This window comes from Sylvia atricapilla, chromosome 16 (genome assembly GCF_009819655.1).
Source record: "Sylvia atricapilla isolate bSylAtr1 chromosome 16, bSylAtr1.pri, whole genome shotgun sequence".
In the NCBI taxonomy this organism is placed as follows: Eukaryota; Metazoa; Chordata; class Aves; order Passeriformes; family Sylviidae; genus Sylvia; species Sylvia atricapilla.
Window position 1 is genome coordinate 7,341,758 of NC_089155.1, and position 59,153 is coordinate 7,400,910.

Consider the following 59,153-nt stretch of genomic DNA (forward strand, 5'->3'; position numbering starts at 1 on the left):
GTGCAGTGAAAGCTGCGGTGCCAGGCCGTGGGACAGCACAGCACAGTGGCAGAATGCCGGAGCTGAGGAGCCGGGCATGTCAGAAAGATGCTGCTCCAACAGCTAATAGAGGCTACATTTTTCCTGATACAAGTACCCTTCAATGCCCATATTCAGTGTCCCAAAAAGCTGCACATCTATAACCTCTAAGAACATCAGTCAACAGAAGGTTTTCACGGCGTGAATAACCACTCAGACTTTCTGGGGACTTCAAGCGATAAAAAAAATAAATCAAGACCATTCAGAAGAGCCTTAGACAAGGCAGATGGGCCTGAGGGTATTATCTGAGAAATTGTCTATTACTCCCATTGCACCAGCCTTACTTAGAGCATGCAGAGCTTTCACCTGTGGAGAGATCCCACCCTGAGCACATGGGGCAGCACCAGCTTTTCCAAGGCGTGGAACCGATGGCAGGTTTACATTTAAATGTGCCCTGAGGTCACTGGAACAATTCTGGCCTGGGTGCATGGTCCCATTCAACCCCACCTAAAGAAAATGTCCCACATTAGCATCCTCTCCAGATTCAGCTCCAAGTTTGCACAACATCAGACACAGATTTTATATCTGAAGCTGCTTGTGGTAGGAGTGAGAGAGAGAGCAGTGACACCCAATCCCCTGGGCCCAAGAACTGGCTTAGGCTCACCAGGCAGTAGCTAAAGGCTTTACAAGGTGAATTTAAAGAGCTCTGATCTGCAGTTACTCAGACTGGCAGAATGAAGTTCCTCACTGCTGGGAGTAGGAGATCTGGCAGCAAAGCCCCACTCCCTGCTCACTCCCACCCTTTCAGGACAGCCTGCTGAAGCCACTTCTAAGGATAAGGAGGGAGCCAGCATCTCATTCAGCCCTTTATTTCTGCCAAGCCTACAAGCCTGATTAAAGGCAGTCCCACTGTGGTTGTTAATACCATGTCCCAGCCCCAGAGATCCCACCATCCCAGCCACCCTCATCCTTGGGTGTTGGCTTCAGTCACCAGCTCCATCAGCAAAGGTTCCAGTTCCCAATACATGTCTGACCAAACAGTTTCTGAAAAAACAACTCTCTGCCATCTACACTGCACATCCTACATGATTTGAGAAACAGGCATGGCATTGCTGATCTGAGAGAAGTGTTTTTCAGATAACATTTATCTGGAAGTTATCTCTTTCACCTTCAATTGTTTCCATATTTGTAATTCTCAAAGGGTGTCACTCCGAAGAAGGTCCAAAAGCAAGCAATCAAAGCACAGCTCTGCCAGGCCTTGGTCAATGAGGCTGAAATGGAAAGTACCTCAGGTCTCACAAGGGGCTGTTGTTCCCACACACCTTTGCACAGGAAGAGGGTCCAAGAGCCCGGTTAATGAGGAGCAGAGAGGACTGGCTGTAAGGACAGTACATGGCTGTTCTCAGCTCTCCTCGTGGGTCATTGCTCAGAGGGGCTTGCTCTGGCCACGGACAGAAGGGGGAATTCAGTCAGTGACTAAGTCTGCAGCAGAGCCCAGAGAGGCAGCCACAGTCCTTTCAGTGGGAACTTTCTCAGCACCATTCTCAGCAATAATCTCCTGATACAACTTGTTCAGTTTTAGTTTTATCATTATGTTAGGTTTGATATGAGCAGTCTGTGAATTTACACTGTGGACAAGCAAATGGCAGGGAAAGCCCAGGGGTGTGGAGGAGCATTGGTGGGGTGTTCATCCACCTGGCCTGCCCAGCATGGATGCTCTGGCATTGCCATGACAGAGGGATGCATATTAATATCTCTTTCTTTAGTGCAAATTATTAATTAGCTTCCCCTGATCTCATATCAGCTGTGCCCACCTCTAAAGAATCACACTGAGAATGGGCCAGAGCCACCCCTGAGCTTCAGTGTCTGGTTTAATTAGCTGATTGTAGCAAGGGCAGGTACCTGTTGGCCAAAAATCATTGTCTTTGTTGGAAAGCTACTGACTTCCACATTTATGTCTGGTGCCAAAAAATAGCAATTTATTTGAGGAGAAATAACTGCAGACAATCTGTGCTGTGTGTGAGAGCAGAGAGCAGAGCAGAGGTTTGGGTAACAGTGTCCATGTCTGAGGTTAAGGCAGCAGCCTCTGGAAGTGGAGGCTGGATGTGTCCTCCTGGCACGGTGCAGGGCCCTTCACGGAGTGACAGCCAGGAAGACAATGCTGTGTGAGTGGTTTCTCTCTGTCCTTGCTGTGCTTTGGCTTGGCAGCCCCAGAGGATGTATTTCCCTTCCAACAGATGGGCAAAGGCTCTGATGGATTTGCTCCTCACCAAGAGGGAGGAGTGCTCTGGAAAAGATGGGGTCACTCAGTCTCTGGCTCAAGTTCAGGCTTTCCAGTTGATAGTGGGTTGCTTTTATTGGAGTTGCTTTTATGCTCATCAGGAACCCCCCAACAAAAAAAGGAGACTAAAGTTTGAGACTCCTCTCCTGGCTTGCATTTGAAGGAGGGATCTCAAAGCAAATACAAAGTCATCCACACTGTGGTGACATCCAAAACCTTCTGGGTGTCTGCAGGTACTGCCCACATTGGTTCCCAGGTGCTGCAGGATGTTCCAGTTTGCAGTCTCATAGCACTGGGACAAGTAGGCAGTCGAGGGAAGCCGGTCCCTTGGGGATGCTTTAGGGTTTGTCATTTCCATCCTCAGTTTGAACGCTTTTGTGGCTCTGGGAGGAGGCCTGCCTGCTCCCGCTCACCTGCGCCGGGCGTTTGGATCCGGCAGAAAGCCCTTGAGCTGGTGACAAAGGTCTGGATGTGGGCTGGAAAGTACAGTCCTGTCTCTTAGCAACTGGTTCCTACCTCTGAGCTCTCGGAGCCGTGTGTGGGACAGAGAGCATCAGTCACGCTCCCGCTGCCGCAGCAGCGACGCGCCGAGGAGGGGATGGGGGATCAGGCCGGCTCCAGCCACCGCCGAGGCGCTTAAAGAAGCTCAGGCATTTCTAGCACAAGCAGTCATCTGTGAGCCCAATCAAAGCTCCGGTTTAATTGCTTTCCTCGTGCCCTTCTCTGCCCGGCCAGCGGGCGCCAATTGGCTGCGGCAGCGGTGCCTGCCGGCACCCCGAGCCTGTCCCCACCGCACAGGGTGGGGACGGCCCCGGGAGGAGGGAGAGGGAGGACACAGCCCGTGTATTTCTAGAAAAATTAGGTGTCCTCGGGTCCCCCCCTGAACTCCTCCGCAGGGCACCTGGGAATCCCCGTCCTCTTGCAGACATTTGCATGGCTGTTTTCCCTCTCAGTGCTCGTTCTGCTGTTTCACCCTCGTGTTTCCTCTCCCAGCCCAAAGCAGCTCCTCTGTGGTGTGCGTTTCTCAGGGACTCTCTTGCCAAGCACTGTTTCATAAACATTTTCACGAGTCCTCTGCTTTGTCCTCCTAATTATCCATCCAATTGGCCCCCAATGGAGCCTTCACCTCTCCTGTGAAGATCCTGCTTGCACAGATTATAACCTGTCAGCTGCCAATTTATTCCTCACACAGAGGGCAGGTTGTATTAGCTCTCTGCCTTCCCTGCCCCGCTTGCTTTGCCCCCTCTTTTCTCTGCTCCCAAAAGCATCCCTGTTTGGAGACACACAAAAGACAAGGGAGAGCCAGATGTGAGGCCACTCCATATGCCCCATGTGTCCAGACTGCAGTGATGTTGGACCAAGACCAACTGTGATGGGATGAAGTGTCACACCTGGGAGAGGGATCTCTGTGGATGGATTACCATGACAGAGTGTTTAAGACCATGCTTGACTTCTGCTCCCCCAACATGTAGTGTCAGTTAAGAGCTCAAAAAAATTCCACTTGGTCATCCCAGATTAGTGGGGAATCATTCCTGGGCTTATCTACAAGTCTGAGTTTGGCTTTTGAAGGGTTTGGGTTCAGCTGGAGTGGTTATGATGGACACGAAACAGAATACAGAGAGGGTTTACTTGAATGCAAGGAGAGAACAAATAGAGTTCCATCTTTGTCTGTCCCCCGTGGCCCCTGCCCTGACTCCCTCTATACAGGACCCTCCAGCCTTGCAGAGGTAGAGCCCAGGATAAATATGAGTGAGCCCAGGATAAACACAAGTGCCTGCCCTCATTGACAGCAGTGGACAAACGTTTTCCTGGGTTCCCATGTTGGGAGAGGGCGTGAAGGAGTCCAGCATGACCCTTATAGTTCCATAATGTCCCTATTTCTTGCACCCAGCATGGGCTCACGAGAAGCAGATGTGGTGGTGCTTGGCTGTGGCAGTTGGTGTTTCCAGGCTCTGGGGTCAGGGCTGGGCTGTGCTGAAGCCACTGTGGTGTGGTGCAGCTCAATCCCTGCCGTGCCCTGACCTGGAGAGGAGGCTGGTTTGGAAGGGGAGGGCGTGCAGGCCTTTATCCCCCTCCAACATCCGCTGAGCTGTCAGCATTTCCCTAGAGGCACATCACGCTGTTCCTGTGGGAGTCTCCGACAGTGGCCCACATACTGGGAACTGCCAGGGCACAGGGAGCTGGCACCGGGATGCCACACATCCAGGGCTCAGCCTCTCAGCCCTGCCTGACCTTGATTCACTGTAGCATCATTTGTAACTGATTTTACATAATTTTTCTTACCACTGACGAGCTGAACTGCTGCTGTTCTGTATCTCCTCCTCCTCAGTTTCATTTTGACATCACCACAATCTCACTGTAGGTGTGATGATGTCACCTGGCTGCCCTGACACCGCTGGGTCTCTTCCTAGGCATGGAGGGGTGACCTTGTTGTGACAGGTCATCTTGTCACTTGTTACAGTGCCTTGGCCCTCTTCTGACTCAAAGGATTCTGCTTTGGTTGTGATTTTTATTAGATTAGTGCTTGGTGCTGGGGAGATCACTCACAGTGATAAGTTACTTCAAGGAAGAGCCACCTCTAGACATGTTCTGAGTTTGTGTTACAGCTACATAGTGTCAGTATTCTTTAGATTCCTAGTTGTATTTTTTTTCAGGGTGCTATGGAATATAAAAACTCTCCTGATTGTGAATGCAGTTTACCACCATTTCCCCCCTTTTTTTCCCCCATCCTGATAGCATTCTCCCCCAAATCACCTAAACCATGATCCAAATAATGTTAAGAAATCACTGCCCACCTTTGCACATGTATTTTTAAAAAACCACTAAACTCACATTTAAGAATCATAGGATCCTAGAAGGGTTTGGGTGGGAATGGACCTTAAAGATCATCTCATTCCAACCTCCTGCCACGGGCAGGGACACCATCCACTGGACCAGCTTGCTCCAAGCCCTGTCCAACCTGACCTTGAGCACTTGCAGCGATGGAGCAGCCACAGTTCCTCTGTGCAAACCCTGCCTATTTCAAAATAGTAAGAAATACTGCAACCTTATAATAATCCCCAGATAATAATGCTCGTGATCTCTTCCCCGTTGGCACCCACAGCGTGGCACTTCTCACACACAGGTCCCACACGTACCTCAGAGAGGAAGGTGATGCTCACCAGCTGACAGGCAGTGGGAAGTCCGCAGCCCCAGGGAGTGATTTCCCAGGAAGGTCAGTCAGGTGCTCCACTCACGAGAGGTCAGGAACCTTTCTCACCAAACCCAAGGGAAACAGTGCTCCAACAGCAGCTCGGGCTGCCCCATGGTACCCAGTATTTTGTTATCCCTGAAAGAGCCAGCTCCCCCTCGCTCCCATCCAGCAGGTGCAGGGTCACTTTTATTGGGGGGCACTGTGCTTGCCTCTGCCTGCCAGATCCAGCTGCTCCTGCAGCTTCCCAGGCACACAGCCTGGTGCTGGCAGGGAGGCAGCTCTGCTCTCTTGCGCCGTGCAAAATGTCCTCTGCCTCCCGGGCAGAGCAAGCATCCAAAGAGCCTCTAAGCAGGAATCTGAGCAAGAATCTCTTCCTGCCGGGCTTCTCCTCTGTCCTTCAGGCAGCCCTGGGATGGATGGCAGCCCTGGGATGGATGGCAGCCCCATCCCCAGCCGCTCACCATACCCTGAGGACACCAACCTCCCCTTGGCACTCTGCACCTGGGCCCTCTCCACAGCTGGAGGCAGGGCTGCCATTTCCAGGCTCGCCCCTCCCAGGCCACTCTGTTTTCATTCCCAGGCCTGGGAGCCAGGAGAGAAATAAGCCGAGGTCAGAGCAAAGGCCTGGACCCATCCCCGTGGCTCGGCTGCGGCTGCTGAAAGAGCAGCTCACTCTGAAGAGGCGCCTGTGCCCCGTGAAAGACACACACCTCAGCTGTGTTTGCCAGCTAAAAATAAAGCACCCAGCTCCTCTCATGAGGAAGTATTTACTTTAGGGGAAAAAAAAAAAAAAAAGTATTGTGTACAGTTCTGGGTAGAGAAACAATGTGAATGCCCCCAGTCTCGGCCTGAGTCAGCACAGAGTGTTGGGAAAATTGTATCTTCTTGTGCCTCAGTTTCCCCATGAGAAATGAGCCCTCTTGGGCCAGAGGGATGCTCAGCTGCTCAGGAGGGCTGGGGCTGTTTCCACTGCAGTGAGTGGAGCTGGAGCTCTAAGTGCAGGATGGGGCTTTATGTTTGCTTGGTGCCACAAGACACAACACAAAATGCTCAGCACAGGGAAGCACCATCAGCATTTTAGCAACTGCTTTTCTCCCATTTTTCAACCAGAAATGATCAGAAAAAAAATCCTAGCAAAATATTTCCAGGAGAAAAAAAGAGCAAAATCTGTCAGTCAGAGCATTTCCCATCATCTTCTTGTGGGTTCTTTTATTATGAGCAATACAGCTGATACTGTTTACAGCCCAGTGTCTCCCTGGTGCCTATTTCTAAGGCATGCACTGTGCCCGTGGCATGAGGGGCAAGAGGAAGAGGGAAGTTCGAGGAATCTAGCTCCTCTTTCTCCTCACAGCATTAGCAGAGGGAGCCTGCTGTGGTTTAACATATCCCCCGCAAAAGCTGCTTTCATCCTACACCTAAATACCATGAGGAGTGAACTTCCTAAAGCCCTGGAGAAGTCTAAATATAGAAGCCAATCAAGGGCTGACTTCCCAGAGATGAGAAGTACCAAGAACAGTTTCTTGATCAAAAGTTGTAAGAGTCCATATTGAAATAAAAACGTCTGTTTTGGTGCTGAAGCCTGTGCAGGAGAAGTAGTTGCAGAGGTGGGCTGTGGGCTGTGGGCTGGTGGTGGCCACGGTGCTGGTGCAGGTGGACACTGGGGGGCCATGGGCTGCCCAAGGGGATGGACTTGAGCAATCATGATGATTAGAGGAAATTCTTCCCTGTGAGAGTGGCGAGATACTGGCACAGGCTGCCCAGAGAAGCTGTGGCTGCCCCATCCCTGGAAATGTTCAAGGCCAGGTTGGATGGGGCTTGGAGAAATCTGGTCTAGAGGAAGGTGTCCCTGCCCATGGCAGAGGGATTGGAACTAGATGGTTTTCCAATGTCCCTTCTAATCCAAACCATTCCATGTTTCTGTGATCTCTGGAGCACTTGATGGGAAGTCTCTGGTGTCATGACAGGATTACATCCCATCCTGTATGTCAGTTTCTGATTCCAGTAGGTCCAAACTGCTTTATCCTGTGCACATCCACTCCCTGCTCCACTTGAGCATTTTTGTCAGAAGAACAAAAATTCCCTTAGAACAAAATACAACTTGTAGAAAATTAGAAAGGCAGTTCAAAGAGGAAAGAGCAGCAAAGTGCTCAGATAAAACCCCACTTTTGCTCTTCTCAAAAAAAGGGATCCTCCTTTTTGCAGCAGAAGGAACCACCCAGGGCTGGAAGAAAGGCCAAGGAATGGGTGAGTGCCACAGGAATGGCACCAGTGCTCATGTAGGCTGGGGAACCCACGGTCATGCCGTGGGGGAACTCCAGCGTGGGACAGGAGGAGTCTGATCCTGAGCTGGCTGGGGACAGTGGCTGTGTCCCACAGCCAGCAGCAGCTGGAGCACAGGCAGAGCGAGCGATGTGGCCTGTCTCTGTGTACAAGGGAGGTGACCTTGAGGGACAGCTCGATACGGCTGGCCCCAAACATCCAGCTCAGCTGTCCCAGGGACGAGGGTGACTGTGGCCCTTCCAGCCAGCAGCAGGAAATTAGTTTAACGTGCGACTCTGTGCTGGGGCGGGGAGATGCTGTGGTTGGGAGATACAGAAGGGAACGCTTTCATGTGGGAAGTGCAAGGAGAGGCGAGGGCAGGGGGTCTGCTCCCGGGCAGGGAGCAGAACACAGCCATTATCAGGCAGGGCTCTGCTGGCAGGAAGCGTCTTTTGACTCACAGGAAGCCGAATTCGGCTGGTATCAGCCCCTCGAGCGAGGGCCAGGGCAGTGTTTTATCTGCCGTTGAGCACAGCAGATGGAGAAGCAGTCGGCACTCCCTCCCATCCCACTCCTGCTTCAGCAGTCCCAGGCTGATGGCCCTCCAGCATAACCCCATTGGAAAAGGGATGCTTCCCTGCAGAGCCGTGAAGCGAGGTGGCTTCCTGGGCCCCAGGAGAACTGCCAGTCCCACTGGAGAAGGCAGATACTGCCCTGCCAGACAGTGCGAGGGCACAGCCAAGACACTCCACGCTGCTGAGCCCAGAATGGGCAGTTTCCAGTTCCTCTGGCAGTGTCTACCCCAGTCAGCCTGAAGAGCTGAGGAGCTGGGAGCATGCAGGCTTTGGAGAGCTCAGGTTAAATGCTCCCAGATTATCACAAACCCAAGTCCAAGCTGGGGAAGGGCTTGCAGGGTTGACAAGCCGTGTGTGTGAAGCCTGCTGTCATCCCTTGGCCTCCCTGGAGCTGCCTGGGCTGGGAGTCTGGTTTCTCTGGGGTGGTGGCAGCTCGCTGGGGCTTGGGGTGGAGGTCACTGCGGGCAGCATGGACTGGATCAGGTGGCAGCTGCTGGCCACAGATCTGCTGCCCCACAGAAAATAGGGCTAGCTCATCGGTGCTGCAGTTTGGCTCTGAAAATCTCCCATTATGGCAGTTTTCACACCCAGGCAGGACTGCTGAAGAATGGCCACAGGGGCTGGTGGAGACACAGCAGGTTGCTGGGAGCAGAGAGAGCTGGGTGGGTGGAGGAGGCTGGTCACGGAGGTGTGTGGGTGCTGTTGCCAGGCTCCAAGGCAGGACGGGGCTGTGTAGGAGCGATGGCGGGGCTGTGTGGGAGCGTGGCAGAGCTATGGGAGCCACGGCAGGTCTGTGTGGGAGCCACAGCGGGTCCATGTGGGAACAAGGCAGGTCCATTTGGGAGCACGGCATAGCCCTAGGAGCACGGGAGCGCTCCGGCAGGTCCGTGTGGGAACAAGCCAGGTCCGTGTGGGAGCCTGACAGGGCTGTAGGAGCCAGGGCAGGTCCGTGCGGGGGTGTGGCGGGGCTGTGGGAGCGCGGCAGGGCTGCAGCGGGGCTCCAGCGGTGCGCACAGCTCCGGCGGGATGGCGGTGCCTGGGGGCGGCAGGAACCCGGCCCGGACTCTCCCTGCCCGCCCGTCCCAGGCTCGGCGCGGTGCGGGACCGGCCACAGCGGGCCCCGCCGGTGCCTGCCCCGGGCCGGTCCGCGGCGGGCGGGGCGCGGCGGCGGCGGGCCCGGGGGAGCGGATTACCGCCGGTTGCCGTGGTTACCCGCTACCTGCCGGCGGGCCCCAGCCCGGCCCCGGGCGGGGGGAGCTCGCCCGGCCCTGCCTCCCTCCCCGCCGCGGCAGATGTCACCCCGCGCCGCCGCTCGGGGCTGCCCGGGCGCTGCCCGTCCCCTCACGCCGCACCGCCCCCGGCCCGGGCCGGGCGGGGGCCGAGCGTGCCCGGGGCGGCTGCCGAGAAGAACAAAGGTGCCGGGGCTCGGGCTGCCAGCGCCATGGCCGGTGCCCGGCCCCGGGAAGCGCTGCGCGGCCCGTGCCGCACCCGGGACGGCGCGGCCTGAAATGGCTGTCGCCGCTCGGGGCCGGGCACGGGAGGGGAACCGGAGCCGCCTCCCCGCGCTGGTTCGCGGGTGCTGGAGGTGGCCGGGGTCGGAGGGATGGAGCAGGGAAGGAGGAGGTGCGGGGGCAGCGGGGCCCGGGAGAGTGGTCCTAGGGCAGGGGGTCCAGGGGGGTTCTCAGAGATGTGGAACTAGAAGAGGTGGGGAAGACAAAGGACACTGGGGAGGAAAAAGACCTGATGGAGGAGAGGAGCTGAGAGGAGAGAATGCTCACAGCTCGGGGAAGGTAGGGAGGATGAGAGGAAAGGAGGGGTGAGAACTGTGGGGCACAGTGTAAAGAGACAAGAGGAGAGACTGGGAAGGGGGAGAGACAGGCTGGTGCTAGGCAAAGAGGGAAAAGGAGGATGGCTGGAAGGTGGCAGAGGGACTCCTCAGCATCTGAAATGCCACCCACTTCCAAGCACCTCTGTTAGGGCTGAGCTTTGCTTCTGGAATTTTTACTCCTTGTGGAGGCAGGTGACTTCTAATAATGCTCCAACACCAGGACATGGTAAAAGCATCCCTTCTTCCCATTCTTCTTCCCAACTGAATTTTTATTGCTATTTAAACCTGAGGGGTTTTAAGCCTTTCTGAGATATTATGGGCTCTGACTCATGCCTTGAATACTGGTGAGCAATGCTGGGTGTGGAAGGAGGAACCCGAGGGGCGTGGGCCCCTCGGAGAGGTACTCTACAGCACACGTGTCCTCTTAAATCCTAGGTCAACATTTGGGTATATTGCCAGATATAAACCTCCCTAATCCTGGAGGCACTGACTTGATACAGCTTCTTATACCCAGTGGCTTTGGTACCGCTTGCATCTCACCTGCTTCTCAAAGCTAAATAATCATCACGGGGAGAGCAGTCACAAGGCTGAGGAGGGGATGGAGAGACGCAAGGAGTCAGGGGAGGATCGCTGCAGGGAGTGGGATGCTGAGGAGGCAGCTCCGGCATCCGGCATCCAGCCGGGGTGGAGAGGAGAGCGCTGCTGGCTGTGCAGGGAGGCTGTAGCAATGCCCAGACCCTGAGGTTACCTTCACTGCATTCCTTCTGAAACCGGGGAGGAAACGGGGACCTGCTGGCCGTGCAGGGAGGAGGATATTAGCTGGCTGGAAACAGTGATTTGCATACGGGGTTGGTTACAGCCTTAATTTTGAGGGCTCTGCTTGTTACATCTGACTGTGCTTTTCCCCTGCTGCATTTTCCTTTGTCCTGTTTCTGTAATTATCCTCATTTCAACCCTGCTCTGAGGATTATTGGTCAGTAGGAAGCCTCCTAATGCCCGCTCCTCCTTGGCAGGGGAATACCCATGCCCTCGATTAAACTGAAACTCTCTGAACGGTGACAGAAGAAATTAGATCTATATTCCTCAAAGACACTCCCTGGGGCGAAGTTTCCCGACCCCCACCACGCAGCCCTGCCACCCTGCCCCTTGTGTTCGCTCTCAATATTCTCTTTGTTACAGCCACCTTCAGACCCGGCTTGGGGCTCTCCGGGGAGGGCAGAGGTGGTTTGTGTTGGAAAATCCTCATGCCCTTGTCCCGGGTGAGCTCAGCGACCGTCCCGCTGCAGCCTGTGCCCAGGACAGGCAGTCTCTGTTCCGAAATTGGGCTGAGGAGCCAACTCCAATAGGCAGCGCTGTACATTAAATGACTGCTCCTCTGAGATGTTGGGTAGCTTTAGCAGAAGGTGGGCCCACTAAATGATTGATTTTTGAGAGGCCCTTCACTGGTGGCTTAAAGAACAGCATTTATTCAATCTATAGACTGTGTAAGATACACAGAGCCCGACCAAGGACGACACAAACGGAGGTTAGGAGACTGGATGTTCCCTTTGCATGCAGACCCCAGCCAGACCCTGCCCACAGACCCTGCCCACAGCTCCCTGCCAGCCTCTGCCTGCCCTCGGGGATGTGTGAATGCACGTGAAAGAGATAGTTTGCAGGTGCTGTGCAGGTTGTGCTTAGATGTGCAGGTTGCTGCTTAGCAGCCTGGTGGGTACCCACTGGACAATATCCATGCATTCCTTTTGGAAAGCAGCCCTTAAAGGGATGTAATATACACACATACATATATACATACATATATACATACATATATATATATATAAAAATATAATAATTCTTAATTTTTTTTTGTCTATGCAAAACTGGCATTTTTTTTCAAGGAGCAAGCTAAGTGACCTCCCAAAGCCTGGCCCTTTCTCAGTCCCCCTGCCATTACAGTAGCCACTGACCACCTCCCACTAGCCCTTCCTGCTCTGGTGCTTTGTGCCGAGTGCTGATAGCAGCTGCCGGGTCCCAGAGGCTGCCTCCCCTTCCCACGGCGTACCCTGCCAGTGTGAGCTGACACCGTTGGTGCCAGTCAGCTCGGAGGAGCACTGCTCCCCACACTTCCCACTCCCATCAGTCTGTCACCACTGTCGTGTGGCAGAATTACTGCCTCCTGCTCTCCAGCACATCCGAACACACAAAGAGCTGTGCTGCTGCTGCCAGCGCTCAGCTGCTCTGCGTCTGTGAGAGGGAGGGAGCCTTGGAAAGGTCAGTGCAGGGAAGGAGGGGATGCTGGCTCCTTCCTTTAGGGGCTGTATCCTGGCATCACAGTGAAACCTTGTCCTGCTGGCTGATCCATGTCCACGGGGACTGCAGCCAGCGAGAGTACCTCACATTTCAGGGCTTCCCAGGATGGTTTAGCACCATGTGCAGGTCCAAAGAGCTTCCCCTGCCTGTTCCCCGCCTAGCAAAACCATCCCACATTACGGAAATTGAATTTCTTGATCAGTTGTCACTCCACTCTGGACTCTTCCCTTGTTTTTATTCCTGGCCCAATTTCATTGCCAGCTTTAGCAGCACAACAGCAGCAGCCGCCACTGCCCTGGCTACAGCAGGATCCTCCCTGAAGCGATGTTTAATTTATCCCCCACATCCCCCGTGCCCAAGGCAGCCCGAGGCGGGAGCACTGCCACTCTGCCCCCTCCAACCGCATTAGCCCCGGGCCGATCTCGTCACCCCTGTCACCCATCGCTGACACTAACTCAACTTGCCTGCACTGTTGTAGGGGGCAGATGGACTGTCGGAGCCCGAGGGCATCTCTCTGAAACGCGTGGCTGTGGTGGAAGATTTCTTTGACATCATCTACTCGATGCATGTGGAAAGCTCGTCGGAGCCGGGCAAAGCACCCAAACATGCCGGGCAGAAGAAAACCTACCGAGCGGTGAGAGTCCCCGGGCAGGGAGGGCACCGGAGCGGAGGGGCTGCGCGGGGGACAGTCCCTCGGGAACGGGGATGACAGGGCAGGTAGAAGCAGAGGCACTGGCGGGAGGCAGAGCCCAGTGTGCCTGTGCGGGGAGGCGTGAGGAAGGAGGGGTTTAAAGGCAGAGCAGCAGCTGTGCTCGGGGACAGGAATCCGGGCTGCAGCGGCAGCACAGCGCGGCTGCTGGGAGAGGAGAGAGCAAGGGGAATCGTACAAAGACACTGTGCGTGTCTGAAGGGAAGAGGAAGAGAAATCCTTGGTATTAGTGATGGACGAGAGAATGTTTATCCAGCCCCTTGCATGCTCTAGGTCATCTGCCTCCCTGTCTCCCTCAGCCAGAGGGAAATGTCTCATGTGGGCCTTGAAGGTCAGGAGCAGCCAGAAAGGGGGACTGGGTCACGGCCGTGGCCTTCCCGCCTCTCCAGCCCATCCTGGGTTTCCTCAGTTACAAAATGGAGGCAGGCACCAAGCTAAGTCTTGCTTTGGTTCTATGGGTGCCAAGAACCAGCTCTATCCATCCTGAAACACCACTCTAGTTAGGTCAGGAATAATTTAGCTTGAAGTGTGCTTCTCCAGGGAGCTTGCTGTTTCTCCTGACTCTGCACAGCCCTTCAATGCAAACATTTAGGCTCTCCTTTTACAGGAAGAGCTGAATTTACTGTCCAAAACCAAGCTACTCCCTTGAATCCCACAGCCCTGAGGACCAGGTCGCTTAGAGACAGGAGTGACTTGCTGGCAGCTCATCTCTCTGGTGTATACAATGTCTCAGAGAGGTCCTTGCAGGCTGCCCTCCTCTCTGTGATGATGCCAGAGGTTCTGCACAGCTCAGAGCGCTGCCAGAGTCAGCAGAGGGCTGGAGTGTGTCCTGCCTATTTCCATGCTCCATCCACGCTGTGGTGCTGGCAGTGCTGCTGAGGCAGCCCAGTGCCCTGCAGCCTCCCACATGTGGTGGGAGTCCCCAGGGAGCAGGGCTCTGTAGACAGAGCTCATGGCATTGCTCCCTGCCCTGAGCACTGAGTCCTGCCCCTGCGGCAGAGCATGGGGCTGGGGCACACACTGACCCTCCCTGGCTGGGGGCAAGTGACCTTTCTGTGGTCCGGGGTGGGGGCAGCCCCACCAGCATAACCGCAATTCAAAAACTTTCTGCTCATTTCCCCAGCAGACCACTCCGACCCTTCCCTAATTCCTTCAATTCATCTCTCTGGAGGACTAATCTGTGCCCTGCACAGCCCCAGGGGAGCAGGCTGGATCCGTCTGTTTTCCCAGGCCTGCTCACAGCAGTCAGAGAGCTTCACGCTCCACCCCTCCTCTCCCTCTTGAGCTGAGATCATCACATTAGCAGCGTGTATCCCCTCCTGACCTGGCAGGACGCTGCTGGCTGGGCTGCCCAGCCTGGCTCCTGCCCTTGCTCCCCGGAGCGCCTTTGTAGCCCGAGCTGGAAGGTGAAATGGTGCAGAGCACACGCCACGCCTGGCACGGGTGCACAAAGGGACTGCTGGGTGGCCAGTTGGGAGGCTCCAGGATCCCCTGCTTCCTTCTCCCTGCTCCCTTTCCCCGCCGCTTCTGATTAGAGACACTGGAGAGTTTGCCCTTGTCCATGACCTCCGAAGGGAGGCAATCAGAAAGGGAGTTTGGATGGGAGATAACTCATCAAGGAAGCTGTCTGCTCTGCAGAGCATCAAATCAGCTGAGAAATAACAACTGTATCACTAAAATTAGCTGAACATTTGCAGCAGAGACCGTGGGCTTGCTGGAGCAAAAGAGGCAGGGAGATGGCTGAGCCCGGCGGGCAGCACGCGGGGACAGTTCCCTCCCTGCAACATCACATCACGGCTGCCACCAGCAATTTCCAGGCTCCTCGTTTCGGCGTTTCTGCGGGAATCCCTTGTGCTTGTGCATCGATAAATATCACACAGAGGCGAAGACTGAGCTGGCATCCGCTCGGCCACAACAGAGCTCGCTGGGGCTGCAGCTAAATAGGAGGAGAATCCCATGAGGACCAGGCACTGCAGCCTCCATTTGAGCGCTGGGACAAGGTCCCCGCCTGAACTTTCCACCCATCTGGCATTCTGCGCGTGTGAAAGCCCGGGCTCTGCTGCCGCGCAGTGGAGATGGATGTGGCTCCCTCCCACCGCAGAGCCGGGCACGGCGCTGCCTTAGCCAGCAGCCAGCAAAGCCTCTGCCCCGCTGCTCTGCTGCTAGAACAGCACTCCCTCGGGGTAGAAAAATGCGTGGAATTTGGGTATTGTTGTATTTAATGTGGACTTTTAGAATGTAGGTATTATTTGTTAACTGCCTAAGGTAGGAGGGTGATGCTCAGCGGCCAGAGGGGGGGGATCAGAACATCCTGGGCCAGCCCTCACCCACGAGGTGTCTGATTGCAGCCCCACTTCCCGTGCTGAGCCCCACTTCTGCCGGCCTCACAGCCCTGAGGACTGGCACAAACAATTGAATTTCTGTCTGTTTTATGACCCCACTTGTAAGAGCTGTGACCCCTGTGGGGGTCACGGCCCCTGGTTTGGGGACCGCCGTGCTTGGACAAGTCGCTTAGACCAAACAGGATGGGTGATTAACCATAGGAACCAGCCCAAAGTAAGAGGTGGGCTCTCCACCTTTTAATGCCTTCCAATTAAGACCAGATGTCTTCCTGGATGATGTTTTAGGCAAACCACAGACCAGTCCAGGGCTCCAGGAGAACCTGGGTGAAGTTCTGTGACTTGTGCTACCCAGGTCAGACTCCAAGACTTGATGGTTTTTTACGGGCTTAAAGAAGTCTACATTAAAATTGATTCATTCCTTCTCCAAATAATCTAGCCTTGATCTTTAGAAATACCATAAAATTACTGCTGGCAGGAATTAATTGCTGTTACAGGACTCTGGTGTTGCCAGACACCTTCTGTGGGTGCTTAGGTCTGGATCTAGTGTTTAACTTCAAGCATCCAAGTTTTAAATATTTATCCTTAGCTTTTCCTCGTCTGTAAAATACATATCCCACAAAGGTTCAGGAGACTTAATTCATTACTGTTTGGAAAAATGTTTTCAATTCCCTAGATAAAATATGTCACAGAAGTGCAAAGTATTATTAACAGTAATTGATTGTCATTGTGGGAAAAAGTGACCTGCCCTTACAAAAGATTAATGGATTCTTCAGGTTACTGGTGTGATGGTAATTAACAATGCAAACAGAGCTGACGAGGCCTTACTTTCACATTTGATTCTTACACGTTCATAGCTTTGCTCTTCCCAGACTCCAAGGGGGAATGGGAAGGAGTTTCTGGGAAGGTAATGGGTACTCAGGGATACCAAAGCTCTATTCATTTGTGTCTTGGTGCCTCACTGGCAGCCAGTTACCCTCCCAAAGTGTTCCCCCACCCACAGCTGCTCTGGAGGGAGGGGTTTAGGGCTGGAGGGGACAATGTGTGGCTAGGAGTTGTGCCTGTGGTCCCTGCGCTCTCCACCCCATTCTCCCTCTCCCAGGACATACAGCTCTCTGTTGTTTCCCCAGATTGCAGAGACCTATGCTTTCCTCCCGAGAGAGGCTGTGACCAGGTTCCTGATGAGTTGCACTGAGTGCCAGAAGAGGATGCATTTCAACTCCAACGGCCTGGAGCCCAAAGGTAAAGTGCCAGCAGAGCTGACGTTGCATTTTGCACCAGCTCGGTGCCACCAACAGCTGACAGATACCGTCCAGCCCAGGAAATACATCGTCACCTGAGGGTTTTCCTAACCTGGGCTATTTTGCATCTATAGCCAAGCTGAAGGAATTGCTTAAACCTGCTTTTTACAGCTTAGGGAGCAGAAGCAGGCTGTCTTTCTTTCTGAGCTTCCCCAGTGCCACCCAAAACATGGGTCAGAAATCCCACAGATATGGCTGCAATCCACCCATGATCATGCGTGGGTGGAAACTTCAGTGACTAAAAAGAAATAACCTAAAGTTTTTCCATGGAACTGGTAATTTTGTATTGAAAGACGCAGAATATGTCTGAATAGCTGAAGTTTCTGATAAAGAAGCAATTTACATTAATTAATAGATAAGCACACGATCCTGAGTTAGATAATGGCAAGTGTTTTGGCAATCACAGTTACACTGTGCCTGTGTACACAATTAGTGTGGCCACTGAGGTGGTTGACTCATTTGTGGACAGGTTCAATCTGCAGCTCCTTAGGTCTGACAGAGAGCAGGAGTGGGAAGAAGATGGGACCAGGTTCTCTTCCAGAGTAGCTGGTTAAATGTTTGTGTGGCTTTTCGTCTGAATTACAAACTTGTTTTTGTGATCAAGTGCAAAGCATCGAAGTGATGTTGGTTTCAGCCATTAAAATTGACTCTTAAAAAAAAAAAAAAAAACAACTAAGCAAACTGCAGAGAGTTGGTCTGTTTCAAAAGTGGCAATGCAAAGTGGCTCATTTGGCAGCTCTCGTCAAGAAGGGAAACAGAATTTAAGAAACAAAAGGCCCAACAATAGAGAATTTCTAGTGTTATATACTGATTGCCAGCTGTTTATTGCTGGGAGCAGAGCTATGGACATCCCAGAGGTTTTGTGTAAATGGATTATGTGCCATCTATCCAAAGGTAGTGACTGAAATGCTTTGTACTCATTATATTTTTTTAAAAAACCCTCTCCCAAAAAACTCCACGTGAATTCTATTAGTTGAAGCTCCATTACCACAACACTTCCCACTCTGCCAGCTAAGGGCCTGATCCCTCTTTCCAATTACACCCAGAAAAGTTTTGGCCTTTGGCCTTGCTGGGAGCCAACCTGACCTCCACAGTGGTTGCACTGCGTCCATCCCGGGTGGTGTTCCAGCACCGCGGCTGCGGCGGCCAGCTCAGGCATGGGAGGGTGATGGGGTGAGTCAGGAGGGTCACTTGTTGGCTTCACCCACACCAGGACACCTTCTGAAATGCCTGGCAGTAGCTGAGCTGACACTTCCAGAGCTTGGGGATCCCGTTTCAGGAGGCAGTTAATGAAAAGGGTTGTTCTTTCACAGATTCACTGAGTGGTTTGGTTTGGAAGGAACCTCAAAGTCCATCTCATTCCAACCCCTTGCCAAGGCCAGGTACACCTTCCATTAGATCAGGTTCCTCTAAGCCCTGTCCAACCTGGTCTACCTTCAGGGCCTTCTACCCACCCACCATCCTGCATCTCCTGTGCCTCTCCCAGCAGCACACACCCGTCCCAGTCCAGAGGCAGCTCAGGGAACACCCGGTTCTGGGTATCCCCCCAGTGTGGTCCTAGCTGTGGGAACCATGATCAGGGCTGACATCCAACTATCCTGAACAAATCTATAAATTAACATCAATTATAAGGCTTCTTCCCTTAGGAGTTCTCTTAAAAATAAATCAATCAGGAATACAAAGGATCCCACAGGTAAAAAGTCTTGCCCACCAGGAATGAAAGGACAGAAGTGCTTCTCTGCCTGAATAGCACCTAAATAGTGACTAAGTACATGTGAAAATGCATTGAGTAGATTAGATAAGGTTACTTTTACTGGGGAAGGGTGTCTGATTTCACTAACACGCATTCAGGAATTTATCAGGAGCAAATCACTTTAAAAAAAAACACTGGGGTCATAGAAGAATTACTGAGGTGTATGCATGTGCATACACACGTAGAAGCACATACAGGTAAAGTTTAATTCAGTAGGATGACAAAATCTGAGTCATTCCCATCTCTTTTTACTTCTCTTGCCCGTGAAGCAAATCTGAACACACTTAATTTGTGTTCACAAAAATCCTTAATTAGACATATCTCACATCAAACCCTGCAGGGCACACACATCATTCATAAAAGCAAATTGTCTTGCTTGTGGGAAAGTTTGGACGTCACTGGACTTCACTGGCATCTCTTTACAGTGTTTTTAAATTAGGAGTGATTCTGGTGGAGTGATAAAAATGTAGAGCTAGGATCAAAACCGTTTTTGCCTGTTCCATCTGTGTGTCCAACATGTGGAGCATGTGACAAAGATAACTGAAAAATGAGCTAAAGGATTCCAGGAGCTTCCTCTTGTGACATAGGATGTGAGGATTGTTCCCGTGGAGCCCCCCAGGCCTTTTAAAACAAAGGTTTCCTTTCTTTTCCAGATAACTTGGAAAATGGGGGGAAAAAAGGGGTGGGGGTGGTGGTTTGGTTGCTTAGGCTCAAACCCTTATGTGGTGCAGTTGCACAAATTCACAGCAAATTTGCGGCCTCTAATGGGATTGTTCCAAATTTACATCAGGATGGTTTCAGGCTGAATCTAAGCACTAAAACATCACTTACCTGCCTCTTCCTCTCCATCTGAAGTTGTGGAGCCGCTCCTGTTCAGCTTCATTCATCTCTGCAGCGCTGAGCAGTGGAGTGAGGAATGGCAGGAGAGCAACTTATCATCCTCAGAGATCTGAAACACTCACCTCATCCATGCCTGTGCTTCAGGAGAGAACAGCTCTATCTGTGTTACTCTTAGCAAATGCTTTCCTAAACCCTTGGAGACTCAGCCAGCTGGGGAAGGTGGCAGGTTTTGTTCCTGTGAAAAGCTCCCCTTGCACTGGGATTTTAGCATCTTTTCATCACAGCTTCTATGCACAGCAGAATAAAGGTTTATTTTGGGTGTTTAATACAGAGAGACATAGAAGTGCTCCTAATCTGTAGGTCAAAGCATGACAGAGACTGCTGACATACAGCCATGAGAAAAGATGGAGAAATCAGTTTACAAGGTTCCTCAAAGCAGTGGACCTTCGTATTTGGGCAAGTTCATGGCTTGAGTGGCACTAGCCACCCTTCCCTGTACCCACAGGCAGGAATGCTCCATCTGCCCAGGAATGGACTAGATGAACCTGAGAAAAAACCATCGTATTTCTATGGACCCCATCAATGTCTTGATAGAGAGAATTTGCAAAGACCTTTGTGATGTTTAAGTCAATGACAGGCAATTGTGGGGTCAGGTAATTTCTTAATCAGACATGACAGATGTGTTGTTTCCAGAGGTGTGGAGCATCTTCAGGTCTGCTGAGTTTCTACTGGACTTTTTGACACTCAGCATTTCTGAGAAGCAAGCCCATTAGGATTGGGTTGATGGCTTTTCTGAGGTGCTGTAAAACATTTTGTGCAGGTTCTTTTTCAAGGGGGTCTGTCACACATGCCTGTGAAACCGATGACCCCAGAAAATGCAAGCCAGCCAGGGAGATTCAGAGCCAGGAATGGAAACCTCCCACCAAAGGTTCACCTTCAGCTCCTGGGAATCCTTCTTCCCCCATTGCTGCTTAAGCTCCTTGTCCACTAGATACCACACATCCTTTCAGCATGCGCTGGAAGGCTGCATTAATTCTCAAAACTTGTGTCTGCCTGTGCTAAGGGCAAAGAAATCTTGCTTATGGCCATCAGCCATCACTGTGGACAATGGTAGCTTTCCTCATGGACAAACCCACTGCATGATCCTGAAAATTCAGTGTTAGAACAGATCATTTCAGCAGCCTTCATGTTCTGTGTCCTACAGGATCTGCAGTGGTTGTGGCAGAGCTGAAAAATCTTGGAGAATTCAGAGAAATCACTGAGAATTTGCTTTGTGGGGACTCAGCCTGGCCAGACAGAGTGATTTGCAGGAGCATCCAAACCTGGAGCCATCTCTAGAGCTCAGTGTGATGCAGCCAGAGGAATCAACAGGAACAATTTAAATTAAAGATCTCTAAAATTAAGTTTGTGTTTTAATGAGGATGTTAAAAATAATCTTCATCACCAGATAGAGATACTTAATACGTTGCCTTAATGTTAACTCCTACCTGAGGGAATCCCAGCAAAATTGGCAAGACTTTGCAATGCTGAAACAAGCTGCAAATAGATCCTTGTTCATCACCCCCTGCACAAATCCCATTTGCATAGAAGTGCTTCTGAGGCTTCTTCCTCAAGTTTGAGGGACACTGAAAAATTATACATTATGTGTAGTTTTTTTTCATAAGTGACAGCAGTGTTTGTTTTGGTTTTTTTTTTTTTTTTTTTCCCCAAGACAACATCTGTTCTGTAATTATGTTCTTGGTGGGGTCATGTTTTTAGAGGAACCTTCTCTCAGCGGGTGGTGGCTCTTGCCAGGGAGTTGAAGTTCTGCTGAATACCCCTGAGTAACAGTTATGAGAGCACCTCCACATCCCTCATCTAAACAAAGCTTCTCCTCTGTCCTTCAGAGAGTGAGCCACCTTCCTCCTTGGTTTCTGGGATCATTGACTACAACATGCCCCTCACCTCAACTTACCTGAAGCAGATGAAGCTGCGGGTGATGAATTCACAGGAGCAGGTGAGTGCCGTGCCGGGATCTGCCTGTGCCCAGGGGCTGGATGGAGCCATGGGGCTCTGGATTCTGGGAGGATGTTTTTGGGAATGGCTGGTTTGTCCCAGCTGGTCAGGCTCTGACCAAGTGCTGGGGCATGGAAGTTGGGAGGCAGTGCATCCTGGATCTCCTGGCTCAGGGGAGGCTGGGCTGCTTCAGAGTCGTGCCAGTGGAGAGGGGCAGAGATGGGCTTGATGAAGTTATTGCTTGTAACAGTCTGCTTGTTCTTTGGACATACGGTTCTTCTAAGAAATTGTTTAAAAATAAATATGGCAAGTAGTAATTTGTTTATCTCCCAGTGATGTCTGGGAGCTTTAGCAGATGGGGTCTGAAGCCCAGACCTGGCTTTGGTTGCTCTGGGGCTCTCTTAAACTGCTCAGCAACTCGAGGGGGTTCAGCTGCAGCCGCTCCACTCCCACGTCAGCATGGCTCTGTTGTTTGGTGACAGTGTTAAGCCACTGGATTTTGCTTTGGGGATGTATGGGGCACCCTGCCACAGGATTATACCCAGGCTGTGCAATTTTCTGAAGTTCTGCAGCTGCAGAATTAGCTATGGGAACCTCTGTGCACCATGGAAACAGTCTATAAAAAGAAAAGTATGTTTTACTTGCTCCCCACAATCTGCACTGGAAGCCAGTGCTGGATTTTCTTTCCAGCACACTGAAACCTGAACCTGATTTCACACATTGCTGCCAGTGGCAAGATGTGACAGCGTTTGCATGGTGCTGTGGTGGAAAACATTGCTGGGAGCCTGAGCACTCGATGGGGGTTTTTATACAGCAGCTTCCTAAAGGGATGTGGGTTAGAGCATCACTGCCAGGATGTGAAGTGCCAAGTGTGGGTTTGCTGGAGGGATACCGAGCTCCTCCATCACTTCTCTTGTGAAACCTTCTTGCTAGAGGACAAAATGGCATCTGGTGGGAAGCACTTCTGTGTCTCAGAGCTTTTTCCTTTGCAATTGTTTGACACTCGAGTGAGTTTCAGGATTTGTTTAGTGTTTTGAAAGGTGAAAGGCTGATGTGCCAGGTTTTGTGTTCATGATGGGTCGGGCAGTAGAATTGTGGACAATTTTGGAGGCGACTGGGCTGAACTGGACTGGGCTGAACTGGGCTGTGGACATCGATGTGCCCCTTTGTGCCATCTGATTGCTACTTTGGGACCACTTCTGGAAAAAAAGACCAACATGTTCCAGCCATCTTTGGGTTGTGCACAGTTTGCTGGGTCTTGGTGCAGCTCCTGGCAGAGTGGCATTGGTGTGGCAGACCCTGCAATCCTGCTCTTCACCAAGGTCAGGGTCTCAGGGGCCATGAAAGCTGGCTGTGCTTTTCAGCATTTGAAGTGGTTGTTTCAAGTTAAGTTTGCTGCATCCTGAGTGGTTTGACTTGTCACCGTTTATACATTTTCAACGAGTTCCTCTTGGCTCTGAAGCTGCTTAAGGGAAGTGTGCTACAGAGCTTCATTAAACTCTGTACCCAGTTTATACAGGTAGCAAACTGGCCTTGCAGTTTGATCTTACTCCCAGGATAGCAAACCACCCAGAAGTTGGGAGGCTTCAGTAGTGGATCCTGAGTTTTGGAGCTGCCTGCTTAGGGATGCTTATTTTGAGAACTTTGGTTGATAATTTAGAGTTTATACCCTGAATTTTAGTGCAGCAGTCTGCACTGGAACTGTCACTAGATCGATATAATGTGCTGCTAACATGAATACTCTTGAAGCTTGCAGGGATTGGAATAAAGCATATGTCGTGCAGGAACAAAAAGGGACCAGCTGAGGCAACCAGCAGTTGTTGGTTTAGATCATAAATCAAATGGTTTGATGTTATTCCCTGCCTCTAAAGTTTTCCTTCTCCTGTGCCCCTGTCGTTACACTGTAGCGCAGCTTTCGAAGCTTTTCAAGCCCTAGCAGCCAAGGGAAAAACCTGTTTGGAAGAAGTAAAACTTGCTGTTCACTGTGTTACTGAAACTGATTACTGAGAGCAAAGTAAAAAAAGATCAATCCTATTGCTCAGACTTCTGAAGCGTTGAAACTTTCCATCATGACAAAAGCCTGGAGAGGATTCAGATGGTTGGACCTGCTGGGGAAAATCCAGCAGGATCTGTATGCAGTCCTTTCTGACATGGGACATTCCCCAGCTTCCCCTGGGGAATCCATAGAATTATTTAGGTTGTAAAGATCTTCAGGATCATTGAGTCTAACCATTCCCCCAGCACTGCCAAGCCCACCACTAAACTATGTCCCCAAGTGCCACACTGACATGGCTTAAATCCCTCCAGGGATGGTGGGCAGCCTGTTCTAGGGCTGGACAACCCCTTTGGTGAAGGAATTTTTCCTAATATCCAACCTAAACCTCCCCTGGTGCAACTTGAATGAAAACAAGTGACACACTCCTGAGGCAGCTGTGGCTGGACCTGGAGCTGCAAATGCTGAGGCTACATGAAGAAAATGAGTGTAATAATGCCAATAATAGAGGTCAATTCCCTCCACAGGCATTCCCCTCCTAATTTGATTCTTCATACTTTGCACTGGAAAGAAAACAGTGCCATCCTTTTTTCCTAGAGGACCCTGGCAGTGTGTGTGGAGCGTGGTCCATGGAACACAGGCTGTGTGACACAGGCTGCTGCTCTCCCTTCCCCAGGGTTAGGGTTGCACAGTTCAGGTATTGCAGCTTTTGGAGTTCCAGGTGTTTGCCAACTGAAAGAGCCCTCTAAAGACAGCAGAAATAATTCTGACTTTTATGCAAATGCAAAACACGCAGAAAATACAACCTGCTTTTAAAATATGCACTCGCAGATATTCCCTGCAAGGGTTTTATCTACCTGCATACCCAGGCTGCTCTCGCTGAGCGCTGCCATTGTGCCACTTTGCTGCCTTCCTCTCACTAACATTTGATGGTGTTAATAGAAATAAATTAAGCAATGGAGTCGTGCTTCCCTTGGCTTTGGCCAAAAGCAATTATTTGTATGCAGCAGCACCAGGAGAAACTTGCTTCACTTGGGGTAACAATGAGTGAATTTATGCCAAAGTGGCCTTTTAACTTCATTATTCAGGGGGGAAAAAAAAGAGCATGTAAGTGTAATCTATTAGTGCTGCTAAGCACATCAGTATTAGGGCACCAGTGTCTCCAGAAGGCAGCACAGCCAGAAGAACCTTAAAGAAAGCATTTTATTCCTGCTTAGGGACAAAAAACTGTCAGAAGAGAAGCTCTATACGTGATTGCTCACAAAATGAAAAGATCCTACAGAATCTATTTCTATATATTTTCTGGAGTCAGAGCATCTGTTCTGGGACAGTGGAAAACAGCAGAGACTTGTGTTGCTTGTACTGGCTTCAGTAGGACATGCAGGTTCTTCTTGGGTGGGAATCTTCCTGCATCCCCATTTTTTTACCTGTTCTCCATGTGTGAAAAACCAGGCCCCCTACCCTTTCCAGAGTGCTGAATTAGCCCCATTTCATGGTATCTACCAAGGCATTAAAGCATCTCTGAATTGCTGACCTTCCCAATCCGGCAGCAAAAACGAATGAACAGAAGATATTTGATATTTATCTATAATGATCCTTCCACCTCATTTTCAAATGCTAAATATTAGCATTTTTAAATGATTGGATATTCTATTGCAGTCAATTTTCAGACAGTCTTTTCTGTGTTATTCAACCTCAGCATTGGGTTTATTTTTTATGCCGCTGTTGGGCAGGGTTTCCACTGGTGACAGGAGGAATAGAAAGATTTTAAGAGGACAGATCCCAGCACTGAAATGCCAGGCTCTCTCTATCTGCTCTGGAGTTGTTGCTGCTACCTTGGCAGAAACAGTCCAGGGCCGAGTAACCAGGTTTAAATGATACAGAAACGTTTTCAAAGATTGCTTCAGTGGCTGCTGGCAGAAGGTCACGCAATCACTGAATGGCAGGAGCTGCTCTTAGATGGGAAATAAGAAGAGTGTTTTTCTTGTTGCTATGGCTTTGCTGCACTGACTTGTAAGTGTTTGAGAGGGACAGAGCCTTGTCCTGCACCATCACACATCCCATCCATCCAGTAATTTCTCTGTAAGCCTGGAGTGTGTGATGGTGCGTGGATGTGAGGTGGTTTTCAGAGCCCTATTTCAAGCAATGTTTTAGCTCAGACAGCTGGATAATCCTGGAAGGGGGGTCCAGGGGCTTAAATTCCACCGATGTACAGGGAGTTGGTCTTGTCTGGTGCTGGTGAGGATCAAGCCTCTGCAGGATTTGAGAGGTCACAGAGCCTTATGACCAGAGACTGGTTTGCAATGTGAATTCCTCCTCCTTTTTCCCTGGTCTGCCCATTTCTGTGCTTGCTCACTTCAGTGTCTCAGAGGGTCTGAGAGCAGCTAAGATGCACTTTCCCCTGGCAGCTCACTCGCTTACTTCTGCTTTGGAGCCATCTCCAGCCAGTCCTGGGGGTGAAGAAGGCAGGGAGGGGAGCCTGCAGCTGCAGAGGAGGGCACACTGTGCTTTTATTTTCGGTCTCTAAGTTCAGTTTGTGAGAATTGCAGACACCTCATTCCACATAGTCCAGAGACCAGGAGCGAATTTGGCAGAGCTGGCAGCTGCTGCGTGAGCCCTGGGCCCTGGATTTAGCTGAGTGTTTCACGAAGGCATCCTGAAGAAACACTGTTCACAGAGGTGAGAAAGGCAGAAGCAGGCAGTACTTGAAAGGAAGTGGGATGATGCGTTTGCATCACATGAGGATGATAAGGTACTTCCCAGTCCATTAAAGAGGGTGTTAAACATCTCAGGGAATAAATACCTCTTGATCAACTTGATTTGAGCTCTAGATAGCTGTCATTCCAGAGACTTTGTCTTGGTTTTGGGGAGATCTTTGTTTCCTGCTACTAATTTTTAAGTAGTTTTTAAGCACTGGAGAAGTTCTCTAAACGCACCCTTAGGCACAGAAGGGACCACCAGCCGTAGGCACAGGGAAACACCGAGTTAGGAACAGATTTCCTCACTGCTCGGCGGGCTCGGCTGCACAGCCCTCTAGTGGGGACAGAGCTTCTGCCGCCGGGAGCCGGCTTTGCCTGGGAAACTTCGATCTGCTCTTAACGTCAGAGTTAGTCCAGGCAAAGCCGGGTCCAGCTGTCACACCAGTGTTCTTTACTGGCGAAGATGCTTTAGCAAAACTTCCATCCTTGGCCTAACGGCTCATGGGATGCGGGAGGTCAGATGACCCATCCATTTAGCCTGGTTTCACCCTGGTGTGAATGGGTCGCTTTCAGTGAAGGGCAACTTTTTTTTTGTTACTGGGAGTTAACTCTGGCATGCCCAGCTAGTAAAAACTCGGGAGCTTTTATTCGGGAGCTTTTATTTCCCGCTGTGTGGATCTGTCAGTACTTTTCCCAGTGTTCCAGGTGAGCTCTGTGTTTGTTCAGTATGACGTGTGCTGCGAGCAAACAGTGTGAGACGGACTTGGGCTGGCTGGGGTCGGTCCTGCCACTGTAGCTCTTGTCTTACAGCGAGAAGTGATGCCAAAGCTCTGACTCCTGGCTGTTTTGGGGCTAATCTTGCTGTTTTCTGTAACAGAAAGGAGGTGGCATTGCCTGTTTCTAGTGGTGCTGGGGACAATTCACCCCCCTGAACTACTCAGGTGTGTTTAGTTGCTGCATGTGACAGCTCCAGTCCATCCTCATGCACTGGTGGTCCCTTCCCCACTCTCCTCACTTCCCTATGGTGTTGTGCAGCTCAGCTAAGGTCCTGGAGAAGGGGTTGGGGGATGTTTAGAAGTTTCTCTGGCTCTTGGTGGAGCTGTGGTTGTTGTGCAGATCCACCCATGGGAAATTGGGACTGATCACTCTCCACCACACACACCTATCCTGGTGCCTGTTATCTGCTCTCAGAAGCCTGCTACAGTCAAGCTGCATGAGCTTGTTTCTGGGAACACTGAATAAGCAGGGCCAGAAGCCACACTACCTCTTTAATTCCTCATTTCTTCCCAGTACATTCCGTGTTTGGTAAGGAGAGCTGCTGCCCATTCCCTTGTGTGTTAACCAGCATCAAAAGCAGTGGTTCCCAGGAGAACTAGAAACAAGGTTTTGGTTCAGGGCCTGTAAAGTGAGACTGGGAAATATTTCCAGGGGAAAAGGTAAAGATGTCAACCTCAGAGTGATGAAAAAACACAGTATTGCAACATCCATGGAGTAGTCTCATGGATCCAGTTGGATCTGTCCTGTTCCTGTGAAAACTGTGCGTGGTGGGCTGTTCTGCATCATCCCAAAGCTCAGGTGCTGACGTGCTGTACATTGACTTTGATCAAGTCACACAAATGGCTGTTTCTTAATTGCCTTCTCCCTTTAAAAAGGGGATAATACCTTAGAGAGACTTCTGAGGTCTTGCTCACTAATAAAGCTCTTCAAGAGCTTGGATGGCAACTACTTTGAGAGCGCAAACTGTTATTAATGATTTCCGTTATTACAGAAGATGAAGCTGTGTGGTTCAGCTTTTTAACCTTGAATTGTGTGCTTGCTTTTGTTTCCGCTGCTGTTCCACCTGTGCAGGCAGGTTTGCACCTTGTCTGCTCGCACACACCCCTCAGACTCACACCAGGAGTTGTGTGTGCACAGAATGAGCCGAGGACTCAGTTTTACTCACAAGGATTGATTCTGAATCATTGTGGAATGCTTGAGAACGGCTAAAAATGGGTGTAGTGAGGGTTCTGTTTATGGTTTGTCAATGCTGATTTGGGGGGCCAAGAGATAAGCTGTGAAGGTTGCCCTCACTGTTTAGAGCAGTGCAGACATCACTACTGGGGCTGTGGATTTGGGCAGCGGAAAGCAATGTTAGGGGATATTTGACTGTCAGGGACCTGTCCCTTCAAATACCTATTCCCTGTACTCCAGAACAAGAAAATTCTATCCACAGAAACAACTCCTTTTCTGCTTCTGTGTTTGGCAATGACTAGTGTATCCTGCGAAGTACGGAGCTGTATTTTCTTTCCTTCTCTTGGTCTTGGCTCCTGGGAGAAAAAAAAAACAACCTTTATTCGTGCCCATGTCAGATGCTAACTACTACTACTTCTAAGGAAGGGGTGATCAGAATGAAGTGGGAATACAGTCCATAATGAAGTTGCCCAAATCTTTACCCTCCTTTTTTTTCCTGACTCTGCTCTGGATGGTAGATAAGGTACAGTGTGGATAGAAGCTGTGTCTGCCCCTCATGCCATGCCTTCCTTCAGTCCCTCCTGCCTGTTTCTTTCCTGGCCTCGCCCCCGAGAGAATCGCATTTCATTGCTTATTCCTCAGCAGGGTTTGATGGTCACGGAGGACCCAATGCAGGAGGTCCCGTTTGTTATTTAACCTACTTTTCAGAGGCACAAGAACATCAAGTGACTCGCACAAGGTCGTCCATGAGTCAGTGACTCCTCCTGGCATCATGGCCAGAGCCTGCAGTCCCTGCTCCCACCACTAGATCCCTGTGCCCACAATCCACAGCACCACAACCATTCAATTAAGCTCCTGCAGCGCCTTAAATGTCGCGTATTCCTGGGTTTGACAGCGGTCCTGGTATTCTTGTGGAGCCTTGCCTTAGGAACTGACAACAGATGAGGTCAGGTCATCGTTAGTGATGGCCTTGGAAGCATCACTGCCTGGTGCTCGGCCAGTCTCTGTGGTGTGGATGCTGTCAAAGCTGGGACATGGCTCTTCCCAGGACCTGGAGCTCGGCTCTGGTGGCATCCAGCAGGACCCTGCTGGGCCAACACAGTCAGGCAGGGAGCCCCAGGCTCTCTGCATGGGCAGATCTGTGTCCATATGAGGGGGCTGGCATTACACCAGAGGTAATGAACACATTGTAAAGAGAGAGGGAAGGAAGCGACTTATAAATAATGTATTTGATGTATATTATATATATGATATAGTAACAGTAGCACTGGTTTGTTATGGTGTGCGTTTTTTTAATGTGTAATCTCGTAAGGCGCTTACCCCTGTTCCTGACAACTCGATAAATTATTATTACCAATTCTATATCTAATTGCCAGTTATATCCCCCTAGACAATTTGAATCCGAAAAATACCCACTAGAAATGGGCTTGGTGGGCTGTTTCCCAGAGCTTCCCAGGCTGTTTCTGGAGGCAGCCCCTCTTCCGCTGGTGAGCCCCACTTCTGCCAGCCCCGTGACCCCGCGCACTGGCACAAACAATTGCATTTCTGTCGGGCTCATGACCCCACTTGTAACAGCGGTGACCCCCCCTGGGGTCAGGACCCCTCTCCTGCACAGGGAACAGCTCCTGCCCAGCAGCTCTTGCTGAATGGCTCTTCCTCCCTCACTCCCTGTGTGGACCCGGCTGTTCCACTCTAAGTTTGCCGATGTGAAATTTAGGTTAATCCATTTCCAAAGTGGATTAAGCTAACCCACACAAAGGCACTTAGTATAAAATAAGAGTGTCCACATGGTGAGGCAGCATGGAATAGTGACTGTGCTTCAAACTCGCATCCTGGCCGGTTTGTGTCGTCTGGAAGCTCACCAAACGGAGGGGCAGGCACTTTGGTCCCAGGGGATGTGCTCTCCCAAATGGCTTTAAGCCGGTTTAGCTTGAAGCCAAAGGAAGTGCAAGGAGTAAACAAAGCCCAGCAATGGGAAGGGGTTAAAGCCCATTCCACTGAGGTTCTCGGCAAGGCTCCTGTTCACCTTAAATGGTCAGGATTTTATTTTAGCTTCAGGGAGGAGCAGCAGCCATGGAGCTAGAAGGGAGTGCAGAGAAGGCCCTGTGGCTGGGGGCTCACAGCCCGCTGCCCTCCCAGCCATCCGCTTCCTGCAGAAGGCCCCAGGGCTCCTGCTTTTGCTTTTCAGCCTCTGGCTCCATGATCAGCCTGGAGGCGATGGAAATGTAGTATTGAGTGATGCCCATTTTCACCTCTGGTCCCAGACCATCCTGAGCCACCTTCTTCCCTTGCCACTTCCCTGGCAGTGAGGTGGTTAACGCTGGAATAGATAACATCATAATTGGCCGTTCCTACCAACAAGCCATAAACCCAAACCTGGCAGTTCCCATCCTGGCTCTGGCACCATTTCTGGTATCAGCCTATTGCAGGCTCCACACTGAACTGCTACACTTGGTTTATTTCACAAACCATTTTCTTTGTAACCATTAAACAGTGAAACATGAGGTGGGCTGGGGAGGGGGATGCTGCAATGCTGGCGCCCATGGCTGTGGTGGGAATCACCATCCCATCATGGTGATCCCAAACTAAGTCAGAGGTCATTGACCCACTGCCCTGAGAGCCCAGCCTGGGAGCGAGTACCAGCCTGGGGGATGCCGGGACCCCCAGCGCTGCCCTGCCAGAGCTGGGGAGCAGCATCCCCATCCTCCCGCGGATCTGGCAGCCCGTGCCCTGCCCAGAGCTGCGCTGGGCGAGCCGCTGGTTTCCCAACAGCCCTGCTCCAGCCTTCAGAGGCTGCGCCGGTGGGTGATGGTGCTGCCGGCAGCGCGGGGTCCCACTGCTCCCTCGGAGCGAGGGAGAATCATCGGGAACAAAAGGATTCGGCACCGCGGCACCCACCGCGCGGGGAAGGGGCTGCGGGACCCACCGCGCCCAGGGCTGGGTGCAGGGACCCCGCACTTGTACCCGTGCACGGGCGGACCCAGGAACGGAGCTCCCGGGGCCGCGCCGAGCCGGGCGGGCAGAGGGTCCCCGGGACGGGCCGTGGCGGGCGGCAGCCCCCGGTGCTGTGCCGAGCGGAGGGTCCCCGCATCGGCCGCAGCCCCCCGGGGCCGCGCGGAGCGGAGGATGCCCGGGCGGGTAGCGGCCCTCCCGGCCGATCCGTACCGTGCCCCGGCCGCGCATTCTCGCGCTCTCCAGCAGGCGCCCGGCCCTGGACATTGTCTCCTCCCGGGGAAGGGCCCTCCCGGCTCTCCACAATGTGCTCTTCCAGGCGCGGCTCCGCGCCCCCCGCCGCGCCCGGCCCGGTGCGCCCGCCCCCCGCGGCCCCGCTCCCCTTCCCCCGCCGCCCCCGCCCCCTCCGCCCGCGGCCGGGCCCCGCTCGCCCCCCTCCGCCTCCTCGGCCCCCCCCCCCGGGAGCCGGGAGTGACGCGCTCCGCAGCGCCGGCCCCTCTCCCCGGGCAGCAGCTGGCTGTCAGCCTCTCCGGAGCGCCGCCAGCCCGGGCCCCCCTCCCTCCGTCCCTCCGTCCCTCCGCCCCGCGCTCCCCGCCGCGCCGCCGGGCTGGCGCAGGCCGGCAGGCCCCGGGCTCCGCTCCAGGTAAGCGCCCGCCCGCGGGGGGCTCCGGTACCGGCCCCGGGGCGGCGGGCGGGGGGGGGATGCGCGGGGGCTCCACGCGGCCGCGGCGCTGCGGGGCCGGGGAGGAGGGGGGGCCGGCGGCGGGCGGGGCGGGGCGGGGCGGGGGGGGCGGTGGCCGCGGGGCCCGGCCCCAACTCCGGGGGGAGCGGCCGCCCCGCGGCCCCGGGAAGTTGCGGGTCGCCCGCCCGGCTGCCCGGCGGCGGGGGGGGGAGGGCGGCGCGTCCTTCCCCGCGCCCGGCGCGGCTCCTCCGCGCCCGGAAGAGCACAAAAGCGCCGAAGAAAGTGGGAGGAGGCGGCGGCGGGAGCGCTCCGTTCCCCGGCCATCCCCGGGCACCGGCCCCGCGCTGCCATCACCACCGGCCCCGGCCCCGGCCCCGGGCGGGGATTGTGCTGGAAATAGCCGCCTCCCTGGAGGTAAAGCCCTACTTACGTGTCAATCCTCGCCGCACGCTGAGCCCCGCACACGCGCGGGCAGGGCTCCATCGCGGGTGTATCTATTTACCTGCGGGCGGGGGTAGGACGGGGACTCTCGCCCGGCGCCTAGCGCCTCGCTGCTGCGGGGACACACGCGTGGGAACCGCGTCCCACCGGGGTCCCGTGGCCGTCGGGGAGGGTGGGGACACGGGGACCTCGGGCCGCTCAGCCTACAGCGCTGCTCCTCCTGGCCACCGCCTCCAAAACCGGGTCCGTCCCCCCCCCGACACTCGCTTCCCGGTGCTGGGGGAAGAGCAAAGTGCCCTTTCACACCGCGCGGTATCGGGCACCGTCCCCACCTCGCATGGAAAAGCGAACGCCTGTGAGCAAGTTCAGGTGCGGGGGAGGCAGGTGCGGGGCTCCAGGGTGGTGGTGGGAGTCTGGTTCCCCCTGCCCCGCGTTCAGCACCTCCTCGCTGAACAGCAGGGACGGGGCAGCGGCTCCGGGAAGGGGCTGCGGGGCCGCCCCCCGCCCTGGCAGCTCCCCGCGCCTCGGGGCTGTGGGAATGCTCGGGGGGTTCCCAGAAGAAGAGCTCTTAGAGAAGGGGGAGGGGGAGAAAGGGATGAGCTTCCCTTCCTCTTCCATTTGCCGTTTGCCGTTAAAATTAACTGGTTTGCCCATTTTCGGGAACTAAGAAATTACTCGCGTTGTGCCGGGTCCCGTGGAAATAAGCAGAAATCGCGGTAAATAAGGACGTAAGTGACCTGACAAAGAGCGCCGGGGATGTTCTCTTTGGTGTGGGAATTGTACACACGAGTAAGCAGCGCAGTCACAGCTCACCGCCGCCACAGCCTGCGTACACCCGTGTGCTGTGAGGCTTCTCGGGTCTTTGAAGCAATGACCACCACAGTATTTGTGGCTGCAGTACCAATCTTTGACCCGGGGTGTTTTATCTTCCATTAGTAAGCCTTTCTCTGCGCTGAACTGGTTAAGTTAGGGTCAAATCTGGTTCAATACCTTCTTGGCATGCTCAGAGGGCTGGGTTTAAACAGTGGCTGAGACGGAGATGAGGCTGCCTTCCTGAGAGCTCGTCCCTGCGCGCCGCTGTCGGGGGTCACGGCGCAAGGAGCTCTGCCCTGGCCAGGTTTGGCAGGTCTGGGGGGTGCCCGTGTCGTGCACGGCACCGGCGTGGCAGCGGAGCAGCTCTGGGGGCTGGCAGTCACGCGTTGCCTTTTGTTGATTCTAAAAACACGGCTGGTTCTGGTGGGAAGCTGAGCGTGGCTGTGTGCTGGGGAGGTTGCACGGCACACAGCCTCGGTTCCTGCTCCGCGGAAGGAAATCCCATCGGGACAGTAGGCTGTGGCGTGAAAGGACATGTTTTAAAATAAAAGGACTTAAAGAGAGAAAATAAACCGTCCTGAGACTCGGAGCTTGGAATATTAAACGTGAGGCACAGCATGTAAATGACTGGAGAGAGATTGCAAGGCAGTCCCCTTGAAACTGAGCCCGGCTGTAAAATAAGCAGGTTACTGATAGTCTTGCATATATTTACGAGGTTATAAGAGTAGCTTCCCCCCCTGCCCTGCTCCAGCCCGTGCTGTGGGAGGCTGCTCTCCAGGAGGAAGAGCTTTGGTGAAGAAACATTGTCTAGCAATTACAGCCTTGCAGTCCGGAGGGCTTGATTAGGTTCCTGGATCTGCCAGCGACTCGCTGTGTTCTTGGACCAGCCAGGGTGGCTGTCAGTACCTGGGGTTTCCAGCTTTATAATACGAGGAATAGTTTTCTTACTCGCAGCGAAGTTGGGAAGCTCAGCGGACGCTTGCAGGCACAGTGCTTGAAGATCGTGAATGGAAAGTGGGACAAAAATGTGGAGTGTGAGCCCTGCACATGTGAGTGTCTGCCTCTGCTGGGTAGAAAATATTGGCTGTGAATGTCTCTAGAGCAGCTGTGAATGTTGGACTGTAGATAAGGAGAAAAGCGAGGATTTTGTTTTCCAAACCCTGAGTGGTGCCGGGAGCCCTGCTCCGATGTTTGGGTGTGCCCTGTGAGTGCAGCAGCAGGATCCGACTTCCCCTTGCAGCGAGGAGCTCTGCTGCCTGACCCTTGATCGCTCAGTCCCTTGAACATTGGAAACAAAGCGATGGGACTTTACTGCGGGCTGAGGAGATCTCTCCGGAGAGCTGGGAAAGGCAGGAAGGAGGAGGGCGGCAGCAGCAGTGCTGGGGTTCAGGGTTTGGCACTGGGCTGGCTGCTTGGGGCGCCACTGACACTTGCATCTGTGCCCACGAGTGGTGTGGAACTGGGGAAAAGGCAGCAGGTCCTGAGACAGGCACTGGTAATGGATTGCATTCTGTTTTCTAATGAAAGTTTCATTTGAAGTTTGTTTACAGGAAAGAAGAAATTAGCAGAGGGAATTCTCCTGAGAACCCAGAGAGGAAAAAGAATGAGCTGCCTGACTTGCAAGCCAAAAGAGGGTGGAAGGGTAGATTAGATTTACCGTATTGCTCCGAGTTGTGGCTGTTGCTGCTGTTGAGAAGCGCTTCCTTGTTTGGCTGGATGGGGAGCCCACTGCAAGGCTCAGCCTTCAGCCAGGTTACTGGCATCCAGGGAGGTTCAAAGCTCCCACCCAGCCAGAAATTTTGATCCTATTCTGGTGTCCTGTGCTTTGAGGCTGTATTTGTGCCGTGCTGCTGTCCCTCTGTGGCTGGGCAGTCGGTGCTCTGGACGCTGCTGCTGGGGCCTCCTGTCCCTGGGATTGTCCCTGGGATGAGGAGGCAGTGCCAGCAGTTCATGGGCAGCACTTGGAGGTCACAATGTTCAGCCTTCAGTCTCCAAGGGGTGTCCTGAGGCAGGAGTTTGCTGGTGGCCTCTGGTGTCCCTACAAGCAGTGAGGAATGCAGCCAAGGGCTAGTGCAGCATGCCAGAGCTGGAGTGATGGGGATGGCCAGAGCCACACTTGAGGCTGGGGCTTTTCTCTTTCTTTAGTAAAGAGGCACAAAGGTGTGAGGAGTTCCTGGGGCACTGTGGTGTGGGCAGAGCCAAGTGGCTGCGCAGACCCAGCAGGTACTGGATGCTCTCTCCGCAGTTCCCACTGCCAGGAAGGGTTCTCCTGCTGCCACCTGCACATTTGGCTTGGCATTCTGTTGGGGTGGGCTGTGCAGTGGGAGCTGTGAGGTGCCGGGAAGTTCACCCTGTTGGCATTTTGGCCAAGGGTATTACTGCTGGAAAGCAGAAAGCTCTGGCTGGAAAGCAGGGGGTGACTTTCTGGACTGGTGAACGTGTGACAGCCTTGTTTAACTTGAGTCATTTATAGCTTATCAGTTTCTGGTTTGATAGCCAGAGTATTTCTAATAATAGGCAAATGTTATTGCACCTCTAGAGAACTGTACACATTTATAAAGCACTTTACATTGCATGTACATGTGAGGCATCCTTCCTGTCACTGCTTCTCTCCCATGTGTTGAGTGCATGGAGAACATGATGCCTCCTGGGTTGTGGTTTGTGTGCTGAGGCTGGATGTCCTCTGCAGCTGAGCCTGAACAACCTGAAAACATCGTGGGTCGTTCCCCGGGCTCCTCCTCCTCACCGGACAGGTGAGAGACTGTGGGCAGCAAGGACCTTGGCATTTGCATTTGTCTCTTAAGCCTGACAGTAATCTTGAGTAAGCCATGTGAAGAAGGCCAGATATTAGGGTGGCTGCCTCCCTGCAAATGCTTACAATAAAGAGACTATTTATAGTTTGCAACAGGGAGACCTTTGCAGTTCTGTTCCTGTACGTACAAGATGGAGTTTCTGAAGAGGCAGGATTGCCATGTGGCTGGTGTAGCAGTGGAGTTGTGCTGAGCCGGGGACAATGTGCCTGTTTCTACCTTCTGCCCTCCTGCTCAGCTCCACCTGGGCACAGGGGGGCTGCTTGGGGACACTTGATGGGTCTGGGGTCAGGGTGTCCCTGTGAGGGGCACGCTTGGGGCTGCCGAGCCCTGTCCTTCTGTCCATCAGTCTGTCCCTTGGTGCGTGCAGGGTTTCACAAGCCGTAAATTCCAGGAAACTCCCCGGGAGGCACATGGAGGGAGCGGGCTGGGGGCGGCACAAGCCCTGAGCCAGCAGATGTGTCTGCAGGGACGAAGAGCTGGGAGGAAAAGCACAAACCTGTCTTTAAAGACATTTGTTTGTTCACAATAAAAACTATCAGCCAGCGGCAGCCAGACAGGGCCATTTTTATGAGGAGCAGGCGTAGATTGGAGGGGTGCTGCCAATTACTGCTTACACGGAAAGGGAGCGGGGATTGTATTTTATCTCAGGACCAGGGGGAGGGTAAAAAAAAAATAAGAGCGGAGAGGTTTACAAGCCTTTGAAATGTTTCAATCAAAGGAAAGCAGAGTTGAAAGCGGTTCTGGAAACATTTTTGGTGTTCCCTTGCACCCCAGGGCTGTCTGTGCCCCTGGCTTAGGGAGGGGAGCAGGGAGAGGAAGGCAGATAAAGGGATCACCAGCAGGACCGTGTCCGTACGGGAACACGGATCTGCTTCCTCCCAAGCTTTGCGTTGGGAGAGTTCAGCCTGGGGAGGTCCCGCAGCCCCTCCTCTCATTCAGGATCTCAGTGCTGCCTTTATGATGATGGTTTTGAAATCCTGTGGCTGACCTTTCCGGCGCTGGAAGTGATCCAAGGGCTGTGTCTCGAAGTACTGTAAAGGTTAGTGAGAAGGGAGAGAGGGAGAGAGAAAATGTCCTTTGAGCTGCAGAAGTGGGAGAGAGGAATGTCATCTATGCCATCGTCAGGGAGCAGGCGGCTGGCTGGGGTCCCTGGCCTGAGCTGGGGTGTCCTTGCCTTACTGGGGACCTCACTCCCCCATCCCCTTCCCAAGGTGTGCTGTCGTTTTTGATCAGAGTACAGAGGCAATATCCCTCTGGAGAGGTCTGGAGGAGCCTCCTCTACAGCATGAGGCAGTGCAGATCTTTGGGGATACATACCTGTGTCCAGATATGCCCCAGAAGCTGCTCCTTCTGCTGCCAGTCCTCTGGTGATTCCTCGTGTAGCAGATGATTTGATCTCAGAAAAGCCCAAGTTGTTTTATGGAGCCATTTCTCGCCTGTCCTCAGCTCCCCCAAGCCGCTGCCTCACCAGGAACACTCTGGGGTGGATGGAGATTAAAGGGTAAACTCCAGGGCTCAGCCATCCGCTCCTACAGGATGTGAGCTCTTTCTAATTGTCCTCAATTAGAGACAGTGCCATTGCTCAGGCAAGTCTTCAGGCAGGAAGCAGAGCCCTGGTCCCCGCTGGGGCAGCCACCTCGCCCTGCGCAGGGAAGGGCTGCTTGCTGTGGCCTTGGGAAGCCCAAGGGGCCAGCAGGACTTCTCAGGGCGGGGAACAGGAGCTGCCCACCCAATTGTTTTTAGGAAGGAGTGTGGTGAGGAGATGTTAAAGCCAGAGAAAGGAGGAAAGGAAATAGCTCCATGAGTTAACCCTTTCCTGTTTGCCTCCAGGATGAGACGTCGGTGAGCAGCGAGGACTTTGATATGAACGACTCCACATGGATCTCAGCTGACCAGCACCTGAACTCCAGCCTGAGCCCCAGCCAGGACGAGAGCATGCGCAGCCCGCAGAACCTGCACGGCCATGAGGACGGTGAGTACCCCGGCAGGCAGGAAGAGCCCCAAGCCTCTGCCACAGGATGTTTTTGTGACTTATTAAACATTAACCAGTCCTTTCTGATCAGGTGTCCCACCTGTGGGATGGATTTCATATCAGCTCAGAGCTGGCTTCCAGTCCTTCCAATTTAGCCTCTGGGCTCCTGCTCAGCTAGGGCCCTGTCCAACTTGGAGTGGATGGTCCTTCTGCCTGGAGCTGTCTCCCAGCTCCTCCAGAAAGAGGTCACTAAGAAGTCCCCTTCTAAGGGGAGGACTTGGTTCCCCAAGTCCTCTTCCCAGGTGATGAGGAGAGAGCACTGTTAGTTCTGAATACAGGGAGAATGCCAAGGCTTTGCAGTGCACTCACAGGTTTCTGTGTTTGGAGAGCTGCACCTTTGGCAGTTCTTGCATCCCCTGGGCAAGAAATTGTGAATAATCTGCAGCAGCCACAGCGATGTTGTGTGGGGTGAACATGGGTGTCTCCTCCCTCAGGGCAGGCGGTTGGAAGGGCTGAAAGCAGCACACATGGGCTGGGTGGGAGGAAGAGTTTTGTGAAGAGAGGTGGTGTGTTGCGTCTGTGAAACATGCAAGCTTAAAATAAAAGAGCAAGTAAATAAGTGGTAGAAGTATGAGTTCAGGTCAGAGTTCATTGCTGTGATGCTTGGGAGGATTTGGTGGTTGGACTGTTACTGGCTTTTGCTCAAGAGGTTGAATCCCTCATTGTCCCAGCCTGGCTGCTGCTGGGAGTGCAGGACGAAGCAGAGGAATTTGAGGAGCAACTGAGACTGGGTCGGTCCTGCTTTAAGAAAGGGGATTGAAAAACCACCCATAAGGAAAGAAAAGGCTTTTGTGCTGTCAGGTCTCCCTGGGGTGGCTTTTAGCTGGTGGTGTGGCCAGTGGCATAGATGGTGGAGACAGAAGGAGCAACAGGGACACTGCTCTCTTCAGTCCCAGGGACAACAAGGCCACTGCTCTCTTCAGTCCAGTGAGTTGTGGCATTTCAGTTTCCAGTCCAAATCTGCAGTTTTGGGAAACCGCTGGTTTTCCCTAGCCAGCCCCAGCTCTGCAGCCAGGCAGCCTTGGTGAGGATATGAAACCTGACTGCATGGCACTGCAATCCCAGTGATGGGACAGGCATGGGCCCCTCTGCTTGCCCAGGGCCCCACGGGGCTGTGTCTTGGCAGGAGGAAGAGTGTTGTGATGGTGACACAGTTGCTCCCATAGAAGCTTTTGTCTCTTCAGGACTAGGCTGCAGCCTCCACCTCAACAAGCCCAGCCTCTCATCCCTGTGGCCTGATTGGGTCTCTCTGTACCCCCTGAACTTTGCCATTCTCCCTTTGGGACATTTCGGGCTTGTGACTTAGCCCTCACCACTGAATTCCCAAGTCTCATTTACAATCTAGAATGACACAGTTTTGATCCCTTTGCTGAACACTGTTATTCAACAGGACAGTAATTTAATAAGGCACTCAAGTATTTAGGCAAATCAAGATGTTCTCACTAAATCTAAATCCTCTCTCTCTCTCTGTGTCCTCTTAGGAATTGCTTCCAATTTTTCATGCCCTGTGGTTTTCCTTCAGAAGCAGGTGTCCTCTTTGGGGCTCTTCTTGGCTCCTTTAATTTCTTTTGTAAGGTTCAGTGATGAGAAATAAAGCAGAAATAGTCCCGTAGGAATGCAAGTGTCCCTGGTGTCAGCATTGGTTGAACTGGGTAGACTTTGGTGGATCAGAAGTGATGGTGTCAGAAAAATAAGCCAGCCAAGCCCAGGGTGACAAATGAGACCCATACAGAAAAAAAAAAAAAAAAAAAAAAAAAAAAAAACAAAAACAAAAAAACCACCACACAACAAAAAACAAAACAAAAAACAGATGGGAATTGTGATTTTCACCAAGTTGTCATACTTCAGAATAATTTTGTGGACTGAGGTTTTGTGCCTGTGGTGAATTTGCATGATCTGTATCAGAGCTCTAAATACAGACTAATGCCCTCTGCCAAACCAATGCTCCTCCACCCAAGAATGGAGCACAGACAAGAGTGGGAAGGGAAGAAGGACAATGGAGTCACCCAGGAGGGCAGTGGGTTAGGAGAGGAGCATGGAGCAGAGAAGGAGGATGGGGCAGAGGAGCATGTCGTGAGAGGAAAAGCAGATTACTGCTGTGGGGAAGGGAACGTGCACAAAGTGTTGACCACTCTTCAATTTCCTCTTCTCTTGACCTATGAAAGCTTGAGGGTTTTTTTCTGGAAACAAATGTGTTTTCTGTGTTCACATGAGCTTGCTGAGGCTGTGCAAAAAACGTGAGGAACCAGCCCACATAAGCTGTGGAGCCTCCTTGGAGCCCAGCTGGCCAAGCTGCCAGCACAGTGTGCCTGCACTGGGGCAGCACAAGTACTTCCAAGCTGGAAGTTTGTCCACATCTCCTGTGCTCAGTTGTCCCCTGTGCCCTGCAGTCCTGCAGAGCTCCAGCCAGCACTAAAGTAAGCCCCACACATCCCCTGCAGCCAGGCTGGGCTCAACTCCGGGCATCCTGGTGCTGCAGAGGGATCTGGCTGCACACCACGTCCTTGTGGGGAGCTTGTTCAGGACTGGATACTCTCTGCCTTCAGGAAAACCTTTTGAGTTACTAAATTGGTCCTGCCTGCTGCTGTTTGATGGGTGTGATGCTTGGAGTGTGTCTTCAGTGAAAGGCTTGCTAAAGTATAAAGTTTTAATGAAGAGTTGCCTAGTAGGAGAGCAGTATCGTCTGACACACTTGTTAAAAAAGTCTTGTTTAAAGGACCAAAGCACCAGCTCCAGGTATTTTCAAGGCTCGGGAGTGACAAGTGCTCTCCTGTGGCATAGAGCAGAGTTGTCTGAAATCCAGAGAGGCGGGAGAGCAGGGAATTGTCATCTCATACTTTGATAAACAGGTACCTGCTAAATCATCAGAGGCCTAAAAAGCAGCTGGGACAAAAGCCAACACCTTCTTTGTCCTGCGTACCCAGAAGCCTTGGCCCAGTACAGCCATGCTACAACTGGTGTCAGCCCTGGAGCTGCAGGGAGAGCAGAATATACCTAAAGAGTGGGGTGGGTCATGGACAGAGCAGGCACTGTCAGGAGAGCAGGGTTCCTGCTGGCTCAGTGGGACTTGGGGCACACTGGCCAGCCCTGAGCAGCGACACTGAGCACACACTCGCTCCTTCCATTTTCCTTTGTTACTCATCCTGCGGGCCCCAGCACGGAAAACGTGAAACTCCCAGCAACATCCCTTCCCAGTCGGATGTTGCTCACAGCGTACGTGCCCGCAGGAAGCCGCCGGCTGCCCAAAGCAACAGCAAGATCAACACAAACTCTGCTGCTGGAGCGGAGCTATTGTGCCGGACATCCTGGAGGGACACATCTGTGGGAGCCAGCACACACTGGGAGCAAAGGGACCCTGAATGTTGCGCCGTCCTGCTGTCTGGGCCCATCTCCATTCCTGAAGGCATCCCATGCCCAGTGCTAGCTGAGCACAGATCCCAGGCCCTGGTTCTGTGCTGCTGTGGCAGTCTGAGCTGGGCTCTGTCCATCTTTCCATCTTCAGAGCCTGTCTGCTTCCACAGGCGAGCACTACAAACCTCCCAGTTCAGTCTGGTGTGTGGGGTTGAGCGGGGTATCCCATCACAGGGGTGCTGGGTATTCCACCCCGGGATCTGCTGTGACTTTCTGGCAAGTGCAGTGCCCTTGAAAGTAAAGCAGGAGTCAGACCTCAAACCTCAGTGTGTGACATGGCAAAGTGCTTGAACTCATAGAGAAGAGCCCCTGTCTTGCCCACTAACAGGATGCACCTTGCCTTGTCCCTGGCTGTACATCCTGCTCTACTGCCCAGGAGCAGCACTCAGCCCACAGGCAGGGCTTGCTGCTCACCAGCCTCTTTTGAAGAGCAGAGAAAACTCCTGTGTGTGTGGTGTGCTCACTCTGTGTGGGGAACATGGGGTTGCTTCATGGCACCATGTTGGACTGATCCCCTTCTGCTGAGATCCCCACGTGCCGTCCTCACTTGACTGGCAGCGTCCCCGCTGAGTCTGTTCTGCCCGGAGCAGCAGTGGCTAATCCAGACCTTGGAGAAAGGACTTTCTTAACCTACTTAACTGTGAAGGCACATGCTTCTTGGGGGCATCCCTTGAGGCAGCTGGCTAGGCAGGCTTCTGGGTGTTGGGGACGTTCCTCAGGAGGGCTACAAAGAGGGACCTCAAGGACATGTGGGCAAGTATTATCTGTCCCAGGGACTTGTAAGGCGTGTCACTCCTCTGGACACCTTGCCCTGGGATATTTGGGATGGCACAGAGCTGTCCCCAGCAAAGCAGTCTCTCTGCTGGTATGGCACATGTCCCACAGCTCTGGGTCACACTGTTGGCACTCAATGAGATGCCCACAATGCGCTGCACATCACCAGCTCCCCTGAACCACCAGCCTAGCAGAGCTTTCTGGGGAGGAGCTGCCTCTTGCCAAGTGCTGACCAAAAGCCAGGCTCCATCCCCAAGTGATGTCCCACTCCACAACTGTGCTTCTGACAGCTGGCCTCTGACCATGGGGCAGTGGTGCCCACCTCACTGTGCCCTCACAGGGTCACTGCTGCAGCACTGGGTGTCACACAGTTCCCAGGGCTTTCCTCAGCCAGCCTAGCGCTGCTCCAGGTGAATACAAACACCCTTTGTAAGCCATAGGGGGAGCCCAGCAGACCATGGGCAACTGTCTGATGGCTGGCTAGTGCAGGACGTGGCCTGTGAGCCCCAAGACACTTGCTTAGCCCAGGCTGCAAAATACTCACTGTTTCCAGGGCTTTGTGCACCAGTGTTGAATTTTGGCCCCCTAAAGCCTTAGCTCTAAACAAGACTAGGGCCAGTAGCCTGGCCTTACTGCAGCTAGACACAACCTTATCTCGTTTTCATTAGGGATATATTTCCTCTTTCTCCATGGTGTCCCCATGCCGTGCTGGCTCCACAGCAGGAGTCAACAAATGTGTCACTGCCTTGCCTGAGCGGTCTGTGCTGGTGACTCCATTCCTGTCACCTCTTCCAGGGGCACATCTGCTCCTCCCGAGCAAAGGCCCTGGCCTGTGATAAACACCCTCGTTTCGGTGTCCTTTGAAAGTTGTCCTTCCCTGTTGCCAGGCTGGGGAGTGCAGCAGGGACACTGTGAGGCTGTGGTGGTTTTCCCAGCCTGGTGCACTGAGCTCGGCTCCAGCTCTCTCATGGCTGGTGCAGGCTCTGCCAAATCAGTGAGTTCATCCTGCTGGTACACAGAGCAGGGTTTTGGGGGTCTCCTCCTTAATCTGAAGCAGAAAGGATCACCAGGCTACGGACAGCCAGCACCACATGTGCCCCTCCTTCCTCCCCAAACTGAGTACTCCCAACCAGAGGGGTGAGTGGAGACAGTGAAGTGAGCCCCACAGTGCTAAATGACAGTCCCTAAAGGATTGGGGGTGCACAGGAGGGTCTCTCTGGTGGTAGGTCTGTGTTGGAGACACCAGCTCGGCATGAATCCAGCCTAAACCCACCAAACCCGTTTGTTTGGCATGGGGAGAGGCAGTGCCCAGGCAGCATGGGGCCACAGCGTGTCCCCTCCCTGCAGCAGGATCCGGGTGGCTGCCAGCAGCAGTGGCACAAGGAGAGGCTTGATCTGTGCCACCTCCTTCCTCAGTGTGAGCAAGGGCCAGCTCCTGGCTCAAGCATTCCTTGAGCAGCAAGGTGGCTGGAGGAGCAGCAGTGGGAAGGAAGGGACAGTGTTTGGGAGGAGAAGGGAAGGACACAGAGAGTGTTTGTGACAAGGCTGCTCTGTGCAGCAGGAGCTGACGAGCTTTGGTGCATGGGAAAATGTCCAGCACGGGGCTTGGCGCGGTGAGATCCCGGTGCCGGAGGGAGCTGCTCCCTGGGGCTGGGCAGTGGAGCTGGGGGGAGACGGCACTGGGGGGCACCTTTCATGGCAGGGGACAGGGAGGCGGCCGCACAGCGCTGCCTTGTCCGGCCAAGCTCTCCCTGCAGACGCGCATTGTGTCCGGCCGTGCCAGATGTCTGGCTCGTCAAGGGCTCTGGTCAAGGCAGGGACCCAGGGAGGGAGTGTGGAGGGTGGACACTTTGTCTGGGACATAACGAGGTTTGCGTTAGCGAAGGAAGACAGGAAATAGAGCGCCTTAACTGGAACCTGGCCAGCCCCAGTGCACTGCGGCCCTTGGCCACGTTGCTTTTTTTCTTTCTTATGCATCTTGGAGGCAAACGCTGGGCAGGACCTGGAGAAAATGGGCTCCGTGCTCTGACTGCATGAGCGGTGCGGGGCCAGGGCCTCTCCTGCCACTCACCACCCAGTTGTGGGTGCGGGATCCCTGCAGTGCTGATGCTTTGCTCCTAATGAGTGTGGCTCTAACACCCCGCAGTGGCCCCCCCACAGGGCCCCCATTCCCACTCAGTCTCTGTAATTTGTATTAAGTATCCCTTCCTCGCAGGCTTTCCTCCTCCCCTTCTTCCCCTTCTCGTCTCTTTTGTGAGTGAATAATTTATGGCACTTTTCATCTTCCTGGCTGTTGTTCCAGGCAGGCGGCGGTGGGATGCTCTGTGCCCTCCTGACAGCCACTCCCAGGCTGGGTGTGCAGCTCCATCCTTTTCCGGTGCCACAGCAGGCTGGAAATGGGACAGACCCACCCACGAGCCACAGGAACTCAGGTGTGGCAGAACCACTGCCATTACCCCTGGAGCCATAGCAGGCAGGGCAATGGCTGGTGGATCCATGATGGCCCATGGGGGCACCAAAGGTCACTGGTGGGACCTGGCATGGCTGTGACACCCACAACTGCGCAGGCAGGTGGGCAGCAGCCAAGGGAAGGCTGTCCCAAGGCCGGCCAGGGGTCCCATGGCAGTGAGACGTGGGCAGAGCCGGGTGGACCCTGGCCCACTGCATGGTGCGGGGCTGCGGCGAGGTTTCCGTGGGCCGCTGGCTCTTACATAAGCTCATTGTTTCCTGAGTCAAAAGAGGTTTTGTCTCCGCTCTGGAGATGTGACAGGAGGAGGAACAATTTGCCCCATTCATCTTTAACTCTGCTCTGGAGAGTGGTGCCGTGGCCTGCGCCGGCAGAGACGTTAAACCCAACCACTTCCCCGCTGTAAAATCTCCCGGGGAGCAGGTGTTGGAAATCGCCCCTTCCCCTCCTGATCTCCTCAAATCCAGCGCCACAGAAATCAAGGATAATCCAGCAGCCTCTTCAAAATGAAAACGCTGAGCCCTGATTAATTCATTTAATAAGTGACTGATCCCCTCCTCCCCCAGCACCGCGGCCCAAGAAGCCATTTTGCTTCTTGCTCTCCTGGGCTGATGCCGGGGAGATGCCGGGGCTGCAGCAGAGGCACAAGGCTGCTCCCCCACAGCCACCTCACCAGCCTCACCACGTGTCTTGTCGTGGTCTGGCCTCTGCAGAGGGGCTGAAGAGGGCAGCAGTCCATGGACCTCAGGGCCAGCTGCCTCTGTTGGGCTCTCCAGCCTCACCAGTCTGTCCCGCACGGTGCCAGGGTCTGCTCCACCTCCATGCAGCCCAAGGAGCCCCAGCTCGAGGGGATTAAACAGGAGAACGAAATAGTCCCGTTTTCCAACCGAAAGATCAAACCAGTTAGAAGTGACATTGTTTTTGCAGTTCCATCTGCTTCAATTAGGGCACGGGGGTGGAGCAGGGGGGCTCCCAATTATCCTCATTAGAGGGGCTCCTCGTGCAGCCAAGCTCCAGCCGTGAGCAGGGAGCTCACCAGGCTCGTGCTGGTTGATAATGAATATATTCATGGATGTGCAGCCTGGCCTTGCTCGCCTGCTGCTGCTGGAGCCCTGCTCCTGACATGTGCTTTTGGCACTGCTGGGAGATGCGGAAAACCTCTCCAAGCTCCGGAGCTTGGTGGGTTTTGCCAGAATGGAGTGTGGTCAACACAGCCCCACCACTGCTCAGAGCCCTGACACAGCTGCCAAAGCAAAGCAGGAGCCTAAATCTGGTCCCAGCACCCAAAGTGGGAGTGCTTTTGCTCCCTCTCCCCCAGGTCCCACTTTGCTGTGGGGTGCCCCAGCTCCTCTCAAGAATGGCTGTGGGCTGGAGGTACCCCAGTGAAGCTGCCCAGGGAGCAGCCCTGTCCCCATCCCCAGCCCTGTCCCTATCCCCATCCCTGTCCCATCCATCCAAACAAGGAGATTGCAGCTCCCTCCTGAGCTCATCTGCATTTTCAAGCTGGCTCGCCATTCCCACCCAGACCCAAGGACTCACCAATTTGAATTTGTGGCCATTTCTCTGCTCACAATACTGAGAGTAACCCACCACTTTGTGTATGGAGCTTCTGGGAGAGCATAACTTGTAAAAATACAGAAATAAGAAAATATCTGTAGCTCCTGGGTTTAAAAACCTTATTATTTACATATATCCATCTTTGTATAAACTAAATTGTTGTTTCAGTAGGTGCTGGCCACTGATATTAGATTCCCATTTCATTTCCTTATCCCACCTGGCAGGTTCCTAGAGACATCTTCCTCTTTGTTTGCAGTATCTTTTGCCTGTAGCAAACCCAGGGTTCATAAATGCAGCAGCATCGAGTGGAAACCTGACGTGCAGCTGCTGCTGCGTGTGTTTTGTGTGACACAAAAGAAAACCTGAGACATGGAGGAATAGGGCCAGTCCAGGTGTCACCCCCAGGATCCTGTCCGATGTCAGCAGCCAGTGCAGGACTGTCACTGCCTACAGGAATGGGGGGCCAGAGTTGGGGGCTGTGAGGAGGCTGGAGGTGGATGGGCAAGGGCAGAGTAGGATGCCCAGGGTGGAGTTGGGGATACTTAAGGAAGATTGGGGATGTCGGGGATAGATTGGGAATGCTCACAGCAGGTTGAGGATGCTTTCATCCCGGCAGGGCTGCCCAGAGGAGGTTGGGGATGCCCAGGACAGGTTTGGGGATGTTGCAGGACAGGTTGGGGATGCTCAGGGCACCTGCACATTTTTCTCCCAGATGACGCCTCTCTTGGTGCCCTTGCCTGGCAGGGATTTTGTGCCATGGTGGGCCTGAAGCCCTGCTGGTGCAGGCAGCCATGCCAGGGGCTGCCGAGGAGCTGAGGGAGGAGGTCCCCACCATCCTCCTGGCCACGACACCGATTGGCCCAACGCTGTTGCTGTGGCTGTGCCCAGGCCGATGGCTGGGCCTGGCCTACAGCTCGTGCCTCCGTGCAAGGGAATAATTCTCCTTAATCCTTCTGAGAGGCATCACTGGATGAGACTGGAGCCTCCCTCTGGGAGCCCCATCTCCCCTGGCGCAGAGAACAGTGCTGGGGGAGGGACAGCCGCCATCCTGGGCAGGGAGGCCTCTGTGCCCCCGGCCACCTGCCTGCTCCTGCTGGGGCCACAGCCAAGCCAGCACTGCTCCTGCGCCCGGGCTGAGGGACAGCAAAACACTGGGGAGCTCAGCACCAGACCAGTGCCCTGGGCCAGGAGGGCTGTGGGGCAGGACGTGACAGTGCCCCCAGGATCCTGCCCCTCCAGATGCAGCAGGAACCTGTGGACATGGTCTGGGATGCAGCCGCCACCCACTGCAGCCCCACCATTGCAAACACTGGGACAGGAGACCAGAGCTCGTTTTGGGGAGGTGGCTTGGAGGGTGCCCCTGGATAAATGCTGGCTGCTGAGCCCCTCTGGAGCCCCGCACTCCCTGGCACAGAGAGCTTGGACCAAATGCTTCTGCCAGGACCCAGCCCCTTGGTGGGGCGGGTGACGCCTGCCACCGGCCCAGAGCACCCGGCACATAAACACCACCCCGGGGATTAGGTCAGCTCTGGTCATCGCTCAGACGAATAAGTGGATCAGCGCAAGAGAAAGGAGGGGGAGGGAGCTCTGCTGAGCAGGGAGCTCCAGTAGGGACCTTTTAATTTAGGGGCTCATGGGGCCAGGAGCTGCCTTGGCGCAGGCGCGGGGCTGGGCAGCGAGCGCTGGCGCCCGTGGCGGGGTGACTGGGGACACGCGGCGGCAGCCCCGGCCGGCCCCACAGTCAGCTCGGATGCCCGAGTGTCCTCAAGTGTGTTTATTTTAAGGGATACAAAGTCCTGGGCCACCGCAGGGTCACCTCAGCACTCGCCCAGCCTCGCAGGAAAGTTTCCCGCAGGTGCTGGCAGGGGGAGGAGGAGGAGAGGAGGGTGGATGGCAGCAGCTGGGCACCATCCCGCCGCCCTGCGCCCGCACACCTTTGGACCTGGCGCTCATGTGCCATCGGCGCAGGGCTGCGGCCGCCCCACAGCCCCGGCCCATTGTCCCAGGGTGGCCGGGCCGGGTGCAGGGACGGCCATCTGCTCGTCGCTGCCGACAGCTTCTTTGTTCACCGCCCGGCGCACGCTGGCGCAGGAAGCGGCTCCCACGTGCTTCGCCCTTTCCCTCTCGCGGAGGCACCTAATGAAATAAAGGATTTACTGCGGTGAGGGGGAGGGAAGGGAGCAGGCTGAGCAGTTTGAAATGTCGTGCCTGGCCCCAGGGCTGGGCTCCCTGGCCAGGTGCAGGCAGGGTGGGTGCAGGCAGTGCCAGGCTCTCTGCCACTGCTGGGCTGTTCTTTGGGAGCCGCCATGGTGGGAGCAGGAACAGGCAGGGGGATGGTGCCGGGACCTGGGGTGTGAATGCAGCCAAGATTTGTGCACAGGGTGTACGTGGCACTGCCATTGCCAGGGTCCTGACCTGTTTGTGTAGTGGGGAAAAAGCTTTGCAGGTGCTGTGGGGATGGCTCTGGGACACGTGGAAACCAGGAACAGGAGTGTCCATGTAGGGTGTAGGTCACTTGGGCTTTGAGTGAGAAAGGAAGGACATCGTGCAGCCCCTGTCCCCTCCCTGCAGCAGCATGCCAAGGAGGAGCCTTGCTGGGTGGTGTGCCAGCTGTGAGCAGAGCTCCTAATGCTGCTTCCAGGCACCATGGATTCAGGGTTTTCCCCACCCAAGTGAGCCTGTCCTCATGTGTCATCCCCATGGCCCAGCACTCTGCAGAGCACTCTGTACTGCTGGCTAAGCATATCCCTTAGCCAGCAGTGCTGGAATTTGTCACTTCCCACTGCACCCAGTCCCAAACTGGGCCAGAAGGATGGCAGGGGACCTGGCAGGGAGAGGCAGTGCCCCTTTCTCCTCCCTGCAATGCAAACAGAAACCGAAAAGGACCAAATTCCAAAGTTCTTATTCAAACCCAGGCACCATAGCTAAGGGCGGAGGCGTGGGGACTGTCACCTGCAGAGGGATAGGTGGCTCGGGCATGGGGCACGGCAGCACCTGGTGTACTTTGAGGGATGAGGGAATGGATCCCTGTGACAATGACCTTGCAGGCTTGGACACCAGCATTTGTACTTCCATCTGCTGCATCCCAGGGTCCAAAGGCAGCCTGGCCCCCAGTGACAACTCAGCCCAGAGCAGCCTCAGGAAGGTGGCCATAGGGTGCCAGGGGGGTGACCACACGTCCTTCCTTGCAGATGACTCCTCATCAGAGAGCTGCAGCGGGAATGGCTCCTCCACCCTGAACCCCTCCACGTCCAGCAGCACGCAGGGCGACAGCGCCTTCCCCGAAATGAACGGCAATGGCACCGCAGCCCCCATGGACTTCACCGCCTCCGCTGACGACCAGCCCATCAACCTCTGTGACAAGCTTACACCCGCTCACATCACCCCTTCCTACCAGTCTGACAGCTGCAGTGCCGACGGGCTGCGCAGCAGGGTCAAGTACGGGGTGAAAACCACAGCAGAGGTACGGCCTGGGATGGTCTGGGAGAGCCAGGGACATGCCCCACACCCCAGTTGCCCCAGAGCTGAGCACTGCAGTGGGCTCACTTCACCCCTGACCAGCTGTGCCACAGCCACCATGTGACAAGGAGCCCATTCATGCTGGGTTAGGCAATGTTTCCCACAAGATCAGGCAGAGCCATGGCGCCACCAGCCATACATGCCATTGGACCTCTGTGTTATCACAGGCTTGCTGAGGCCACCATGCTCCCCCCTGCCCAAAGCAGGCAGGAGGTGACACGCAGGGGTGCCTGGCCATGGGTTCACCTCCCTGAGTTGCAGGAGGGCCTTCAGGAAGGGGGACAAACCTAGTGAGACAAGGAGAAAGGGCAGGTGCATGAGGTGAGAGCTGCTGGTGATAACCCGTCTCTTCTCAGTCCCCCCCGTACAGCTCTGGCAGCTATGACTCCGTCAAGACAGAGGTGAGCGGCTGCCCCGAGGACCTGACTGTCGGCAGGGCCCCCACAGCTGATGAAGATGATGATGACCACGACGACCATGAAGACAATGATAAGATCAATGACTCGGAGGGGATGGACCCGGAGAGGCTAAAGGCCTTCAATGTAAGGAGAGCTCCACAGGGAGGGTGAGCCCACCTACCTTCTGTCACGGGGTTCCCACCACCTGTCTTCTCATTTGCAGATGTTCGTGCGCCTTTTTGTGGACGAGAACCTGGACCGGATGGTTCCCATCTCCAAGCAGCCCAAGGAGAAGATCCAGGCCATCATCGAGTCCTGCAGCAGGCAGTTCCCCGAGTTCCAGGAGCGGGCACGCAAGCGCATCCGCACCTACCTCAAGTCCTGCCGTCGCATGAAGAAGAATGGGATGGAGATGGTGAGTGGCTGCCCCAGGGCCCTGCCCCTCGTCCCAGTGCCCAGGGCAGCACATCCCTGAGCATCCTCTCTGCTTGTGCCCCTGCAGACCAGGCCCACGCCACCTCACCTGACCTCAGCCATGGCAGAGAACATCCTGGCCGCCGCCTGCGAGAGCGAAACGCGGAAAGCAGCCAAGAGGATGCGGCTGGAGATCTACCAGACCTCCCAGGTACGGGCTGGCAGTTGGAGGTGGGCGAGGAGCAGAACTGGCAGTGTCCTATGGTGGGGTCAAAAAGCTTTCTGAAAGTCTGAGGGGCTGCAGAACAGAACCCTGTGGTGTATCCTGATACTCAGGCCAATGGGGATGGGAATGCTGGTTTGGGTTGGCCACATTGCAAGACACCAGGCATCCCTGCACTGTCCATCTTGCTGGCCACAGAGGACAACCAGGCTCCTTGCTGAATAGGTCTGTGTTCCCCCTATGCAGGATGAACCGATCGCTCTAGACAAGCAGCATTCCAGAGACTCCACAGCCATCACCCACTCCTCCTACTCACTGCCAGCTTCATCTTACTCCCAAGACCCAGTCTACATCAATGGAAGCCTGAACTACAGCTACCGTGGCTACGGGTCCCTGGGGGGCAGCCTGCAGCCCCCCGCATCCCTCCAGACGGGCAACCACAGTAATGGTAAGTGGCTGTTCTGGGGGCACGGGGAGCCCACCCTGGCATTGCCTCTGCCCATGCCTGGGCAGTGCACCAGGGGCTCCTGGCATCCCCTGCCGTGGGATTGATCTGGTTGCTGGAGGAGAGGCAGGGGCTGCTCCCACAGGTCCCACAGAGCCCAGTCGTGACAGCACCTCTCCCACCTCTGCACAGAGCTGCTCCAAAATCCCCTCTTGTCCCTTCTGCCTGGTGGCTCTGCTCACGTCATCGGCAGGTGGTTAATTGTTGAACTGCATTTGGAAGGACGGTTTGGGTGGCACTGGTGGAGGGAAGGAGTGTCACTTAAAAAAAAAAGGAGAATCTGTACCAGATCCTCTGTTAATTATTAACAGGGGCGGCGCCTATCGCTGCCCTGATCTCCTGCTGGTATGAGCTGTTCTGCTCTTGGGATGGGGACAGGGTGAGGGGCACAGCCACAGCTCAGGGGGGCTCTGAAGGGCTGGGGACTGCCTGGGAACAATTGAGGAAAGCAGGACTGCAGGACAGGAAGGCAGGAGAGTGTAGGCAGAGCTTGAGATTAGGAGCAAGTGAACAGAGCAGAGTATCCTGGGCTAAAGCAGGGGGCATAGGAAGGCTCGAAGGTACCTGGTGACTCAACTACACCTGGAGCGAGAGGTATGAGATGAGACCAAGTGTTCCCTCTGACTTTGTCCTGCAGCAGTGGTGGCAGGAGGTGCTGGGTCCCTTGCCAGTCCTTGTCCAGTCCTTCCACAATCCCCAGGTTGCCATTGCCTGTCCTGGTGCGCTCTGGGCTCCTGCCTCAGCCCACCCCGACGGGAGCCAGGATTTGGAAGGATGTGATTTCCGGAGGCCTGAGAGATGCCTGTCTGGGATTAACTCTTATCATCCCTTCCTAATGCTTCTTAACCCTGAATAAAGATCCTGTCCCAGCCTCCAGCTGCTGAGATCTAATCCTCACAGCAATGGTTCCTCCCCAGAACAGCACAGGCACTCGGTTCCCCACTGCCAGGCACCCTCATTTGCCTCTTCCATGTGAGACAGTGAATGTGCAGGAAGATCCCTGCGCAGCCCCAGGAGGAGCACACAGGCCCCAGGTGCAGCACCCAGCAGCACCTGGCCTTCTTTCTTTCCCAGGGGATTTTTAAACCTCTGTTTTGCAGTTGTCTTTCCCAATCTCTGGCCCAGTCCTTCAGAGCACTCTGCAAGGAGCTGCATCTTTTCCTCTCTCTGAGCAGAGGCCCTGCAGGGCTGTGCTGCCCAGAAGTGTCTTCACCCTCCATCCCCCACCTCAGGCAATTCTTGCTCAAGCCCACATCCCTGCTCCCAGCTCCTTCTCCCTTGGCGAGCTGGGAAACAGGCTCAGGCTCAGTTTACTGCTGCCTTTTCTGTCCAGTGAAATTGCTTTCGCATGAGAGCCTCCTCCTTCTTCTCCTCCTCCTCCTTCTCCTCCTCCTCCCCCACTTTGAAGCTCTGGTTCTCTTGGCATGGAACACTTCTGCTGGTGCTGCTCCTCCCGCAGCTCCAGCACTGCTTTCCTTGAATGCTTTCCATTCCAGCCGGGGCGAGGAGCTCCCCTCCCTGCCACCATCAGCACTGGCACCCACCTGGACTTGAGGGCAGCTGGACTCTCCCATCCTGGTTTGCAAACAGCCTCAGCACCCAGTCCTTGCTTTGTGTCCCATGGCTGCATCAGACCACCCAGCAGGAGCTCAGCTGTCCCAAAGCCTTTCTCCAGCATCACCAACTGCTCCATCCGCGTGCAGCACTTCAGCTCACAGCCCAAGGATTAGTTCAGTGTCTTCTCTCCTTCCCTCCTGGCTGAAGCCTTGCCAACCTCCTCTCCCTTGACTACTGTCACATCTCTTGTACATCTCTTGGCACTCCTCATTTCCAATTGATTGTGTGTTTCTTGGTCTTTGTTTTGCTTGTCTTACTTAGTCCAACATGAAGCTAAGTCCACTTTTTCCCTTGCCTTTACCTGCTGGGGTCACTCGTCAAGATAAACCAGGGAAGCACAGCCCATGTGGAATGTTACTCCCCATGTGCAGAGGGAAAACCAGAACCTAGAAGGTGATTTTGATGGTGCATCTGCCAGTAGCAGTGCTGGTTTACCTCCCAGCAGACCCTCTTTTCACAGAGCTGTGGGCCAGGCTGCAGGATGGGATTTTTGTCATGTTGGCTCTGAGGCATCTTTACAGAATGGCAGAATTATTTTGTTTGGAGGAAGCCTTATAGCTGACTTCACTCCAATCCCCTGCCACAGGCAGGAACACTTTCCACTAGGGCGGATTGCTCCAAGCCCTGTCCAACCTGGCCTTGAACACTTCCAGGGATGGGGCAGCCACAGCTTCTCTGGGCAATCTGTGCCAGGGCCTCACCAATCTCACAGGGGAGAATTTCTTCCCAGTATCTCATCTAAACCTGCCCTCTGTGAGGCTGAAGCTGTTGCTCCTTGTTCTGTCACTCCATGCCCTTGTCCAGAGTATCTCCGCAGCTCTCTTGGAGCCCCTTCAGGCCCTGAAAGGAGCTCTAAGGTCTCCCCAGAGCCTTCTCTTCTCCAGGCTGAGCAACCCCAATTCCCTTAGCCTGTCCCCGTAGCAAAGGTGCTCCAGCCTTTTGAGCATCTCTGTGGGCTCCTCTGAACCTGCGTTCCTGTTCCAGAGGCACTGAGTGGCTGCTCTGGTGTCTGTGGGAGCTCCTCACGTTATCTGGGCACTGTGGGGACCTTCCAAGTGATGCAGAGGTCTGGAATCACAACAGGATGAGCACGGAAAAGGTTGCTGTGCCCGAACTTCCCTCTCACTTTTCTTTGGCAGGTCCGACCGATCTCAGCATGAAAGGTGGGGCCTCCAGCACAGCCCCCTCCAACAGCACCAGCCGGGGCATGCAGGCGGCACAGCTCAGCCCCACGGAGATCAGCGCCGTGCGGCAGCTCATCGCCGGCTACCGGGAGTCGGCGGCCTTCCTGCTCCGCTCTGCAGACGAACTGGAAAACCTCATTTTACAGCAGAACTGACTCCCCGTGTCTGCATCGCTCCTCGGTCGACAAGACAATTTATACCTGCTAGAAAGAGGCTCCCGGCGGCGTCCTGCTCAGGACCACCATCGTCCTCCCGCCACGCGGTGGGCACATGTAGTTTTAGAAGGTGGGATCCAAAAGACCTGTTTTCTTTTACACTCCAAGCACCTGGGACTTCAGGCACAAGGACACGTTTTGGAACCGTACCAACACCTGTGCCTCCGGCTGACCAGAAGCCAACCCTGCAGCTTGGAAGGATGTGGGACTTTGAAGGGCAGAAGGGAGCCTGGGGAGGTTTGGGGCTGCAGATGTATTTAGAATAACCTTTGTGGACCCAAATGTTAGATTCCCATCCCTGGATAATTTCCAAGTCTTAGGTGAGCTGAATCACATATTTATTGAGGAATGGACCCTCCTCTCCCCTTAGTAATTTATTTTTCTGAAAATGGATTCTTTTGAGTTTGTACAGATTGCCAGTTTTTTGTCTGTCTGATCAGAAGGAATTTATTCCTGTGAAATAACACATTCCATATCACTACACTACTAATTTCCAGGCAGCTCTGCCTGTTTCTCTGGTGAACCCTTGTCCCACAGGGAGCGAGTTTGCCATCCAGCCCTTGACATCAAGGCTGCTCAGCCTCCAGTGAGCATAGGTGGGAGCTGAACAGCAGCACAAGCGTCCTGCTTAGGCCTTTGTTCTAAGGGGTCCCGTAGCAGCAGTGAGGTCTGAACCTCCCGCAGAGACTCGGCAAGCTCAGCAGACCTCCGGCTGGAAGGACATCTCACACTCATTAAAGTCATTGCAGATAAGAGAAGGCAGGAAGAAAGGAAGGAGATACCTGAGAAACACTGTCTTGCGGTCACCATCCGTACTCTACCTCACACTCCATTGTGGGCTTCTTCCAGGACTGGCCGCGCCGGTCCTGGGAGACAGTGAGTGTTGCAGACATGGGGATCGTGCCGAGGAGGCTGGAACCTCCGGCTGGGGTCCTGCAGTGCCCGGCCGTGCGCTCCGCTCCGTCCGCAGCCAGCCCGGGGGAGCGCCGGGACAGGAACCCCCGCGGGGGTGTGAGGCAGGGCAGCCCCAGGGCTCACCCAGGTGAGCTGGAGTGGTGACCACCTGCTTCTGCGGGGGAGACGGGCAGCATTGAGCAGCAAGAACTGACAAAGTCCTCTCCGGGGCCCGGGATCCTTCCCCCTCCCTGCTCACAGTCCTGGAACAAGCCCACAGTTCCCAAAGTGTGGAAGAACCGTAGTCCAATGACCATTCTGCCCTGTTTCCACCCCCCCACAACGATGCACTTCGTTTTGCTCAGTGCAATACCTACTGCCAGTGCTGCTAACCCAGGGACCTCGCTCCGGCCAGGGGTGCTGAGCCCAGCCCAGCAATGCAATGTGCTCTGGAGCTGTGCAGAGACCAGCGAGGGTCCCGCTGCTCCCTGTCCCCTGCAGCCCCCCCACTTGGCTGAAGTCTACACCATGAGATAGAAATTCGATAAGTGTAAAGCCGTTTTGTAGGTAGAAACTTTCTTGGTTTGGAGCCAGGTTTTTATCTTACGTTTTGGCCACTCAGAGCCAGTGGCCAGGGGCTGCTGCCTCAGGGGCCAACGCTGGTGGCACAGGCTTGAGCAGCTGCTGGTCCAGCCAGGAGCAGGCCTGGGCAGTTCCCCTGTACCCTCTGTACCCCAAGATGCTCCACACACTGGAAGAGAAGCAAAATTTTACCCTGCTCTTAGTCTCAGAACAGAAAAAGCTGCTGGCTCCTGAGGCCAGGCGTGCCTGGCCCCGCAGCAGAAGGGATCACCGTTGCATTGACTGTTTCCCCCAAACCTTAAACTTTCCGTAGCATTTGGAGAAAAGGGACCCAGCCCCTCACCACGGGGTGCAGCTGAGGGGTCAGTGCAGAGACGAGGTGATGGTGGCTCTTAGACCTGAGCAGATGCTGCAACCGGGAGCATCGTGGCCACAGCCATCCCCTCCTGCCCGCAGTGGGGAAGGGGCCCCGGGGACGACAGCCCCCAGGCAGGGCTCAGACTTAACGCTTTCCCCAGCACTTCACAAGCCTGCTTGGTTTGTCCACTGCATCCTCCCATACTTGGAATTTATGTAAATATTTATTTTTGTGTGAATACCATGAAGTAACAAACCTTTGACAAAATCTGTAACCGCAGCCATTTGTGAAAGTCTTACCGTTCAGGCAGGAGAGGCAGAGACAATCGCTGTCCCGGGATTCTCCCTCTCCACGGTCTCCCACCCACACCGGTGCCTCTCTCCTCGGCAGAGGCAGTGGAACCTTTAGCCATAAGTTTGCCATCAGTTTGTACTGAAACAGAGGTAACCCGGGGGCACATGGACAGACCACCAACAGCCACAGTTGGGTTAAGTTTTATTTATCCAAGTCATTCCTGATCACCTCTGAACCTGTCTCGGCACATGTGGAAGTTCAGGAGCTCTCACACGTGGTCAAACTGCTGTAGAGGACACCGAGGCCGCGTCACCACCCTGTCCCAGCACCTGATGTTCATAACCTGCAGCTGAATGGTACAGACTCGGATTCCCAAAGCCCTGGTGACAGCCACATCTGGGACAAATTGTGAAACAAACAGGATTGACTCCGAATTTCTGTCAGGGATCTTTTTTTTTTTTTTTTTTTCTTTTTTTTCCCTCCCCTTTTTTTTTTTTTTTTTGTGAGCCACAGCTTTCTGGTTCCTTTGGCATGAGCTTCACAGACATCTCCGTGCTCTGCAGCTGCTCCGTGCTCCACCGTGGCTCCCTGTGCTCCAGGACTGTTCACAGCCATATTCCTGCGCTCTCACCGGGCAGGACGGGGTCAGGAATTGCTAGTCCAGGTTCTCAACAAGAAGGAACAAGCAGGAGCAGAATACACCAGCTTTCCAGATGTCTGAGAGGTGGAAGGAGAATGCTGGGTTAGCAAATGGTCTGGATGGTCTTGGGTTCGGTTAAGAAAAGCTGATCACTGGTCGAAAAAAGATTTTTTTTTCTTTTTGTTTTTTTTTTTTTTTAGATTTAATTTAATTTCAACACACCCATCCTGCCCTGGATGTGCGGTTCCCATGATGCTGTTTCTCTATGGGAGAGCGTTCCCGGGGTTGTGAGCAGATGTAACTTGTACCTCCCTTGATCCCAAGGGCCACTTCCCTCCCGGAGCGGCCGTCGGATTTAGTACCAGTTCATGAAAAAAAAAAAAAATGCTGCTTTGAACTCAGAGGGTTAATATACTTTTGATTTGTAATTTTTTGTAAAACTTTTTACAAGGTAGCATAGTATTTCACCAGACACCAACTACAATCCGTCCATGGTCTGATTTTTATATAATTTAGTGGTGCTTTAGAAACTTTTGTTCGGTTGTTTCGGAGCTGCACAGCTCAGTTCTTCGCCTGTATCTACCTAAGACCAATGTGAACCTTTGTATTTTTGCTCCTAATTTTGGACTCAGTGAAAGTGTACTGTTTACATGTACAGAACTCCCGACCCCGTGTGTTCTGCCAGACCTGCTGTTGAAGAGGAAGCTGCCCCTCACCCAGTTCGTCTGCTTAACCCAGCCACAGCCTCACCCACCCACCGCCACGCGCCCGCCCGGAGGGACACCCCACCAAACACAGACACCCTTTAAGCAATTTTGGGTTTTGCACAAGCTATTGTATATTTTTTTTTTTCCCCCTTGGTAGTTGTACGGATCTGCTGCGATTCCAATCGGGAGCTGATCCGGAGCTCTGATGCACCAGATCTGGGCAGTGCTGCTGCCTTCCCCATCCTCCTCCTCCTCCTCCTCCCACAGCGGCGGGAGGGCGGCGCTGCCCGTAGGGTCCAACTGATGTAGGGGAGCAGTGGAAGGAGCAGGGGAAAACACTCCTGAACAGAATTGGGAATACTTTAGGGAAGGGGGTGAGCTCGCCCCAAGCCGGCCGCTGGTTTGGGGTGGAGGGTGGGAGCGCGGTCCCTCGGGAGGCTCCCAACGAGGGAGAAGAGGCTCTTTGGGAAGCTGGTGCCTTCCCGAGGGCTCACATTGAAAGCGTATGGCACTTAATCCAGCTTCTAAGGTGACACTTTATTGCTTAATCAATTGATTCCTTTGGAAATGATATTTTTGCAGATAGGCACCTATGCAACTTCATGTGGCTCTTAAGCAGATGAGCACTTCCTCCTCAACGAGCTTGATAAGAGTTATTTGTGTTATATACTGTGGATTTTTCCAGTAAATGTGGCTTAATATTTTAATTCTTAGAATGTGTGTCTATTATATATGTGATGCAACTTAATTCTGTTCTGTTTGTGGAATGATTAGCACAGGCCAACTCCCTGTCCCCTCACTTAACAAAGACCAATGAGCTGTTAATCGAGCTGTTATCTCCATGGTATTACTTGCTAAATGCACTGATTTCATAAGTATGTGGAATCCTTTTTTTTTTTTTTTTTTTCTTTTGAATCTGTATATCATATATAAGACTGAATCTACTTAATAAACACTGTATAACAAAAAGGGCTTTCTCCTCCACTGTCGAGCCCCGCTGGGTGCTGCTGGCCCCAGCGCTGCCTCTCGCCCCGGGCCCTGTGCGAGAGGTCGGTGCCATCAGTCACCAGAGCGGGTTCTAAATTTAGGTGTTAAAAGGAAGAAAAAAAGAAAAAAAAAACCCAAACCAAAACATGTCTCAGTCCTGTTAATGTAAGCTGTGCTTTCCATTCCGTAACAGACAGCGTGGGTTACCGGAGAGAGCAGTGGCAGCACTCACAAAGGGGGCAAGGCACCAGTTTTATGCTTAACTTATATTTTGACAAAATTAATTTTGTGAAGTGTCTGGTTTTTGTGAGAAAAAAAAAAAAAAGATAAAAAGAAAAAAAAAAGTTTTCATTGAAGTTTGTGCAAAGTTCTCCCTCATGGAAAATACTGATTTTTCGTTATCAGCTTTATTCACTAAGTATAATAAACCTTTGCATCCATAAATGTTCCTCTTCAAGCGCTGTATAGATACCATCTCCTGGTTTGATCGCCAGGAGACCCAGAGGGTCCAAGGGGTTTGCAGCTGCCCGGGGGTGTGGGGATGCTGGTGGGGCAGGCGGGTGGGACTGTCCCTTCCCGGGATTTGCTGCGGCTGCAGCCCGGAGCGAGGCCAAGGACCCACCCGAATGCTTTGTGCTTGTAAACGATC

At 53.7% G+C, this 59,153-nt stretch overlaps 1 protein-coding gene across 1 annotated transcript; it reads left to right on the top strand.

The window, feature by feature from the left end:
* Nucleotides 1-31,815: 31,815 nt before the first annotated feature.
* On the top strand, nt 31,816-58,948 carry NOL4L (nucleolar protein 4 like). Its single transcript, XM_066330719.1, has 8 exons — nt 31,816-32,073; nt 37,557-37,698; nt 49,159-49,430; nt 49,843-50,028; nt 50,108-50,299; nt 50,387-50,509; nt 50,768-50,969; nt 53,783-58,948. The coding sequence occupies exons 2-8, from the start codon at nt 37,590-37,592 to the stop codon at nt 53,980-53,982; spliced, it is 1,284 nt and encodes a 427-aa protein (XP_066186816.1). The 5' UTR covers nt 31,816-32,073; nt 37,557-37,589; the 3' UTR covers nt 53,983-58,948.
* Nucleotides 58,949-59,153: the final 205 nt, after the last annotated feature.

Excerpts from the sequence above, each read along its gene's own strand:
- NOL4L (XM_066330719.1), top strand. The coding sequence starts at position 37,590 with ATGAACGACTCCACATGGATCTCAGCTGACCAGCACCTGAACTCCAGC. Across the intron at positions 50,510-50,767 it reads AGATCTACCAGACCTCCCAG|GATGAACCGATCGCTCTAGA; the intron begins GTACGGGCTGGC and ends CCCCCTATGCAG. Across the intron at positions 50,970-53,782 it reads GACGGGCAACCACAGTAATG|GTCCGACCGATCTCAGCATG; the intron begins GTAAGTGGCTGT and ends TTTCTTTGGCAG.